This window comes from Trachypithecus francoisi, unplaced genomic scaffold, assembly GCF_009764315.1.
Source record: "Trachypithecus francoisi isolate TF-2019V2 unplaced genomic scaffold, Tfra_2.0 Lachesis_group5, whole genome shotgun sequence".
NCBI classification, from domain to species: Eukaryota; Metazoa; Chordata; class Mammalia; order Primates; family Cercopithecidae; genus Trachypithecus; species Trachypithecus francoisi.
The window spans coordinates 130,030,760-130,102,848 of NW_022681470.1; the positions used below are offsets into that span (position 1 = coordinate 130,030,760).

The following is a 72,089-nucleotide window of genomic DNA, read 5'->3' on the forward strand; positions in this document are numbered from 1 at the left end:
TGGGCTTGGGCCTCCACTACCTGATCTAACTTCTCTGGAGGCATGTGCGTTTTAGAACTGAGTTATCAGATTTTAAGAGCATGTAGGGGGTCTGTTCCGTAACTTAATATTATCTTCAGAAAGTCAACTAAAATCTGTTTAAGTATCATGTCTGAAATAAGTGTAAAGACTAAACGGATGTGGTTACAATCTTGAAACTAGAAGCTATAGCCAGAAAATAGGTCAAGAAAAAAATAGACAAAAATTGCCTGGATAAAGGCCGTAAAGGTCAAGTATTGCTGGACACAAAACAAAGAGGATTCTTCAGAGAAACTGAGGGATTCACATAATAGTTCTAGTAACAATTACAACAGCTAACATTTATTTAGTGCTTACTATGTGCCAGGTACTCTGCCAAGTGCTTATCATAGATCATCTCATTTAATTCCTTGGAACATGTGCCACTGGGGGATGTATTAGTAATTTCTAGCTACCTGTCAGAAAACTGAGGTTAATTACTGTGTTAGTCCATACTAATACTGCTGTAAAGAAATATCTGAGACTGGGTAATTTATAAAGAAAAAATGTTTAATTGGCTCACGGTTCTGCAGGCTGTACAGGAAGCATGATGCTGGCATCTGCTCGGCTTCTGGGGAGGCCTCAGGTAACTTACAATCATGGCTGAAGGCAAAGGGGAAGCAAACCTGTCTTACGTGGTGGGAGCTGGAGCGAGAAAGAAGCGGGGAGATAATGTACACTTGTAAACAACCAGAACTTGTGAGAACTCACTCACTTTCATGAGAACAGCACCAGGAAATGGTGCTAAATCATTCATGAAGGACCACCCCTATGATCCAATCACCTCCCACCAGGCCCCACTTCCAACACTGGGGATTACATCACCACATGAGATTTGGTGGGGACAGATCCAAACCATATCAGTTACCTTGCCTGAGTACAAACAGGTTTTCCTGACTCTAAAATTCAAGCTATTAACCACAATCTCTCCAGCTTTAACATTCAAACTTCCCATTGTGAACGTCTGAGAAATGCTTACAGTTCTAGAGTGGCAAAAAAAAAAAAAAAAGCGAGAAATAAAACATATAGATGTATTTTATTTGAGTCATTTTATAATAAAGAAGATCAAAATGTTCAATTCAGGAGACAGTATGTGGTATAGTGGAAAGAGAAAAGCGTGCCAAAGTCTCTGTGCCCTGCATCCTGCCATAACCATTTGCATGATTCCAATTCCCTCACTCACCTTCTGTCTCAGTTTGCTGGTCTATAAAATGGAATTCATCCCTACCATATATTTTGAAGTCCCGAGAAAGCTTTCTGAAAGGCCTGGCAAATGAAGGGTTCTAATTTAGGTGGTCTAAACAGTTTTAATACATTTTAGGACTTTATTTCACTGTGGCCCACCCGGTTACAGAAAAGAGAAATGCCACAATATAATCAAATTCTCATCTGCACCACAAGAAACTTAAGTCAGTCTCTGTGGCCTACATTATATTTTTTCTCTGGCCTATATTATACTTCTTCTCTTAAGAGGAATAGAAAAGGGAAAATCTTATATTTATGCTGAGGAGGCAGTGTGAAGTAATTTGGAAGAAGGGTGTGTTCTCACCTCACAGCCATTGTGGGAGGCAGCTGGTATATAGTGTGGCAGTCTGTAAAACATCAGGAGAGCTGAGGTTGTGCCACATCCATCTACTTAAATTCCTTCAACATTCTTATTACTGGTGTGTAAATTATAAAGCTTCAGGACGTGTGTGTGTGTTTTCTAGGTAGAAAGCTTGGATAAACTTTATATGTATTATACAAAGACAAGATGAAGAAGCGTTTCTTGGTCTGGCTGGCTGCCCCTAAGAGGCAGGGATAAATTAGGGAGGGCCTCAGATGTAGGGTGGGGGCTGAGGGGTCTGTGAGGCAGGAAGATGTGGTGCCCAGAGGTGTTGAGAAACCTCAGGGCTGGGTTTGAGGTGGCTCTGTGGTTGAAGGGTGGAGCCCAAGAGATGGTTCAAAACAATATCCTTTCTTCCTTCCACAAATGTTGATTGTGTGATACATACCAGGCACTGTCCTGGGCATGGGAGATACAGTGATGAAGAACAATCTTTTATAGAGTGGTTTCAGACATTTTTGAGGCAATCAGACTTAGGCTTAAATCCTCCTGCCTGTCCCACCAATTAGCTATGACCCTGGGAAAACTATTTACGTCTTTGAGCCATGGCTTCTTCATCTATGAAGTGGGGACAACCTGACAGTTATGACTGAGAAAAGTGAGATCATATAAGTGAAGCATTTAGTGCAGTCCCTGGAGCAGTGAGGACTAAGTGAATAATGGATGTCCACACAATGCTGTAAACCCCATGAGCCAGGGATTGTGTCTTGGGTCCACCTTGAATCTTCAGCACTTACTGGTGTGCAGAGCTGATGCTAAAAGAATTATCTGTTGAAGGTTTGACAGTTAATGGAAGAGTCAGATTAGAGGCTAGGGAGCAGGCTAAGGGTCTGGAACAGGATGCAAAGTCAAAATATCAAGAACTAGTAAAAGCAGAAACAGGATATAGAAACGGAACATTCATAGTAAGTAAGTTACTGGGCAGGGGGGCGGGGGAAACCTCTTCAGGGGGGAGGGTGTGTAGGTGAGCATGCGATAAAAGCACAGGGCTGTGATAGGCACCGGGAATCTCCTCATCACATCAGACCCATGAGCTCATTAACACTCCCTCCTGCTTGCCTAAACACACCCTGCCCCACTTCCAGCAACCACTAATGATTATGATAATGACAAAGGCAACTAACAGGCAGAACAGACAGTTCAATTATTAGAAAGTTGTCTACAGTGAAAACTGGGGACAGAAAGATAGGCTCTTGAGATCATATTTCTAAATCAGGGCCCAGTTTGGGAGGGAGAGGACCTGAGATCTGTGGCTGCTCAGATTTCCTCTCACCCTCTCCCTAGCCCACTACCTATCATCTGTCTCCCTGATAGGATGGGTGACCATAGGTCCAGGTTGCCCAAGTTTAAGGTTGTGTCCCAGAGCAGTCATTAATAAAGCAGTGATTCTTACACTTTCGTGTATATACCAATCACCTAGAGATTTTGTTAAAATGCAGACTCCTATTCAGTAGGTCTGGCTGGGTGCTGAGATTCTGCATTTCTTAAAATCGCCCAGGTGAGACTGATGCTGTTTGCCTGAGGACTAGAGTAGCAAAGATCTACCTACCTACTGGTTCTCAAATGTAACTATATAAGCATCATCTGGATTGACTCTGGGGTCCCAGACACACACACATACACACACACGGTGTGCCTCAAGGGGGCTCAGAAAGACCTGCTCTGAAGTAGCCCCCTTCAAGAACTTCCATCTGCCTTTCCCACCAAATCTTTGTTTTTTTGTTTTTTGATTAAGGGAACACAAACAGAAAAATCACTGTGTTACCCTTAATGAAAACATCTCAGTCTACACACAAGAGAAGGCATCATGGGACCTGGCAGTTCTCAGAGGGCATTGGGAGTGTAGCAGCTCTTCCTGCTCCAAAGGGCCACTCTAGAGGTTTTCCTTCAGACGTCCTGGTGTTTAGTTGTGTGGCATACATGAGGCTTTGTGGCAGTTGGTTAATATACTGTGGGACAAGAACTGAACTAGGCACTGTGTGGGACAGGGAAAGATGCACTCTCTGGCTTTAGGGGATTTGAAATGAAAGGATAAGATTTCAGATTCTTTCAAAGCCGGAGCTAAACACACACACACACATCAAACAGAACCCCAGAGTGCTGAAAACAGAAGAATTGCAGTGGATTGGGTTGGAAAAGAAAAGCTTCTAGTTAGAAGTCAATTCCACACCGTGTTTTGCAAGAGCAAATCCAGCGGATTCGTGGAAATGGATGGAGGCTGTTGAGTTGAGGGACTGAGAAGTGGAGGTACCTAGGAAGGTCCTCCCTGAAAATACATCGGGTTGTAAATCCTGGAAAGAAATACCTCCATTTGTCAGGCACTCACAGGGCACTCTCCTCTGACAGCTCCGATGTTGAGCGCCCAGGGCAGCGACCAGACGGCGTCCTGTCCTCCTGCACGGGGCCAGCACTCGATGGGTCCATGACACATCATGCCTCGAGCTATAGAGGCCTCCCCGGGAGCGCCACGGCGGTCATTTCTGCTCAGCAGTAAAGTAACACCCAGTCAGCGAGCTGCCAGCTGCAAACTGTTCCGACCTACTCCTCCCTCCCCGGCTTCATTCCCACCTATACCAAAGTGGCCCCACGTGGGCAGAAGCGAAAGACAGAAACGAGGGGAGGCCAACTACTCGAGATCTGCGACCGAAGCAGATTTTCCATGAGCTCAGAGCAGGGTCGGAGAAAGGCACACTTGGGGCTTCTGAGAGAGAAGGGAAGGGCAGGGAAAGGGCTGCCCACCCCCCACCCCCCGCCCCCACAAGACAGAGTTGGGTGAACAACTGAGTCTTTGCCTCGTTGACAAAGGAGAATGAAGGACTCGGCCAGGCTGGCTTGAACTGACTGGAGAAAAGCGACTTCTGTAATTCAGGGCCCCTCCGCGTGCGAAGGAAACTGGCAAAGCGGAAAGACAGGCATGCAGTCTCCAGGCGGAAAAAAGTGAACCGTGGGACATGATGGGCTCCAGGGCCGTGGATGAGGTTGCCCGAGGCCTCAGGGCGGGCAGACCCCGGAAGGGGAAGGCCGGGACCGTCAGGGACGCCGCATGGGGGCGCTGACTTCCGCTCCGGGCCTCGGGGTTCTCTCGCTCCAGCCACACCAGCTCACCACGCTCCCCGCCCACTTCCATGATCACGAAGGGGCAAGGCTAGGCAATCCGGGATGGCTACTGCCCGGCCCTGCGAGGAGTCGACGAGCGCTGGAAAACTGCGCGGTGCCGAGAGGTACAAAGAACAGGTCCTGGGAGGGTAGTAGGAGGGGGACTCAGCACAGCCTATGTCAGTTTGTCAACAAGGATTTGCTGAGAAGTCGCACTGGGTTCAGCATAGCGGCACTGCCTACCTAATGGGCTTTGGGGCATAGAGAGTGAATAACCTGTCAGTGATAATAGTGTGCTGAAAGAAAGGCCAGCCCCAACAGCCACTGCAGGAACCTCAGAAAGGAGGGGGCGTCCCTGTTAGTGGCTGATACTAGATTTCTCATTGTGTTCGTGGCTAGCGCCAAGCCAGAGATCATAATGTAGAACAAATAAATGCGAAGTTTCTTACATCCAAATAGCCAGGGAAAACCTATACTAATTACATGTACAAACCCGCTGTGATCATGTGCTAAATTGGGTGGCAGTCAGAGTACAGCTGTAGAGGTATCTCTTAGGGCCAGAATGATCAGGAAAAGCTTTGTGGAAGAGGAAGAACTGGAGTTAGGTGCTGAATGACGGGCAAGATATGGACAAGCAGAGGAAAGTGGGAAGGCATTCCAGGAGGGAAGGGGCAGCATAGCCAAAGCCCGGGAGATGAGCACGGTGGGTTTATGGGGTTTTAGAGGGATTCGCCTGTTTGGAGTGTAGCAGGTGCTCTGAAGAGCATGGGAGAAAAGAGAGCACAGGCAGCTGGAGTGTAGAGATGGGGGCTAATTGCAGAACCCCACAGTGCCTGGGAAGGTCTCGGTTGTCAGGGTTTTCTCCTGAGACTCATTCTCAGCTCCTTTTGGGGTTTGGGAAGATCTTTCATCGGAGTTCCAAACGTTTTAGTTAATGTTTAATTCCTTCTCACTGAATCCCCATGGAAGGGCCAAAAAGCAAGTGCTACTCCTCCGAGGTACTAAAACTCTGGTGCTGAGGATGAGGCTGCTCCAGATGGACCTCAGAGAGAGAGAGAGAGAGATGGTATCTTATGAGTTTCATAAGTCTTTTAAGCAAGAAAGCAGGAGGAGATACTGAAGAGACCCCCTAAAGAAGCAGAAAAGCTTTACCTTCTCCTTCTCTGCAAGAGGCATCAGGCTTCCCTTTGAAAACAGAGCAAAGGACAGAGCAGAAAAAGTCAAGAATGTTTGCTCTCACTATTTCTATTTAGCTTTATACAGGAGATCCTAGCCAGTGCAAAAGGGCAAGAACAGACATTAAAGACATGCAGACTGAAGCAGGAAGAAGTAAAACTGTCCTTAATACAGGTGGCATGATTTTGTATGTAGAAAAGCTTAAGAAATCTATAAAAATCTACTAGAATGAATAAGCAAACTAAGTTGCAGGATACACTATAACAAACAGTCCAAAATGAAGTTAAGAAAACAATTCCACTCATAATAGCATAAAAAGAATAAAATAGTTAGGAATAATTTTAACAAAAGAAGTGGAAGATCTATATACTGAAAACCTCAAAACATTTTTGAGAAAAATTTAAAAAGATCTAAACAAATGGAGAGACACACAATGTTCATGGATCGGAAGATTCAATGTTGTTAAGATAGCAGTTGTCCCCAAGTTAAACTATAGTTTCAGCTCAACTCATATCAAAATAGATTGTTTTTTGTAGGACTTGACAAGCTGATACTAAAATTTATATGCAAATGCAAAGGACCTAGAGAAATCAAAACAACTTTGAAAAAGAACAAAGTTGGAGGATTTAAAAAATAAAGCTACAGTGATCAAAATGTGTGGTATTGACTTAAAGATAGGCATATACATCAATAGAACAGAGTAGATTCCAGAAATAAACTCTTACATTTATGGTCTATTGATTTTTGACAAGGTTGTCAAATTCAATAGTCATCAATAAATGATGCTGGAGCAGTGGATATTCCTGTGCAAAAAAAAAAAAAAATTACATTCTTACCTCACAACAACCATATGCAAAAATTAACTAAAAATGAATCACAGCTTAAATGTAAGAGTTAAACTATAAAATTCCTAGAAGAAATCATAGGAGAAACATGGATTAGGGCAAAGGTTTCTTAGACATGATACCAAAAACATGATTCTTAAAAAAAGTAATAAATTCAACTTTATCAAAATTTAAAACTTTTGTTTTTTCAGAAGATACCACTGAGAAAATGGAAAGACAAGTCACAGACTTGAATAAAATATTTGCAAATCATATACCTGATAAGGTATTTATATTCAGAAAATATAAATAATTCAGTAAGACAAACTGATTTTTTTTAATAAGCAAGATTTGAATAGATATTGCACTCAAGCAGACATATGAAAGGTCAATAAGCATATAAAAAGATGTTCAACATCATTACTCATTAGAGAAATTCAAATTAAAACTATAATGAACTATTAATATCCACTGACAATATCAAGTGTCAGCAAGGATGTGGCAAAATTGAAACCATAGAATGGTATAGCTAATTTAGATAATTGTTTGGAAGTTTCTCAAAATGTTAAACATATATTTATTATATGACCCAGCAATTAAACTCCTAAGTATCTACCCAAGAGAAATGAAGGCACAGATTCACACAAAGACTTATATGCAAATGTTCATAGCCATGTTATACATACTAGCCCAAGCTGGAAATAATCCAAATGTCCATTAGCTGTGGACATGTGGTATATTCACACAATGGACTACTACTTGGCAATAAAAAGGAATGAACTGCTGATACATGCAACAATATGGATGAATTTCAAAAACATGTTAAGTAGAAAAAGTCAGAGATAAAAAATGTTTTGTATAATTTCATTTATGTGAAATTTCTAGAAAAGGCAAAATATAGAAGTATTCTAAAGTTGAATTATTATTGTAATTGTGATTATTGTACAAGTGTATAAATTTACTTAAAATCAAACTGTACCCTTATAATAGGTAAATTTTATGGTATGTAAACTATACGTCAAGAAAGCTGTTAAAACAAATGACAGACTGCTAGATAGGTCCTTGGGGAGAGGGTGAGGTGTGTGTGTGTGTGTGTGTGTGTGTGTGTGTGTGTGGTTATAGGAGGACGGAAAACACCTATGCAAGATAGTAATGATTTTAAGTGCAATGAAAAAACATAGGAGCTCTGGAACCAGCATGCTAGGTTTGAATCTTGGTTCTACTACTTACTAACTATATGAACTTGAGACAAATTACCCTCTTTAAGCCTCAGTTTTTCCCTCTGGAATGAGGCTAATGGTAAATCTCAAGGTAGTTGTACCACTAAAAATAATATGTATATTGGCCGGGTGCAGTAGCTCATGTCTGTAATCCCAGCACTTTGGGAGACCTAGGTAGGAGGATTGCTTGAGGCCAGGAATTGAAGACCAGCTTGGGCCACGTAGCAAGACCCTGACTCTAGAAAAAATAAAAAATTAGCCAGGCATGGTGGCACCTATAGTTCCAGCTATTTGGGATGCTGAGGTGGGAGGGTCAGTTGAAGACAGGAGTTTGAGGCTGCAGTGAACTATGATTGGGCCACTGCACTCCAGCCTGGGTGACAGAGCAAGACCTTGTCTCTAAGAAAAAAAGAAAAAATATTAATTAAAAATATAAAAATAACGTATATTGAAGTAATGTATGGGATGTGAGGGAAAGTTCTGAAACCAATTACTTCTACAGAAAATTCAGAGCTTTGTTGTAACTGAAGAATTGTGATTCTCTGGGTATGTTGTAGAAGAATTATAAGCCTCTCACTGAACTGAATAAGCGGCCTTATTAGTGAAAAAGGCTGGGACCATGGCCAAAAACCTTGGTTTCCAGTACTGGTTCTGCCACCATTACACCGTGTGACTATAAAAGGGTTCCATATCTAGGGGTTCCTAGATATGTCCCCCTCACAAAAGGGGTTGTTGGGATGCTTCAGAAGTCAGAGCGTATTACCAACATAAAAAATGCCGGGTATAAGGTAATGATGGCACAGAGGACAGGGTGGTGGCTGGGGCCCAGCATGAGAGGCCAACATCTCTGTACCTGTGAACTGGGATATGAGAAGAGTAGCTTAGCAGGGGGCCATGGAAATTTTCACAAACCAAAATTGGCATTTAGAGCTGAGCTGGAAAGTTGTGAACACAGGATGTTGCTGAAAACGGTGCCCAACAGAGCTGCTACCTGAGGTTTTGGCAGGCTTCACCCCCTGCTAGTTGATTGCAGAAGGATGTTGGGTCATCAGGAAATAGGGGTTTGAAATGATCCCACAGGAAGGTGTGAACAAAAACAGAAGCAACAACAAAAAAACAGCCTCATCAGGTCAGCTGGGGGGAGGGTGGGTGTTGGATGGGAGACAAGTGAGTTCTCACTTTCTTCAACACTTTAGAAACTTCTAAGGAGAAGCCCTGCTGGCATTCAAGGATGGCACTGTGATAGATCCCCATTTATCCCTCCATCCTCCGTGAACACCTCCTAGAGGTGGACAGGGAAAGCAGCAGCTTGACAGGGGGACTTATTTCTGGTTCAGGATGCTGGAAGTCTCCATGTAGCAGTTTGTAGTGGTCACCGCTATTTTTTTGGATGCCTAGCACACACTCCCACCTTTTTCTGGTGAGATCACTTGTATTATTTGGGGGGAATTTCTTCTTCCCCATTACATACAGTCTTGGTAGGGTTGTCAATAAGGCATTCTGCCCTCCTTTAGCCTATTAATTTCTCTCTCCTGGACTCTGAATTGAGCTGAGTGAAGAGAAAGAATGGAAAAAACCTGTTGGAGAAGACCTGATTCCAGGGACCTCATTCAACCTTTACTTACTCCTGCTCCTGAAATCTCAGCTCTGCCCCAGTTTCTTAACTGTTCTTCCATTCTGTGAACCCCTGATATCATCCATTAAACTGTTTTGCTTAAGTTAGCTGTGGCCCATTTCTGTTACAAAGAACAAACATAGAACGTGACTGTGACACTGCATGGGAGAGTTTTCATGAGGGTCTTGCAGGGGAATCGAAGGAGTCTGGCTTCAGGTACCCACTTTCAGTCTTCTGATTTTTCAACTTTCTAGTCATGTGACCACAGGCAAGTCACTATATCCCTCTGAGCCTCAACTTCTGCAAACTGTGATATTGTTATATTATTACTTTTTGCAGCACTGTAGGATTAAATGTGTTTATTCAATTATTCATGTAATACCCAGCCACCACCATTTGCCTGGAACTCCAAGAGGAACCAGAATAGAGACGTAAATAAGACAGACATTGTATAGTCTCTGTCTCCATGGAGCATACATTCTAACAGGAAGAGAGATATTGAATGTATTTACAACACTGATGATGTTAAAACTGAAGTTCAAAGCACCATGGGAGTGGTTAACAAGAGGACCCAGGAAATCTAGTAGAGGGCCATGTATGGAAGACCCTTAGTAACTGTGACTTCCTTTCCCCCTTCCTTCTCCTGACTGTTTTCTTCTTCATGCCACTTTACATTTTGCATGCATGTTTCTTTGCCATTTATGGCCCACTCATATCCACGTTCTTGTAGTATAATTAGGATACTCCAAAGAAGTCCTGAATTGGTTCAGTGATTGACATCTGCCTGTTGTGTTTGAAGCATAAATTGGGACCTACTCGCCCCAATAGATAACCAACTTGGTGGGGGTTCCTTGTGTTGGACATAAGGAAAGAACAAGGTTAAGAGGATGGGGAAAGAATAGAGAGACTTTAATACCTTTAGAATTAATTGTTTCTTAGGTCAACAAGGTTTAGTAAGAGTCAAGATGAAAGAGGTTGCCTAAACTTGATATTGACAAAACAAGGGTAGTCAATTTCCTTGATCTGCTAGGTAGCTCTAGGCACCTTTCTAGCATTACAAAATCTCAGAAATTATTTACAGAATTTTAGCACTGGAAAAGATCTTAGAGAACATTCAGAAAGGGTTTTATTTAGTATGAGGAAACCATGGCTCACTAGAGTTAAGTCTCATCCATGTCCTGAGTATGTAAACTCATGACATCTTTAGACCCCAGCCTGGCACTCAGAATGCCCAGAGTGGTTCCTCTTTCATGTGGACAAATTCTGGTAGATGCGCCCCCTGAGAAATAGCCTGTGCTAGCCTTGTGAAGGAACTTGACAAGGACCAGAGGAATGAGGCACTGCACTAGGTATGAGGGAGGGACAAAGACAATAAGATACAAGTCCTTTGAGGTTCTTCTGACAGTTTGGGGAGTTGAGACACGTACAATGCCAGATAATCACACAAGCAACACTATACGAGAACTCCTGTTGGACATGGTCGCATCAACATCTCTGAAGCACAACTCATCATTTCTGCCCACTTACCTCTTCAGTTTCCTGCTGGAGATGTCTTCTCAGACACATGCATCTGTTAATAGTAGCACTATCCTACAGTTACAAACGTTTGAAATATTGAAGTTGGTTTTATTCCTATCTTTCCCTCAACCCCACATCCAGTATTCACTGGGATCTGTTGATCTGGCCCTTAAAGCTACCCCATCCTGTCCAAAGACACCAGAGTAGTATTCCTAATATACAGTTCTTGTATTATTCCTCTGCTCAGAATCCTTCAGGGAGTGCAGAACATTATTTGCAGAATGAAAACCAAACTCCTTAGTTTAACATCTGTGGTCCCTTATGATCTAGACTCAGCTTCCATTTCCTCCTTCTAGTCCTGCTACAGGGATGTATTAACCATATTATTTATTTTTTGTATTTTAATGCTTTGACATCTGGGGCCTTGCAGACCCTGGAGTCGCTGCCCCTTCCAGGGCTAGCCAATTCCTAGAGACCATAAACAACTTGCCCTTGAGCATACCTTTCAAAGGCAAACCACCCAATCCAGAGCCCACACCTGCAAATACCTTCTCTATTAGGCTGTCATACTTAGGACTATAATCCCCTGCCCTAATCACTCCAGGGCCAGTTATCAGACAACTAGGAGTAGTCCCTATGCCCCTGAACTAGTTGCAATTATTCAAATTAGTCAATCCTTAATCTGCTTAATCTGCCTTGCCCATTCTTTCCCTTGGAAACCACCATAAAGGCTCTTGCTCATGTTTTCTCCTTTCCTTCTGCCTCCTGATGGACTCTGGTGCTTCCCTGAGTGGGCCCCTGTGGTGTGGCATGTCTGCTCCTTGGCATCTGTGAGTATAACTATCTTTTTGATAGCAGTCATCTAGTCTGCTGGCCTTGCTAGACCTAAACAATAATAATAAAACAATTAACTACGTTTTAAAACAAGAAACCCTATGCTCCAGAGGGGCTCCTTCTGCTTCCCAAACAGGCCCCTGCTTTCCTATGCCCATGTCTTTTCCTGTGCCGTCCCTTGTTCCCACAATAAACTTTCTCTGCCACGTCTGCATCTTACAATTCTATCCATCTTTCAATAGATTCTTGCTGGCATTGTCTTGAATCTCTGGTGCTAATATAGACTTAAAGATGAGAGTGTGAGGTTCAGATTGGTTTGTGACTTATACTATATCACACAGCAAGTTGAAGGCGGCATCAGGCTCGAAGCCCAGCAGGCTTTCTTTGTGCCCCTTCCAATCATTCTATTGGCTTAGGTCAACTGAGGGTATGCAACAGAAACAGATCTTAGTCAACTTGAGAACAAAAGGGATTTTCCAGAAGGATGCTGGGGCAGCTCAAAGGATTTAAGGAGGAGCAGAAAGACCAGATCTCAGGTGAAGTGGGAACAAGGGCAGCTCTAGTGATAAGCCTTTGAATCTTCCCTCAGGATCCAAGTCTTGACTAGAACTCAGCTCAAGCCCACTCCCTTAAGCTTTTAAATATCTGGAAGTGACAAGGGACCCATCCTGTTACGTATATCCCCTGAATCAATCAACTATGGTAGGATGTGTTTGGGAGACAAGGTAGAGTCTCAGAACACTGATGTGACCACTGGGGACCACTCCTTTGTATTAAGAGTTTCCCAAAGAAAATGCAACCATTGAGACCTGACAATTTGAATCCCTTACAGCCATCTTTCTAATATATTAAATCCTAAGTTCTTCTAAATAAAATGGAGCAGTGGAAGGGTTAGATAAAAACAGCTCCAAAGCAAAGCAACTTTAATAGTTCAATAAATAGTCACTGAATGCTAACTCTGTGCATTCAAAGGACTTATGCTAGACATTGGGTGGATAAAGGGATGAGGGTGGAATGTGAAAACTGGTAAGACCTGACAGCTGCTCAAAGGTAAGACAGGCATACAAATCATGACACTGAGAGGCAGGATAAAGGGAATGATGCTCCACGACAGATATGAAGTGCTACAAGACTTTACAGCATGGAGAGATTCTCTAAAATTTATATCCAAAGGAAAACCAAAAAGCTAAAGTCCAGATTTTCCTTCTTATTGCAACTTCATCATATGCTGGAAAAACTATACGTGACTTCACATGCAAAGGAACACAGTGTTCTTATTTCCACCTACTGCAGTCCAGCTGCCAATTCAAATGTCTGCCACCTCTTAATTGTGCAATTAGGGAAGCATTAGGTTCAGTGGACTCACGTGCCACTGCTAAGCTCCTGCTTGGATGGATTGTATAAACATGGTATCTGGGAAGGAAAAAAGGAAGTTCTTGGGTGATAACATTGCTATGCAAGGAGAGTTTGCTGCAACATTTTATAACTCAAGAGCTGCTGGCCCAAGGCTATGCTGTTGCAACATATCTGGATCCATCTCACATTGCGGTGATGAGAGTGAAAAGAAGAATTTAAACATCTTAGTCTCACTGGGCTTATTAAAACAACTTTGGTTTATTGAGAGCACCAAGATGCACCTCATGCCCTCTCAAGGTCAGGGAAGATGAGCTTAGGATATGATGTGGCGGTAGGGGAATACACTGGCTTCTTCATTGACTACCCAGTGGTTACCAGGGGCACAGGAGGAGGCAGAGGCAAAAAGGATGTAGCGAAAGGGAAGGCTGGAGAAGCAAGTGGACAAGGAAATTAAGGAGGGAGGATGGTGTATGTTTGAGAGCAGAGCAAAAGGGAAAGGAAAGACCCTGGAGTTGTTTAACACTGTTTTCACTGGTGAAGTTGGGGAGAATGAGTAAAACAGAACCTGTCTCATCTTTAGCAGTAGAGAGTGAGGAGAAAATCAGTTGAGTGAAGGAGAAAATGAGCCAGTTAGTTAATATTTCTGTAGGCCCACTAGGCATCAGGTACTGCTGCATTTTCTTCTTGGGAACTTAGGAACAGAGAAGCCTCCAGCATTTGTACTTGGAAAAACTTACAAAGATGTATCAGACATCTCCTTGTCCTTAATATATACTATAGGCTTGTCTAGAATTTATAATTCTAGATTTTAGTTTTCTTTTAGCCCAGTATTCAGTCTCCACTGCTTGGTCAGAGGGCTTAGACCCCTTTTGTTTAGAGGTTGAATATTCACACACACAGGTGGGATGCCCTCAGCCTTAAGGCTATAATCAATATTGAGACAGTTGGGATGGGCAGCAGTGCACTTAGCTAGGGCCTCATAGTCACTAAAGGCAGGGTCTCAAATATAGACTTCTAACATTTATCTCAAAATGAGGTTGTATTAGGTTGAACTACATGACATTATTGATTTTCTAGGTTAAAAAAAGATTGAATATCAACAATTTCATGTGGCTCAACTTAATACCTAAATTCATTGTAAATTATGTATGTGTTAAAGGTATTAATTTGTTAAATGAAAATATTTTAAAACTATCATTTTCAAAAACCTGTTTTGTCTTTTTTTTTGAGACAGAGTTTTGCTCTTGTTGCTCAGGCTGGAATGCAGTGGCCCGATCTTGGCTCACTGCAACCTCTGCCTTCCGATTTCAAGCGATTCTCCTGTCTCAGCCTCTGGAGTAGCTGGGATTACAGGCGCCTGCCACCAAGCCTGGCTAATTTTTGTATTTTTAGTAGAGACGGGGTTTTACCATGTTGGCCAGGTTGTCTCGAACTCCTGACCTTGTGATCCGCCTGCCTCAGCCTCCCAAAGTGTTGGGATTACAGGTGTGAGCCACCGCGCCCGGCCTGTCATTTTAAAAAAATAACGGAGCTGGGTATGGTGGCATGTACCTGTAATCCCAGGTACTAGGGAGGGTAAGGCAGAGGGATGAAAATATTCAAAAACTATCATTTTCAAAAACCTGCTTTGTCATTTTGAAAAAAATAACAGAGTTGGGCATGGTGGCATGTACCTGTAATCTCAGGTACTAGGGAGGCGGAGGCAGGGGGATCACTGGAGCCCAGGAGTTTGAATCCAGCCTGGGCAACATAGCAAGACCCTGTCTCTAAAAAAAATACTTAAAAAAAAAAACAACAAAAAAACACTGGGACCCGCTCGACTTCTGCCTGTCGCCCAAAGATGGCAGACACAATGAGCGGGTTGCCCGTGGGGTGGCTGCGAGGACGAACGGTCAGCCGGTGAGGCTCCACAGTCCAGGCGGAAGACCGTCATCCAAGCAGGAGGAAGAGGAGGAGGCGGCCCAACTGTTAACCGACTTCCCCCTAGTCGCCGGCGCGGCGCCCGCCTCTCCCAGGTTGGCCCTTCGGCAGCCCGCCTGCTCGCCGCCGCCTTCCCCAGCCGCCGCCAGGAAGCTGACCGACCGCGTGCGGCTGCGGAGCTTCGGCGTTGCCAACGTGTTCTGCGAAAACTCGGACAAGATTAACTGCTTTGATTTCAGCCCCAACAGCGAGGTGATCACCTCGAGCAGCGACGACGACTCCTTTGTGCTCTGTGACTGCCAGGAGGGCAAACCAAAACCCTCTTCAGTAAGAAATACGGCGTGGCCTCATCAGATACACTCCTGTGGCAAACACAGTTGTTTAAAGCTCTAACAAAATAGATGATACTATTTGTTACTTGTCCTTGCATGACAACAAAGAAAGTATCTGACTTTACTTGTATCGGACATAATAAAAGGATAGTGCTCTTGTCTATGTCACCTGTGGATGACACTTTTATTTCTGTGTCTCTTGATAAGAGCATTTGACTCTGAGATCTCCGGTCTCCTAACTGCCAGGGCCTCATGCATATAAAAGGGAAGCCAATTTGTTGTTTTGATCCAGAAGCGTTCATTTTTGCTGCTGGCATCAACTCTGCAATGGCCAAACTTTATGACCTTTGTTCTTTTGATAAGGGGCCATTTGCTCCCTTTAAGATGCAGTATGATCGAACTTGGGAGTGGACAGGACTTAAAATCAACAACGATGGCAAGCTCATCCTCATTTCCACCAACTGCAGCTTCATTCGTCTCACTGGTGCGTTCAAAGGAGTGGTGACACACATGTTTGGGGGTTATGCCAGCAGCAAAGCTGTCCCACTGGAGGCTTCATTTACTGCGGACTCTCAGTTTATGATGATTGGTTCAGAGGATGGCAAGATCCACGTCAGGAATGGAGAGAGTGGTATTTTAAAAGTAGCTGTGTTGGATGGTAAACAGGCCCAATTACCTGTTTGCAATTCAACCCGAAGTTCATGACTTTTGCCAGCATGTGTTCCAACATGGCCTTCTGATTGCCCACCATTGAGGACTGACCCTGATGCTGCTTGGCTATTTCTGTACAGTGAGGGCCGCCAGCAGGAAGAAACTCAGAGGGATCTGAGATAGTTGTGGAACTGGGATTATTTGACTATGCTGGAGAACATCCTTTTACATGGCCTTCCCATGGATGTGCTGTGTATCTGCTCAAAAGAAAATAATTATTTTGCTGAGCGTCTTCAAAAGGACTCTTGGTGCAGCAGACTCAATCGGAACTCGGCTTTTCTATCTGTCACTGCACCAAGCTCTGCTAGAGGAGCGACCAGACTCACGAGTTGGTATAGTGAGGCTCTCAAGCATCTTAGTTTGAATGTACATGCTGCTGAGGAGCCGGCGAAGTCTTCAGTTCTGCACATCCCTTCTCCTACCCCGCTAAATGTATGGGAAGCCACAGTCCTGGTTTTGAAATGCTCGGGCAGCTCAGTGCCCCTTGCCCTCACCCTGCATGTCTTGTTACTGGGTCTCCCTGTGTACTTGTGGCATTATCCACAACCATCATGTTTCTTAGGTGCCAAACATTTACAGAAATGTTTTCTTGTATCTTGGGGTCAGAGAAAGGGACAAATACAGAAGGACCTTGCTTGCAGGAAGCCGTGCAGTTAGTCACTGCAGTTAGTTGTGTGAGGCTGGCGGTCGGGCAGGCCTCAGGCTGTAGGTGTTGGGTGGGAAAGGAGCCTGAAAGGGAGGGAAAGCGGAGGGTAGCGGGTGAGTTCCTGGGGCTGGAAGGTTTAGCAGCAGCCTGGTGCCGTGCCCTGTCAGCAAGACAAACTCACAGTTCTCGGGTTTGTACAGAAGCAAGGTGGGAGTCTATTTTTGTACATGAGCTATATCACACTTTGCTGTGGGCTAGTATTGTGAAGTGAGTCTGAGTTGTTTACACTGATGCTTTCCCTGCCTACCACAAATTGTGTACATAGTCTTTAGATGATACCACCCCTTTCCCCAGCTCCCGACCAAAAGCTGGTTCTAGGCCTGTGTTATGTAATATTTAGCCTTTTTACATATGACCTTTGATTTCTGTTGTTTGTGTTTTAGCACAGTGCATGCACCTTCGTTTAAATACATCTGTGTGCATACAGATATGCATACATGTGTGAGAGTATGCATGTATTGCTCTCATCTGTAGTTTCTGAGAGTTCAGCTGAAGCAGATAGAGTCCTGCAGCCCAAGAGACAGATTGCATCCTTGCTAACAGTGTTTGCCACAAGTGTTAGTGAGTCTTCCCTCTTAATGTTTTCATTTTGGAAGACCGAATGAAGCAAAGCTTATAGTGTTTGCTGTTTCCATGGCAGCTAAGTGAGGGTCTTGGGATGACTCCCCGTGTTGCTCAAGCTGCACTTTGGGTTCCTCTCTGCAGTGTTATCCCCTTTTGGCTTCGTGGTACTCTGTGCCTGTATGTGTGTGTATGTGTGATAGTCACTCTTGCATGGCTTCTGTGTAAGGCTTGTGGCATTTGGGGATAGGGTGCTGGAGCCAGAGCCTTTTCAGTTTGTTTGAGGCCTCGTTGCCAATGATAGATCACTCCCGTTGACCTGGTATGTCTGCTTGCTTCCTGCTTTTCCTTGCTTTCTCTTGGAGGAAGAAGGGGCTCTAGTCAGGCCCGGCCTGAGTGAGATGAGCTGCAGCTGGCTGATGCTCCTCTCAGAGCAGAGGGAGTGGTATGTCATTTTACTAAGTTCCGAAACCAACATTTATGCAGGCAACACTCCTTGCAGATCCAGAAACTGAGGCACAGTAAGGTTATGACTTGCTCAAGACTACATAGCTGCTAGGGAGTAAATCAAGGCATCACAACTTCTGTTCAGCGGCAGGAATAGGCTGTGAATTGCTAGCGCTTTTTTTTTTTTTAAAGCAGTTACTTTTTGACTTGTACCTTAAACTGAAAGTGCAAGAGGTATATACCTTTCCCAAATGTAGACTAGAATCTGCAGGATGCCACCCACTGTATGACTCTGCTTTCCCAGAGAGGATGGACTTTTAGAAACCAAATGATCTTAATTGTTAGTACCCACCCCTGGCTTTTCAGGGTAGAAAATTCATGATAGGAATCATTGTTAAGAGAGAGTGCTTGGAACCGCAGGTTAACAGGAAAGGCTATATAACGCACATATCTGCAACCAGAGCAGCCACCAAGCATGACTTACCCAGCAGCAGGAAAATGATTTGTATTTGAGTTCCTATGTGTCCCAAACGGAGGCACCATGTTCTTTGAAAACATGTCACCTCGTGGCCTCTATTTGTGGGTCCTGCGGTTGCAAACCTGCCTCCTGAGTTCAGAAGGAAAGGGGAAAGATATAGCTGAAAGTGAGTGGAGATGATGTGGTGGGGGGATAAGGCAGAATAAGAGGAGAGATTCTGAGGGCTGGGACTGCAAAGGTTCTCTCAGCGGAGCCAGAGGTGCTCAAGCTCTCTTGGGGGTAGTTGGGGAGTGGGACAGCGGCGTTTGCCATCCTCTTAGGAGTCAGGGCCAAAACCACTGATGTGTATTTGATAGCGACACTGCACTGCTCAGCCAGAGGGGTAGTTAAAAAAAATTATTTCCCGTTGCAATTATAATTACTACTTATTAAGGAAAATTTGGAAATTTTAGAATCAGTTTGCCACCCAAATGCCACCACTGTTAATCTTTTGGTGTTAAATGTTCCCCTAAACATTTCTGTGCATAGATTTTTGGTGTGTTTACATAGTCATTATTCTACTGTCTATACAATTTTATGTCCCTTTTGTGCTTAGCATACATTTTTTCCATGTCACAGTCTTAAACAGAAAAAAAATATTGGGATCCAACAAATGGAAGTACCCCTAGGCCCTTCTTGACTCTGAGAGACTCTGGCTGGAGCCATGTTCTACTTTTTTTCCTGGGATCTTCACAGAGGAGGCCTCATATGTGAACATCATTTGCTACCTAAGACCCAGAGCAAAAATTAGCCGGGTGTGATGGTGCGTGCCGTAATCCCAGCTACTTGGGAGGCTGAGGCAGGAGAGTCGCTTGAACCTGGGAGGCAGAGGTTGCAGTGAGCCCAGATTGTGCCACTGCACTCCAGCCTGGGTGATAAGAGTGAAACTCTGTCACAAACAAACAAACAAGACCCAAAGCACATCTTGTGAAGCGTTCTTGTGTTCAAATCTGAGTATTTTTCTAACTGTTCTATTTCAGCCCATGTCTTATAGCTGACTATCTAAATCCATATAGGTTATTCTGTTGCATATTTTTATATCACTGTATCTGTTTAGTCACCAGATGGCTGCTCAAAAACATCTATTTTATCTCTTCAAACCTTCTATGGCCTCCCAAATTCTTGCTCTGCAAGCCATGTTCAACTTCCTACAAGTTTGACATTAATTCTAAATTCACTCATTGAAAATTCAGGTCAACATAAAACCTACTCAGTGGGCCAGGTGCAGTGGCTCATGCCTGTAATCCCAGCACTTTGGAATGCTGAGGCAGGTGGATCACCTGAGGTCAGGAGTTCAAGACCAGTCTGGCCAACATGGCGAAACCCTGTCTCTACTAAAAATACAAAAATTAGCTGGGCATGGTGCTGGGCACCTGTAATCCCAGCTACTTGGGAGGCTGAGGCAGGAGAATTGCTTGAACCTGGGAGGCAGAGGTTGCAGTGAGCGGAGATCATGCGCCATTGCACTCCAGCCGGGGCAACAGAGCAAGACTCTGTCTTGAAACAAAACAAAAGCAAAAACCTACTTGATGTAACTGCTATCAAAAGCCCAACAGGTTGACTCTGAATATGGATGCTACTGTTGCAAAGGAAGCCTGGTATAGGTCCCTGCTACCATTTCTCCTCCTCTGCTTCACTGACCTCCTCAAAAAACAAACAACAAATGTTCACTTCACTGTAGTTATACTGTGTGCATATACGTATAGTATATGTGTGCTAATTTTTCAGCAAATATTGATTTAGGCCTGATTCTGTGCCAGGCACTAGAGATGCAATGGTGCATGAAACAGACCTGATTATTGTCGTCCCGGTGCCCACAATCTAGTAGGTGTTATAGAATAGAGGACCGACCACATAGTGCTATAAGTGCCACAACAGGAATGACTGAAAGCTACAAAGTGTTGAGGGAACAAAGTCATTTTTTCTCATAGGATGGAATGTCTACTTGTCCCAAGCACTATTCTACATTCCAGAAAAAGAGACACTAAGTAAGAGTAAACTGGGATGCCTGTGTGAGGAGGCAACATTTGAGCAGGGTACTACTAGATGATGAGCAGGGTACTATACAATGAGCAGGATGGGGTGGAGGAAGGATATGGTATCCTCAACTCAGAATGAGAGGTAAAATAAGTCTTCCTAATGGCGGTGATGCTGAACTGAGACCTGAAGGATGAAGAGCAGTTAGCTAGGTAAAGGAAGCTGGGATGTGGTGGAGAAGTGCTCCAGGCAGAGGAAACAGGATATGCAAAAGCCCAGAAGAGAAGGAATAGAAAATACAAGAAATTTGTGACTAGAAAAGATGAGTGGGTTAATAGATTATTACTAGCTCTCCCTTTGTCTGGTAAAATTGTTTTACTTATATAAGAGCCAGTTTATTTTGTATACTTTGTTTTTTCTTTTAGTAGCCTTACTGATACACAAGTCCAAACATGTTTGGGCAGCTTCCTCACAGAACATGCCCAAAGGAACTCCTGCCATCTAATGGACAGAGAGAACATCGTGATTTGCAGAAAATTAGCATTACTACAGTGTTAGGCTCACAATATTTCAAATAACAGCAACTTTCCACTCAGTGGTTTAAAAGCCCTTATGTACTAAAACAGGTTAAGTAAGAAATATGTAAGAATATTCTCAGACAATGCTCCCCTGTATGGGGAGATGAAAGGAAACCGGGGAAAGAAAGGAAGGAGGGAAGGTTAACAATTAGGTACTTGTGTCAGCATTGTACTTAGTGAGCATACGCTCATTCCTCCAATCAATGAGGTAGGCAACATAAACCCCATTTCCAGATGAGGAAACTGCAGCTCACAATACAGGGAAAAGCTGGTCTTGACTGACTCCTTTATGTTATGCTGCTTCCCATCAGGATTTATTTCTGAATCAACAAATGGTAAGGAGGCATTAAAATGTTGCCCAGTTGTGACATCCATACATTTACATTTAAGACTTCAATGAAAGTGCTTAAGATCCCATTTCATTCTCAAAAGACATCGGAAGAATCTCTATTTCACTAAATAATATACACATCAGCTGGTGCCCAAAGCAGAGAGAGCCTCCAATAATTAGAATGGACATTTTTTTTTTCTTTTTTTTTTTGAGGCAGAGTCTCGCTCTGTCGCCCAGGCTGGAGTGCAGTGGTAGATCTGGGCTCACTACAGGCTCCACCTCCCGGGTTCACGCCATTCTCCTGCCTCAGCCTCCCGAGTAGCTGGGACTACAGGCGCCCGCCACCTCGCCTGGCTAATTTTTTGTATTTTTAGTAGAGACGGGGTTTCACTGTGTTAGCCAGGATGGTCTCCATCTCCTGACCTTGTGATCTGCCTGCCTCAGCCTCCCAAAGTGCTGGGATTACAGGCGTGAGCCACCACGCCTGGCCTAAGAATGGACATATTTTCAAAGCTAAAAAACTGGAATGCCTTTCTAACAATTTCATACTACTTCTAGTTGAGAGAGACATTCTTAAAAATGCAATTTGGATGCAGAAATATTGGCATTCTCAGAACACACTGAGTTTTTGGAATTGAAGCTGTTTCAGAAAAATCCAGATGCAGGCCGGGCGTGGTGGCTCAAGCCTGTAATCCCAGTACTTTGGGAGGCTGAGGCAGGCGGATCACAAGGTCCGGAGATCGAGACCATCCTAGTTAACACGGTGAAACCCCCGTCTCTACTAAAAATTCAAAAAACTAGCCGGGCAAGGTGGCGGGCGCCTGTAGTCCCAGCTACTCAGGAGGCTGAGGCAGGAGAATGGCCTAATCCCAGGAGGCGGAGCTTGCTGTCAACGGAGATCACGCCACTGCACTCCAGCCTGGGTGACAGAGCAAGACTCCTTCTCAAAAAAAAAAAAAGAAAAAAGAAAAATCCATATGAATAGGGTTCCACGTGTATGAAGATGAATCGCATTGGCAAAGCATAATCAAATGTGTATATTATGCTTTCCCACAGTATTTTATACATACAAGACCTTAAATTGATCTTTTAAATTGTTATGGTGCTTGGTACACAGTAGGAGCTAAAAACATGACTATAATAGAGAATTGTAAAATTTTTGCTTACCCACCTTATACAAGGTTGTAAAAAGTTGTTAGAGATTAAGTGTCCACCAGTTGTTCTGTCTTCACTGAGGTCAAAGCAATGGGAATGGAGCACCAGCAAATTGGAGTGGAGAGAAATTAGAGCTAAGATGGATGGGATGGGGGTTACAGGACTGAGAAGCCTTAGGACAGATGACCAAGGGAAAAACAGTATAATCCTTTAGATGTTTTAAGAACGACAGGAGCTGTCCTTAGAATGGGATTATTCTGGTGGAATTTGGAAAACCCCAGGTGTCAGATTCCTGGTCAACCCCCAAGTTTTGACTGAGTACCCGAGTTCTAAATACAGCAATGGAAAATGTGGGAGGATATATAGTAGTCTCTACTTTCAAGAAGCTTATAAACTGTGTATAGGGAATCAAAGAAATGATCATTTGGACTGATCAGGGAAGGCTTTGTAGAGGGAAGTGGGATTTCTGTTGGTCTAATAAGGAATATATTTCGGATATACAGATTGGAGGGAAAGGCACTCCAGGTAATGGCAATTACAAAATCCATAGGCCCCTTTGGGGCCACTCTGAATCTAAAGCATGGCATTAGAATCTTGGCTTCGTTTAAATTACATTTTATGGGGAAGTGGGGTGGTCTACTGTGAAGACATTATGTTAAGAGGAATCAGGCATTTCATTTTTCTTACCATTTGGTGTCACTCTCGATCAAATAAATTGTACTAAACTTAGGAAAATAGGCACCCTTGTTAAAAGTGGTTTTGGCTTTTGTCAAGAAAGCAAATTAATTTTTTAAACACAAAAGTGATCGTGTGAGGTTCCTTTTTATGATGAGTACACATGTGGTATGACCATTTCCCTATGGAGTTTCAAAATAAAAAATTAAAATGACAGAAAGGACACTCACAGAACACCAAGCATTCATTTCACAAACTGCGGGGAAAAGTGTATTTTAAAGATGCGTTGCTAATACTTGCCTAAAGATGACTTACACATACACAGTGTGACTGTTTTTTGCTTTTCTAAATCACAGCTTTGAGTGTAGACAGCGGCAACATGCCAGAAGAAATAAATTTCTACCGGGTAAAAAAGCATGAAGATGGGCGTCTAGGGAGATTTGGAGGTGGCTGGGTTCCCCTGGCCCTGCTCCTTTTTCTTAAGGACAGAGCTAAAATAACAACGTGAGGCTACAGATCATCTGTTTCTTATTTACTTTCTTGGTCTTGTCCTAGCTAAAGTCATTTCTAGATCATGTGCTACAGTCTTCAGAGAAGTTATGGAAGGAATTTACACAAAGGGCAAATACATAATTGAATACATGTATAAAAACACATCAATAGAATGTGGATAGAGAACATAGGCAGAAAATGATTAGAAGGAAATCAATGGATCTTTCATTTTCTGATTTGTACCACACCTGACAGTGTTCAATTTCTGCAGGATGTCAGAACCCCATTCCTTGATTCAACCTCTTGGTTACCTGCTGGAGTAACACTGGCATTCTCTAAATCTAGAACTAGAGGTGTATCTATGAAGTATTTATTCCCTATTTTCCTTCATATGTTAAGTTTTCTAGTGCTAAGCCTGTTTTCCTTAAAGAGTTGCTTCAGTAGGGTCTAAGATGGAATCAGCTAATGGCTAACACGTGATGTGTTAAATTCGGAAGAGTAATCTTGCACATGGTTTATGCTTAAATAGAAATGCTAAACCATTTACATCTGTTTTCTAGTCATCGTTCTTGCTTTATAAAAGCTATGCGTATGCTCTCCAAATGTTTTTATTTTGCCCATTTTGAACTCTTCCATATATTAATTTTTTAAAGCACTCAAAACAGAGATTGAGAACAATTGTGTCTTTTTAGTTCATTGTCTTCTACAGAGGAAAAAATCAGGTCAGAATAAACTCTTGAACTGTTGCAATTACTTTTGTTTTCCAAACTTAAGTTTTTAAATTTTCTTTTAATTTGCAATCACTTTCCTAAGATCATGCCTTTTTAGACAGCTAAAACATCATTGTTTACTAAATACTTGCCTTAGCACTGACCTCTGTAGTTACTTTGTTGAACACTGTGCTGTAACTTGACACAATTATTAACCACTTCTGATTACTTATCTGGTACATGTTTGATAATATCTACCTTTCAAGAAAGGGAGACAGTTCAGACACGTAATTTGACAAAATTAGGAAACAGCAACATCAGTTCTTCAAACACAGGAAAAAATCTGAACAGTTGACATTTCTGTCTGGTGTTAGATGGTGTTCTTTAAAGACCAGACAACATGCACAAATGTAGGCGGAAACAATACATCTGCTGATACTGGCAGACAGCATTACCCGCCAAATTTGGCCAGTTTGTTAAGATAAATAACTTTTCAGTGACGTACAGGGCTGAAATTACATAAACAACAGAAATTACTAAGACTTAAGCCTATGAGTTTTGTGGGTTTCAACATTTTATGCAATCAATATCCCGACATCTGTAACACTATTTTGTCCCTAAAATGCTGATGCCAGGAACAGTTAAGATGAACGTTTTACTTGATGACTTGTTTCATATCTTGAAATAAACTATGATTAATTCTTGGAATAACCATTATTGAACCACATTTTTATTTAGGTCATTAAGACAACTACAATCATCTCCTTATAAGGAAAAGTTTCATTAAAAATGCTAGAGCTTAGCCTGTTTCAAAAACCAATACTTGTAGCTTGTTATATTAATAGTTCTAAATGTCTAAGGCTTTTTAAGTGAAAATACCCTTAACAGTTTTACCGAGCCTGAGCAGTAGGAATTTTTAAAAACTGACAGAGAAAAATAGCTGATTAAGAGGAAATGGCATTAACTACCTTCTTAGTCCATCCCTAGAAATGACTATTTTGCCTGATTCAAATCTTTTAGAAACACTTCCCATTATTTAAAAATGGTCTTCAGAAGGCGTAAAAACCTAAAGAATATGCATATAGAAGCTCCCTGCCAATTCTGATTTAGCACATTGGGAGTATTTGTCCAAAATTGAGGCAATATTCTTCAGTGGGACTGAAATTCCCCGAGAACTAATTTGTAACACTAGGTATCTTTAAAAACACTAGCTCCCTTTTACTTCCCCCTCAGGATCAATCAAGTTCTTTGCCATTAATGGAAAGTTAAAACAACAGCCCTGAATTTTAAACTTTCTTAGAGAATGTCTCCCTATCTACCCTTTTGGTAAATTTTTCTTTCTCTTTAATTTCTGAATATGTGTTAACATGACTGTTTCATTAACATGCTACCTATTTGCTGAAGAAATATAATCATTCACCCATCTCAAAAGAAAAATATTCCCAGTGGTCAATTAAAAAAAAAAAAATGCTATTTTTCAAATGAGTACTCTGACATAAAAAATATAAAAGGATAACTTTATTAAATATACAAATTCAAATTCAAGAGCATTCAATTCTTTTTAAGATTATGGCATAAGACAGAGCAGATAAATTGGTAATGGTTTATACAGATATATCCTATAATTACCAAACAGATTAGGTAGATATACTGACCTACCAATGCTCAAAATAACAAAATGAATGTATGTCCCTCAACTATTTCTGTATTTTTTGACTACTAAATGGGAAATCTGTCAGCTGACCCAACCACCAGACTTTTTCCCATAGGAAGCAATTTCTGAATATAAACCTCTATCTTGGGTCCTTTTCTCTTTGCCTACTTCATTTTCTCTCTTCCCAACCCACCTAAGACTTAGTCTAAACAGGATACAGAGATCTGGATGGCTCTATGCAGAGGAAAAATCTCCAATACTGTCAATTCTGTATTCACTTTTCCTTTCAGCAGCTACCTAATTATATCTAAGATGGTGTGAAAAAATATACACCTCAAAAAAGAAAAGCATTTGGACTATCAATCTTCACCTTGGTCCTGCAGCTTCCCTTTATCAACCAGTGTATATATTATTTTAAATTCCCAACTGTAAACACATACAATATTTAATAAAACATCCAGAAACTTTGTGGTCAGCACCATATAATTTCCGAGGGGAATGTTTTTGGTAGGGGCAGAGAAGGAAGAAAATCGAGAAGCCATTAAGAAAAAATGGCAATTCGGCCGGGCGCGGTGGCTCAAGCCTGTAATCCCAGCACTTTGGGAGGCCGAGACGGACGGATCACAAGGTCAGGAGATCGAGACCATCTTGGCTAACACGGTGAAACCCCGTCTCTACTAAAAAAAAAATATAAAAATCTAGCCGGGCGAGGTGGCGGGCGCCTGTAGTCCCAGCTACTGCGGAGGCTGAGGCAGGAGAATGGTGTAAACCCGGGAGGCAGAGCTTGCAGTGAGCTGAGATCCGGCCACTGCACTCCAGCCCGGGCGACAGAGCAAGACTCCGTCTCAAAAAAAAAAAAAAAAAAAAAAAAAAAAATGGCAATTCACACTAAAATGCTTTCATAAAGTGTTTTTAAAAAATGGATAAATTCAATTTTAAGTGATACTTTGCCCCATGACCAACATTTCCTCATTGTTTTAGTGTTCATAAAAGGCGTAATATGTACCTCTAGAAAAGGAAATTATCTTCTTTACTTACATTGTTAGAGTACCAGCACCAGGTTGTTTCCCCAAAGTATACATAGCTCATAACTCTAAAAAAATCTACAAATTACGTCTTTTGATTCATTTAATCTTCATCACATCCATTAATTTTAATTAATTAAAACTAAAACTGCTCCTTTTTCTGCATATGTCAGTGAAAGGTAATTAGGGAAACTAAAAATCTGACCTAATAAGGAACCCACCTAAAATCTACTTAGGTTTAACTCAAATCATGTTGTTAGTCCCAACAACTATCCCAGGCATTTTAAGTATTCTTAATCTATATTTTAGAATGTGCCATCAAACACTAAAATGTTAAAATAAATTATTAATCCTGCTCTGGTCTCTAAACAAGAACTTATGGCTATTACAAAGTATTCTTTTTTATTCTACCCCATAACAGTAAACATTAAATGAAGACCCATCATCACAAGCTCATATCTTTAAAAAATGGATGCAGCAAAGCTTCTTCTGCTGTTATTCTTGAAGCTGGATTTAGATCTAGAAGTTTATCAAGTAGGTCATAAGCTTCATCAGGTACCTCATTCCAGCCTTCTAAATTGGTAGTATACTCATCAAAACAACACCCACAGCTATTACTATCCCCCTTTTTAAATGAATTCCCTGAGTATTGTCCTGGAGGCGTTTGTATGAGGCGAGAAGCCTTATGGTCAGTCTTCTCTGAAACAGTTGGTTGATGAGAAGCAGGTCCTTGTATATCACTTGTTAACTTGGGAGTGTTAGAATCCATACCCCTGAGTCTCTCACAGAGTTTTCTCAAGTCTTGTGCTGGAACTTCTTTGCTACATAATATTGATTTCCCTAAAAGCAAAAGAATAAAAAAACAACAACAGAAAAAGCCATTTTATTATTTGAGTATATCACAGAAGCCTCTCTCATGAGAAACATGAAAGTTCAAACATATGCTTTATGGACACGGACACACAAACACACACACATACAGTGAGATAGAGCACCACATGCTATATTTAAGTTGTATTTGAATTGCATAGTGGGAGATAAAGTGAGACATAGTAAGTAGAAAGCAGTGACTTACTAAGCTATGCCAGGCACTCACTTGACTCTGCCAATTTCTCAAGTTTCATCTTATCCTTCTACAATCTTTAACTAGCTGCAGCTCCCACGCCCCTACTCTACTTCCTTTCCAGTCTTCTATGTCTTCGACTACATGACTCCTGTCTTTGCCTAGGATGCCCTCCACCCCTTGTGTGCCCAGGACACTCTCACTGGCATCACCACTCAGATCAAGAATCACCTCAGGCTTGACACCCTCAGAGAAAATTGATCAATTTCAGCTTCTATTGTATCCTGGGAGGAGTTCTACTATTATTTTTGCTATCCTATATATGTCTGTCCCACCTAGTAGACTGTGAGCTCTTTGAAGGCAGGAACTGTCTTACCTATCTTTGAACCCCCAAACCCAACTTATGCCTGGTACATATTAGGTGGTCAGTTAATGTCTGTTGGACTAGACAAAAAGGCATTATTCATTTCAACAACTCTGTTCAAATGACAACATACATCCTTAGAGATGCTGTTCTTGACCAACCTATTCTAAATGAGCCTCTTCCCTCCCCTTTTCCTTTTATCTTTCTCAGTACCACTCATTTCTCATAGTATTTATGTTCTCTCCCTCAGGAGAATTTAAGCTCTGTCAAAGCAGAGACCTGCAATAGTACTTGGCATACATAAAGCCCCAATAAATGCTTCTGAATGAACAAATAAACAAACTATATCTCAGTTTTTAAAAATATAAATGTCTGAAACAACTTCCTGATGGGTTTATTATCAGATGTGCAAAAAGAAGTTAATCACGCAAATGGCAATCATGTATTATTTTTGCCTTGCATTTACTTATTAAACATAAATGTACTAAACAATAAGTACCATAACATTTAGATACTTTTCTGGGAATGTAGATTGTCAACAAAGTCATTAATCTGGCTGAGGATGATAAAAAGTTACCTTTACCTATTCTGAACTAACTACTGGACTGGTGTTTAACTAAGCCAGGGGAAAAAGAGGGGAGGGAGAGGGAGGAAACAAAAGAAACAATTACCAAAAACCAAATTCTATGAGGATACAATATGCCAATCCTTTTTCACTTTTGAACTGATTCTATCATTCCTATTCTCTCTGGAAAATCAGAGCCAGAGGGGAATACTCACATAGTTTTATTCCTTTATTAGCTTGTTCTGAAGTCATAAAATAATTAATAGTATATGTTATAGCATGTCCCCAAGTTATACAATATGCTTTTTTTATATGACCAAAAAGAAGATTCATTTATAATATTCAGGAAAAATAACTCCAACTAACACAATCAGTCAACGTACTTTGTTACAGACTACTGTGTGTCAGAATTTGTTTCAGCTCAAGACTTTTCTTTTTAATGTATCCGATACAATTTACTGAGTACTAAATGACAACCCACAATGGAGCCAGGTTTAAGGGCTAAGGACAGCGGAGTAGGTTACAGATAAGAGAAGTAAAGGTGATCTCACTGCTAATCTCACCTAAGTCATTTCTTTAGGTTACAAAGGGGAACACAGTTGTGTTTGTTGAAATTTTGAGGCTTTTATACTCAGTCCAAAGTTATAGTAAGATCTGACTAAAATAACTACAGATGTCATACTAATACAACTGAGACAAGTCCTATGGCATTATTTTCATTATTTGTTTTTTGAGACAGTCTTGCTCTGTTGCCAGGCTGGAGTGCAGTGGTGCAATCTTGGCTCACTGCAACTGCCGTCTCCTGGCCTCAACTGCGGTTCTCCTGCCTCAACAGCCTCCCGAGTAGCTGGGACTACAAGTGTGTGCTACCATGCCCAGCTAATTTTTGTGTTTTTAGTAGAGATGGGGTTTCACCACATTAGCCAGGATGGTCTCATCTCCTGACCTCATGATCCGCCCACCTCAGCCTCTCGAAGTGCTGGGATTACAGGTGTGAGCCACCGCGCCTGGTCCTATTTTTTTTCAAATATGAGAACAAGTATTACAATGCTAAATCTCTAAAATCTCTTGCTTGCTATCATGGCACTTGATCTGGAGTGTTTTTGTGTCAGATGTTGTACTTCCATTGTTGGCCCTGACTATAACTTGGATTACCAATGGGGAGGATTCAAGCTCTTCATTAAAATATTTTGGTGTTGGCTGACAAACTTCACGTTCATAAACCTCTCACCAAGTTATTCAATAGTAGATGAAAGTTTTCTCAGTTGAGAATAAACATACTTGTTATGTTTATTATTATGTAAGAATGCCATTTCTAAGATATCAATCTTGTTTTCCACTCATGGTCACTTTTCCCTTGTATTACTTCATCCTATTATCTTCAAATAAAATTTTCTTACAATAAGTACAAGATAGTTACAAATTGTGGACCGACTTTGCTGCAGAAACATATTTTGGCAAGCCTCTATTAAGAAGAGGCTTTCTTCACAACCACCAAGTTTTTCTTGTAGATTGGACTATAGCACTAGTGCATAAGCTAGGGCAGTCATTTTTGCAGTGGTTCTTAAACACCTGTAGTTTCTTAGTCAAAATCACTTGTTTTTTCAAACTAACAAGGCTGGAGCCTTCCTAAGTATCTTATTTTTCTGAATCATATTTTCCAAGAATAGGTAGAGTGGGCAGGCATATGTATTTCTTAAAGATTCTCAGATAATTCTGACGTACAACCCCGGTTAAGACCCACTGATCCTGGGGCTGAGCACAAGGCAGCCCAGCTACTCTTAAGGTAGGCTGGTTGAACCTTTATCTCCTGGGGTGTTCTGTATTGTGTGGTAGTAAGCTGACTCAATCCCACTTATTCCTTGGAAAGCATTAACTATAACTGAGCTTGGAAAATAAACCTTAAACGGGCATTTGAGTTCAGATCGTTGGCCACAGCAAGGCTGAGATAATTCTCATGTGCCCTATGAAGTACACCGCACACCCCAGTCTTGAAGAACTTGCATGCTAAGGAGATGACATCCATGTCCAATATATGCTTACAATAATATCCCATCAGTTAAGGCCTTCTATGCATTCTGCTTCTCTGCTACCATAAACCTACACAACCTGACAACACAAATTTCTATTCTCTTCCCTAATCCTTATTATACTGTATTAATAATTAATTGTTTACTTGTTAGTACAGCCTAAGATCATTTAAGGCAAGGACACTCTAAGTACCAAGACGTAGTACATCTGATGTTTAAAATACAATAAAAAAGTAAAACATATTATTAAAAGTAAATGTATGTAATAAAAGTCAAACCATAACTAAAAGGAGTTAAGATTTTACTCCTTATTCTTACAAAATTATACAGGTAAACTTTAAATACCGCAAAAGTGTATTACTTGTGCTTAATAAGATTAAATGATTATATGTATAGAGGAGAGGTGATACGTTTATTTTCAAGCAACTGAAGAATTTTCTACTTAATATTAGAGAACTTTATCAAGACTGAATGTTTATTTGTAAAGAAAATTTCATACTAATTTATTAAGTGATTTGTAGGAGATAATCAAAGGCATTCTGTTTTGTTCTACAATACAAAACTGCTTACCAAAAGTTTTAGCAGCTTGGATAGTTTCTCTGGATCCCCGAATTGTCATAATTTGGGCCAAAGCAGTTAAATCATCACTTGCTTTATAAAATGGGTATCGTCCACTAAGCAAAGAAAGAAATATGACACCTGCAGACCACATGTCAATTGCTGCAATAGAAGACAAATTTTAAAAATAAATTTCAAATGTATAATTTTATCATCTAAATCAATAGTCCTCAACATTTACTATGCATTAGAATCACCTGGGAGCCTTAAAAAATTCAGATGCCCAGACCCAGAGATTTTGATTGAACAGTTCCAAAGTAGGGCTCAGGCATCAATGTTTTAAAAAAAGTTCCTCAGGTGATTTTAATGTACAACCAGGACTGAGAATCCTCACTGCAAAATATGTTTCTTTCTTAAGAAACATGTTGGTAAATTTAAAAGGATACTTAACATTAGGAAACAATAAGTAAATGAACATTTTATAGGATCAAAAGGAATCCAAAAACAGCTAAGAGGGAAAAAATCTGAATGATCCTTGAGAATTACATACCATACTGGTCAAAATGCTTTCATTTTAGTGAAAAGTAATGAACATTAGAAGCTCTTCTTCAGCTGACACTAGCACCAACTGCTGCTATAGAAACTTCTTAAAAAGTATTTTATTTTTATTTTTTTGTGGCTGTAAAGACTTTAATTTTTTGAGTACACAGTAGGTATATATATTGATGAGGTACATAACATGTTTTGATACAGGCATGCAATGTGTAATAATCACATCCTGGAAAATAGGGTATCCATTCCCTCAAGCATTTATCCTTTGTGTTACAAACAATCCAATTATATTCTTTTCTTGGTTTTTTTTGAGACGGGTCTCGCTATGTGGCCCAGGCTAGAATGCAGTGGCACAGTCTCAGCTCACAGCAACCTCTGCCTGCCAGGTTCAAGCAATTCTCATGCTTCAGCCTCCTGAGTAGCTGGGATCACAGGCGTGTCACCATGCCCAGCTCTTTTTTTTTTTTTTTGTATTTTTAGTAGAGATGGGGTTTTGCCACATTGGTCAGGTTAGTTTCAAGCTCCTGGGCTCAAGTGATCTGCCTGCCTCAGCCTCCCAAAGTACTCTTTTAGTTATTTTTAAATGTACAATTAAATTATTGACTATAGTCTCCCCGCTGTGCTATCAAATACTAGGTCTTAGTCATTCTTTTTTTTTTTTGAGATGAGGTCTGGCTCTGTTGTCCAGGCTGGAGTGTGGTGGTGTGATCTCGGCTCACTGCAACCTCCGCCTCCCAGGCTCAAGTGATCCTCCCACCTCAGCCTCCTGAGTAGCTGGGAATATGGGTGCACACTACCACACCCAGCTACTTTTTTGTATTTTTGGTAGAAATAGGATTTTATCATGTTGCCCAAGCTGGTCTTGAGCTCCTAAGCTCAAGCAATCCACCCGCCTTGGCCTCCCAAAATGCTGGATTATTCATTTATAACTATTTTTTGTACCCATTAGCAGTCCCCACGTCCCCCACACCCTCCCACTACCCTTCTCAGCCTCTGGTAACCATCTTTCCACTCTCTATGGGTTCAATTGTTTTGATTTTTAGATCCCACAAATAAGTGAGAACATGCAATGCTTGTCTTTCGGTGCCTGGCTTATTTCACTTGACATAATGATCTCCAGTTCCATCCATGTTGTTGCAAATGACAAATCTTCTTTTTCTTTTTTTTTTTTTTTTTGAGACGGAGTCTCGCTCTGTCCTCCAGGCTGGAGTGCAGTGGCCGGATCTCAGCTCACTGCAAGCTCTGCCTCCTGGGTTTACGCCATTCTCCTGCCTCAGCCTCCCGAGTAGCTGGGAGTACAGGCGCCCGCCACCTCGCCTGGCTAGTTTTTTTTTTTTTTTTTTTTGTATTTTTTTTTTTAGTAGAGGCAGGGTTTCACCTGGTTAGCCAGGATGGTCTCGATCTCCTGACCTCGTGATCCGCCCGTCTCGGCCTCCCAAAGTGCTGGGATTACAGGCTTGAGCCACCGCGCCCGGCCGACAAGATCTTCTTTTTCGTGGCTGAATAGTACTCCATTGTGTGTAAGTACCACATTTTCTTTATCCATTCATCTGTTGATGGACACTTATGTCACTTCCAAATTTTGGCTATTATGAATAGTGCTTCAACAAACATGGGAGTGCAGATACCTCTCTGGTACATTGATTTTCTTTCTTTTGGGTATATACCTAGCAGTGGGATTGTTGGATCATGTAGTAGCTCTATTTTTAGTTTTTTGAGGAACATCCAAATTGTTTTCCATAGTGGTTGTACTAATTTACATTCCCACTATAGAAACTTTAATCTTCTTAATTTTGGCTGTTAAAGATTACAACTAGCTCAACTTGATGTTAAAAAGCTCTTTTTTTTTTTTTTTTTTAAAGGGACATCTCTCCTAATTGTTGACCTCCTGGTATCACCAGGTTATTTGCTCTGTTCCTTCGGCTACTGTATCACCTTTTTTTTTTTTTTTTGAGAGGGAGTCTCACTCTGTTGCCCAGGCTGGAGTGCAATGGCGCAATCTCGGCTCACTGTAACCTCTGCCTTCTGGGTTCAATTCTCCTGCCTCAGCCTCCGCAGTAGCTGGAACTACAGGTGCGCACCACCATGCCCAGCTAATTTTTTGTACTTTTTAGTAGAGACGGGATTTCACCATATTGACCAGGCTAGTCTCAAACTCCTGACCTAGTGATCTGCCTGCCTTGGCCTCCCAAAGTGCTGGTATTACAGGCGTGAGCCACTGTGCCCGGCCCCACTTGCCTTTCTTAGTTCCTTTGGTACCTCTGCCTGCTCCTTCAATGTTTTCTCCAAGCCTTAAGTGCTGACTAATGTTCCTCAGAGTTTTAACTTCTCCCTCTGTATACCCTCCCTGATTGGTCCATCCACTTCATGGTTTCAACTGTCATTTATATAATGATGACATTCAACTGCACTTCTAGCCCAGCTCCTTCGCCGAGCATCAGACTTAACTTTGATTCTGTTGGACATCTCTATTTGGATGTCCCACAAATACCTCAAACCAATTATACCCAAAACCAACCTTACTTTCTCCTGTAAACCAGTTACTTCTCCTTTACTCTCCACCTTGGTTACTGGTACACATCCACGTCTCCCAAGCTAGGAATCTGGTAAACATCCTGAATGCCCTTTTCCCTCACCATACCACACCCAAATTCTACATCCAATTATCCACCAAGCTCTGCCTTTTCCAACCCTTCACTTTTCTTTTTATTCCTATTACCAATACCCTCATTCACATTTTCATCCTCTCACCTGGAAAAATTCATGCCACCACTCTCCAAAAGCTAAACTGTTTGAATGCCTGCCAGAATGATCCATCTAGAATATACCATTGCCACTTCTTTCACCTGATTATATGTACAGTATGTAGTCCAAACTGTAACAACTGTGGTCTGACCTTGTCTACCTCATTCCAGGTTTCTCACCATTCCTCAACTTGCATCTTAATATTCTAGCAAAATTAGACTTTTTTTTTTTTTTCGAGATGAAGTCTTGCCCTGTCGCCCAGGTTGGAGTGCAATGGCGTGATCTCAGCTCACTGCAACTTCCGCCTTCCGGGTTCAAGTGATTCTCTTGCCTCAGCCTCCCGAGTAGCTGGGATTACAGGTGCACACCACCACACCCAGTTGATTTTTGTATTTTTAGTAGAGATGGGGTTTCACCATGTTGGCCAGGCTGCTTTCAAACTCCTGACCTCAGGTGATCCGCCCATCTCAGCCTCCGAAAGTGCTGGGATTGCAGGCGTGAGCCACTGCGCCCGGCCAAAATGAAACTTTTTTAGTTTTCTGTATGCTGTTTCTTGAGTTCCTTGGCTCATGCCTCTATGCTAACCTCCCATGAATTGCCTTTCGTAATCTCTTTGGGTTAGGATAGTTAGATACTCCTTAAATACCTTGTATAAGTTTTACTACCATACTCAACAGGTTATTTTATAATTATTTGATGGTGTGTCCTGATTAGAGTGTGAACAGATGGTCTCATTTATTTATTTATTTTATCATTAGCAAGCAAGAACAGACATTCAATGAATGAATGCATTTCTTCAAAGCCCATAATCCAAGTGAACAGCAGGATCCATCTATTCATTCAAGATGTTTCCTGAATTCCAGCTCCATGGTAACTTTTTAGATTATGGAAGATGTTTTTCTTTTTCAAAACCTTCTAACTGCTATTATATTGTTTATATAACAAAAATAATTTTAATCAAACACAATTATATCTACATCACAGGAAATTTTTGAGGTATTAAGCAAGCAAATAAAGTGCTTTAAGTCTTTGGTTGGCAAAAACTATTAAACATAATTTTTTTCCCCCACAAAGCTGATGTCAACAAAATTCCATAGATTACATTTTGCGTATTTATTTACAAGATGGTAAGATCATCTTGTAAATAAATACGCAAAATGTAATCTATGGAATAAACTGTTTTAAAAAAAAAAGAGAGGCAACATTAGGATTAAAAACTTTCATAAAGAATAGCATTAGCTCAAAAATAGGAATGCCACACTGCTAGAACTGCTTACATAACTTAAATAAAAGCAGAAGAGCTCAAATATTAGTTATAAATAGACAAAGATCATAAAATAAAATACATCTGGGACAATCCATTTTAATTGGGTTCTGTATTTCCAGTACAACATACCTGTAGTTTGATTGGGGCACTTTGTCAAGACCTCTGGTGCTCTGAATCCTGGTGTACCTGCCCTAGGGGCAACCTGCTGACGCCTTATGATGAAATAAGATTTCTCTAGTTATGTTAAAGTTGAACTATGTAAGTCTAAAAGACAACATTCATCAATTTAGTTCACAGTAAATTTTGCCTCGATACCTATATAGTAAGTGTTACTATGAAGTAAATGGTACTTCTAGTGGGATAAAAAGCCTCGATTTTTCTTCTACTGTTCTTTACCCCCTCTACTAGTTCCCCGGACTTACTCCAGAAAAGTTTTAAAATAACCTCCAAGAAGAAAAAGCAGTAGTGGATAATAAGAGCCACAATAGAAAAATAGAACCCAATAGCAATTCACAGGTATAAAAATTCATTTCTGTTTGGAGTAATTGATCGCAGATACATTTATATATTTGAGTTAATCAGGAAAGGCTTTATGAAAGCCAAGTCTTGAAGGAAAGGGAGAAATTTACGAATCAAAGAGTTGGAGGTGGGAGTAAGAGAGGAGCTCTTACTGTTTGGTTCTGGTTACTCCACATAAATGGGAATAAAAAGAGAAAACAGAAAAGATTACATCAGCAAGCAAAATGTGTGATTCGAAGCTTCTAAAAGCCACCCCGTCCCACTTATTTGCATATAAGAGCAAATGTGTTTTCCAGAGTATATCCATATTAAATAAATAATATATGAAAACTGTTATCATTTGCTCTTCAAGATACTACTGCTGTGCATCAAGGCCCACTGTAATGCACTGATCTGTATTGATCCCTTGCACTCACAAAATTATCCACCCAAATCAATGCAATTTCTAATGGCAGCATGCTGGTGATTTTATAACACCATCAAAACACATTACCTTGAAAGGCAAATACTACAAACTTTATCTGTTGCATAGCAGTCACAGGTCAGGCTAGCTGGGCAAGAACTGGCAGTTTTCCTCATCACACCACTATTCATAACTTTTGCAGAAATAGCCTTCTTTTTTGTTGCTAACTTTCTAGACAGTACATCCACAGTCTTTGACTGCTTCATGAGCTGTAAAAGAAAAGTCTTATTTTTCTATTTTCATGACATTTAACACGATGTCCTAAAATGCTAGTATGGCAAAAAGCAATAGCAGAAGCATAACTTTAAAAACTGTTGAATGGCTATTGGACGGTAAATAAACAGTTGTCTATTAAAATGTTTAAGGTCTTCTTGGGTTTTTCTGCAAAGTCGCCTTATATTAAAATTTACTCATTGGTCCTAGCTTGGCAAATATTTGACTTATACTTTATTAGAACTTTTCCTGATATATTACAAAAGTATAAAACAGTTATGTTCTAGTGTCTAACTCCATTTCAGAACTGTAAACTGCACAAGTACATTGGCTAAAATCACAGTTTTAATTTGTTGCTTATGCTGTCTAGCTGTCACAAGATATCCTAAGTCAATCTGAAATCATCTACGTTGATGATGATTTTGTAAACTTTACAAACATCTTTATACTATCAACTATGTGTCAGCACAGTTGGCTAGCTGTATGGAGCTCACACTCTAGCAATGACAGAAAAGCCCTTAATGTTCTAAATGTTCCTCTAGAGAAAGAGCAGTAATAGTCAGCTAACCAAAAATGAGAAAAAATTCCACCAGAAAAGTTCAGAAAAAAACTGGAGAAAACAAGTTTTGACTAAATGCTCAAAGCAGTAATACCTTCTGCCAAAGCCAAACTCTACTTTAAAAAAAGTTCTGATAATAAATGTTAATCTAGTTATTACCTAAATTCTCTTCAGTGTATGACTGACTGACCATTATGCTATTAAGCTACATTACTTACTTTCACTGCAGGGCTCTCATGTGAAATGGAGCTGTGTATATTGAAATTTCTTTCTCCAAAAACAGAGCGCTGGACAGAAAGGCCTACAGATCCCTCCTACAATACCAACAAAAACAAGGAAAATAAGGATTATATCTGTAACACTTTCTGCCAGCTGTACTCTGCCATAGTTTTGAAAGAGTTAAGTGAGATGAAACAAAAACAGCTGCATCCAAGTCATTCTCAGGCACCAAACCACTTCTGTGAAAGGAGAAAATAGTCTAGACAGAATTCAACACCCATACAATGTTATCATAGTCCACAAATATATGTAACTAAAAAAATTCAAAAACCACCTGCATGGATGTTACATTTTGCTGTGCAGCTAAAATGGAGATAGACACTTCAGAATTCCTCCCCTATAACTAATGCTTTCTTTTAAAAAGGATAATCTGAACTTTTTAACATGCAGGGAAAATGTAATATTTTCCATTTTTGTCATAAAATATGATTTCATAATTGGTAATGACAAACGTCATTTGACAAACTGACAAACTAAATTTTAGTTTTAAAATAGTAACCAAAATGATTCAGTACAAATCTTAGTGAAAAATCAATCAACTGAATACATATAACAAACGTAAAAAAAAAGTTTTTTAAATTACAAGTACTATCCTAGTATTGTATCTCCCTCTGTTGGCTGAAGGAGTACATTTCTAAAACAGTGTCAGTACTTAAGAAATAAAAGAGAGAGAACCTTTCCATCTTTTCCTTGTTTAATCTGAATTTGTGCATTTGTGTAGGGTCTTTTAACAGAAGCTTTTGTGGTGGACTGCTGATCCAGCTCCTTAGGTACTGGGCCACTCAATGGAATCTTGTTTCCTGTGATTATGTGGGATTTGTTTTGTGAACACCTTTCCTGCTGAGCTTCAGACTGGACAAATTTGAGAAGCTCTATTTTCGTATCATGGGTTCCTTGGGCCAAACCAAAGTCTACCAAGGCATACCTAAGAGACAAAATTAAGCATTTTTACTTATCTGTAACAATTAAAGCTTAGTAACATTGTAATACTCTCAAACCATCCTCATAAAAACTGTAATTCTTTTTGGGATCAATTAGGAATTTACAACATTCTGCTGTTTTTTTTGGGGGGGGGGAATTTATAGCATTCTGGAAAAGAAAAAAAAAATAAGTTTTCCAGACAAAGTAAGAATTTAACAGCTAACTTGGATTGCAAATTAAGAGGTGTCCCACAATCAATCAAATGTTCTCTTTTTCCAGTGGTCTGGGTTCATAAGGCAGAAGAGGAATATATAACAAAAACACAATCCTTTGTTCTTTGATGGTGGCAGAGATGGCATCATAGCAGATAATTTCCAGTTAAGCAAGTTTAAAAAATTAAAATCATGGTTTTAAAATCTGATCCAATTAAAGAAAATTTAAGTCAGGTGTATAAAAGCTTAAAAAAAAGAAGTTATAATCTTACTATGTTCAATACGATCCATTACAGAGGTATGTATGTTATTTTCAGCTTATAATTATAATCAGCATTAAAAAGTATACATAAAAATAAAACTTTCGTGTTAAAACAGAAAATTGGCTATCATGTGGTCCAAAGAAAAATGAAGTCCAGAGTAACAGACATGTCTAAGGTCAAAAATTATTAGACTCTAAGTCTGTTAGTTCAGGCTATTTCCACTGAATCATGGTATACCTTAATAATGTACACTGTTCCATGAATACAATTTTACCTTCTTCTTCACCACAGTTCCCTTCCCAATCACAAAGAAACTGAAACAGAAATAATCTGCGCATGGCTGTTGCAGTATGTTCTATCTAAGAGATATAGGTCAGAGGATACAAAGTAGCAGTTATGTAGGATAAATAAATCTAGACCTAACACACACTCTGAAGATTACAGGTAATAAAACTGTATTGTATATGGGATTCATGCTAAATGAGTAAATTTTAGCTGCTCTTGCCATAAAAACAAAAATAAAATGGGTAACCGAAATATTTGCTTCACAATAGTAACCTTTTTACTATCTATGTATGTTATAACATCACGTTCAATACCTTAAATATAGACAACAAAATTGTTTTTTAAAAGAGAAATAGGGTAAATATTTTCTAGTAACTCTTCATACTTACTTTTTCAAGCGCCTATTATATAAAAAATTGCTGGGCTTAACATCACGGTGAACAATACCAAACTGATGGATGCGTTTCAAAGCTTTGAACAGATTAAACATATATTCCCGTACTTCTTGAAAGGAAAGAGAATTCAAAATGTCCTAAAATAATGAATGAAATGAGTTACAAATATTGCTTGCAATGAAATATTCAGCTAATAAAAATTCAAGAAATATTAAAACCTACCAAAAACGACTCATGCTCCAGATATGGCATAGCAATAACTACATGATCATTCTTCCTAAAGCAGTATTTAACTCCCATGACATTATCTTGCCCCCTAGTGGAAAAATGCACAATGAACTTTTAGAGGAAAGGTCAGAGGGACTGAAACTTTATGCCTAATTTTAAAAACCGCAATTTTAGCAATGCATACATATTGCTAGAAAACTGACTTAAAACCATCATAATATAAACATAAGTGACTTGTGTTCTTGTGTTCAAGTTATCTTTTAAAACAAAAATTGCACCAGTTTTGAGATTACTATAATAATTCCAACAAGGTAATTATAGTTGTAACTGGGGAAGTGGCAGTGAGAAAAAAGGGAAAAGATTAATAAGACTTAGCAGATAAGATGGTAACAGTAATAAATAAATTAGGGTCACTAAACTAATAGATCATACAGCCAGGATTTGAACCCAGGCGTTTTGCTCCAGATATATGCTCTTAATCATTATGCTACACTGCTTCATAAAAGAGGAAAATAGGACAAAGGTGATTTCTATGATTTTGAGCCTGAGTAAGAAAACAATAGAGATATCAAAACATAAGTAAAGAAGCCAGTAAAAGAAGCAGCTAAAACCAGACCTCATCATTTTGATAGCGATATCTAGATAAGGGACAAAACCTTAAGACAACTGAGAAGTCAATGAGAGTACTTGCAGAGAAATGATACCTAGAGACATGAAAATTAATAGTGAGAAAAGAAAACTAAGCTTGGAAGAAGTCAAGTTAGAGAGCCAAATAAGAAAGGAATTTTGAAGGAAGAGTTATTAGCATGGAAGTCAAACAGAATAACAACTGAGGGAAGGCTTTTAGTTTGGCAAAGAATAATTAACTGGTAATTTTTAAGACAGCAATTTAAGTGGAAAGGAAGAAACAAAACAGAAGGAAAGAAAATATAATACAATGGAAGCTGAGCCTAAAATTTGCCTGACTGAATTGTAAGATCAGATGAAGACATTTTTAGCATGTACCTTTTTAAGCACAGAAAAAGAAAAAGTGGTAGAGGGAGACAGTTAAAGTATAGAAAAAGGAATGACCACATTTATGGGACAAGAATGTATGCAAGCATTCTTTACAGAGGCCATCTCATTTTCTTGTCTTCTATAATACACAGAAGGCTGAAACAAACAGGCTTACTTATTCATTCATTCAATATTTAGTGGGCACTGTTATTTGCTGTTAGGGATTATAGACATTAGTACTGCAACAGTGAATAAAATTTACAGAATTTCTGTCCTCATGGAGTTTACTACCTAGTGGACAATACAGATAGTAACAAGGTAACTTATAATGACAGATTATGGTAAGGGCTTTGAAAGAAATCAAAAGATGCTATGACAATTAAAAGAAAATAGGAGAATCTAATTTAATTCAGAGAAGACATCTTTCAAGCAGTGTCACTCTTTTTTTTTCCTTAGAGACAGGGTCTTGTTTTGCTGACCACGCTGGATGGAGTGCAGTGGAGCGATCGCAGGTCATTACAGCCTCAAACTCCTGGGCTCAAATGATCCTCCTACCTCAGTCTCCCAAGTAGCTGGGACTACAGATGTGTGCCACCCTGCCTGGCCAATTTTTAAGTTTTTTGTAAAGATGGGGTCTTGCTATGTTGCCCAGGCAAGTCTCAAACTCCTGGCCTCAAGCAATCCTCCCAAAGTGCTGGGATTACAAGCATGAACTACTGTGTCCAGTTTCACTCTTGCTCAGATCAGAGAATAAAGGGTCAGCAGGCAATGACTGGGAGAGGCCTTCCTGAATGGGCAAACAGTCTGGGCAGTGGCCCTGAGGTAAGAAAGCTCTTGAGACAAATTCGATAAACTAAAGAAATGGAGCACAGTGAGGGAGCTGGGAAGATAGGCATAAGAAGGTTGAATTTTTTTTTCAAAGTACATAGGGAAACCATTGAAAGATTTTAAGTGGGGGAACTAATGACCCAATTTAAGTTACATACATATATATTTTATATTTTATTTATTTATTTATTTATTTTTTTTTTTTTTTTTTTTTTTGAGACGGAGTCTCGCTCTGTCGCCCGGGCTGGAGTGCAGTGGCCGGATCTCAGCTCACTGCAAGCTCCGCCTCCCGGGTTCACGCCATTCTCCTGCCTCAGCCTCCCGAGTAGCTGGGACTACAGGTACCCGCCACCTTGCCCGGCTAGTTTTTTGTATTTTTTTTAGTAGAGACGGGGTTTCACCGGGTTAGCCAGGATGGTCTCGATCTCCTGACCTCGTGATCCGCCCACCTCGGCCTCCCAAAGTACTGGGATTACAGGCTTGAGCCACCGCGCCCGGCCTATATTTTATATTTTAAAGCTCATTCTGGCTGCTGTGTGAAGACAGAATGAAGGGGAGAAAGACGCAGCAGGCTACAGTTATAGTCTAGGCTTCAGCTGAGGTAGTGGCAGAGAAGACAGACATGGATGAACTTCTAGATATATTTTAGAGGCAAAATGGTTAGGACTTGGTGATTAATGTGGTTTAGGAGAGAAACAGAAGATGAGGATGATTTCTAGGTTTCTGGCCCGAACAAGTGCGTAGATGGGCCATTTGCAGAGATGGGTAGATAAGAACATTTGTTGTCGTGGGGTTATTTTTGGCATGTTAAGGTTTAGTTTCGGCATATTAGGTTTGAGATATTTATCAGGCACCAAGTGGAAATGTTAAATAGGCAGGTGGATATATACAAACCTGTAGTTACCATAAAAGGTCTGAGATTAACTATATACTTGTGGGAATCATTACTTTAGATCATGTGGAAATGGAGGACACTAAGGAGAATACAGAGAAACCCAAGAGCAAGCATGAGGAACTCCAACATTTAGGGGTCAGATAGAAGTGGAAGAGCTGGCAAAGACACTGAAAATGAAAGGCCAAATGAGGGAAGAAGAAAACAAGGAGGGTGTGGCAGTACAGAAGTCAAGATAAGGGTTCAAGTCAATTGTGCTAAATGATGCCTAGAGTAATGGCTGACTCTATAGTTTCCAGTTTAGAGGAGAACAGCCGCAGTGAGTATCTAGTGAAAGGGAGGTATGGAATGAAAACAATGTATGCAGATCATTGTTGAGAAGTCTGGCTGTTAAGGGGGAACAAAGAAATGATGGAGCAGGTGGAAGGAGGGCAGTTTAGGAGGATAAGATACTAAATCATGTCCATATGTTGACAGAAATGACCCAGCAGAGAGAAACCATACCAGATGATTCCATTATTCTAAATAAAATATTAGATGAGGTCGTCAATAGCTGGGGAAATGTGAAATGTGAGTTCCCTACATTTACAAAATAATGTAAACCATGAAAACCAAGGTTTATGATTTGGCAGGAAGGTTACAAAAAGCAGTGATAAAAGACAGGAAATCAAGCCCAGCCTCAAGGGAAATCCAATCTAAAAGAATTACTATAAATTTAACTAACTATTGCAAGGTTAGAAGGAAAGTGCTAGCAAATTGCAAACACTTGACTGAAAAATGTATTTAATTCACATACAATCTCCTCATCCCTGCTAAGCATCTACTTTGAAATCTTATAAATTATATACAAGTTCAATTAAAATATGTTTAAATTGCCTACCCAGCCACTGTTAGGCACTGAAGTTCAGCTGCAATTCTTACAGGATGACTTGTTGGAATCAAGTGTTTTAGAGCAATTTTCTCTTCAGGTCCTACTTGTAACTGTGCTGTGGCCAAATAAACAGAGCTGAAAGTGCCTGTAAAACAATGTATTAAATTTTTCAATATCGGGGTTTTTAAAAATGTTAATGAAACAATCATAAAAGATTGTAAAAACTGTTTCAATGGCATAATAGATTAAAACAGGATTTCATTTTACTGTAAATATTTATTATTTATTCTTTCTTTGAGGTTGAAAAAGAAAAGCTGTTACCATAATTAGTAATAAAACTACGGTCTTAATAGTCTAAAAAGTGGTATATTTTTCAATAAGAAATAGTAATGAAAACCAAGATTACAAAAGGAAAACAGGAGGGAAAAAAGACCTTGTAAAAATAGTAAAACATATCCCCAAATTACCTTCTCCAATTTTGTCCTTAATCTTAAACACATTCCCAAGCTGTGGTACAGCTTCATAAAGCTTCTCAATATCTTTTTTAACACCTTTCAAGGAAACAAAAATTTAGACTTTTAATCAATGACAGTATATTTTATAGTCTCTTAAAAGTTAAAAAGCTAAATGAAATTATAAAACATAATCAATTATAAATAAAAGTTTTAATAAAACTTGTAAGATTAAAACCCTATCAAGTTGCTATAACTCACACACACCTCTTGAACAGACAAAAATGAAATACACCAAATTTCTACTATACTGGAATTGATACATTGTTACTGTACAAATTACAACATGAAAAACCACCAAATTTTTAAAATGACTAAACAATTTGTGCTGTGATCACTAGATGGCATGAGAAGGACACATTGCGATGTTCTTGAAAACTATTTCCCGTAAAGATACAAAATCTTAAAGGCTTGGTAAAATTTTATGTATTGAATATTCACCCTATATTTTCAGAGAGAAGGCCTACTAAAGCTCTCAAGCATGTAAAAAAGTATTTTTAAAATTTTATCCCAATTGCCAGTAGTACTCTCTATCCTTGACTACAGATAAATTGCTACTTTTAAATAAATATCAGTTCTTTATAAAAATGTACATAGTTAAAACAAGGGAACACAATAATACAAAACCCAGTAAACTACTGGATACAGAAGAGAACTAGGTAAGACTCTTCAGATTTTATTACAGTATCTAGGCTCTACTAGCCCTATGTAGCATAAGTTTAAGACATTTTCAAAGCACTTGCACGTGCATTATCTTTTCAGATCTTCCTAACAGTACTGTGAACTTGGCAGAACAGGAATTATTATCCTGATTTTTCAGATAAAGAAACTCAATTCAGGGAGGTTAAATCATTTGCCCTGTTTCACAGAGGTGTTGCTGATGTCTACAGAACTTATTCCTTTATTTTAATTATACATATATTTTCTAATTTTCTTTCTTTTTTTGAGATGGAGTCTGTTGCCCAGGCTGGACGGAGTGCAGTGTTGTAATCTCCACTCACTGCAATCTCTGCCTCCTGGGTTCAAGAGATTCTCATGCCTCAGCCTCGTGAGCAGCTGTAATTACAGGCGCGCACCACCATGCCCAGCTAAATTTTGTATTTTTAGTAGAGACGGGGTTTCACCACGTTGGCCATGCTGGTCTCGAACTCCTGATCTCAAGTGATCTGCCCACCTTGGCCTCCCAAAGTGCTGCGATTACAGGTATGAGCCACCACACCTGGCTAGAACTAATTCATTTAAATAAATACTGTTTTAAAAAATGCTCAGCAATGGGCATGTAAAAAAAACTAATAAATGTGGTGCAGCCACTAGGAGCTTGATTTAGTAGAGGACACGTTATTATTCTTAATACAAGGTGATACCTGTAATAAAAGAATGCATATACTACTAGGTTGCGGAGGATTTCTGAAGGTGATAGGAAGCCTTCAGTTGATGGTTAAGTTTTGTTCTGAAGCATTCACCAAGTAGTGAAAGTTGAAGAAAACACTTTAGGAAAAATTAACTATGTCTGTAAAGACAGTAACAAGAAAAAAAAACAACAACAAAAAACAAAAAAGGCTTGGATGATTAGGGCAGGGGGAGGGCTGAGAGACAATGAAATACAATGTGGCCTGGGGTGGTGGCTCAGGCCTGTAATCCTAGCACTTTAGGAGACCAAGGCAAGAAGATTGCTTGAGGCCAGGTGTTTGAGACCCCATCTCTTAAAAAAGTTAAAAACCAAACCAACAAACAAACAATCAGCTGGCCTTTGTAACACTGGCCTGTAGTCTCAGCTACAGAGACTGAGGCAGAAGGATACCTTTAGCCCAGGAGCTTGAGGTTACTAAACTATGATCATGCCACTGTACTCCAGCCTGGGCGACAGAAGAGGGAGACCTTGTCTTAATAATAATAATAATAATAATAATAATAATAGAAATAGAATGTGGCTGAGGAAGAGAAGAGAGAATGCACATGAAAGCTACAGAAAGTTTTTAAGAAGAAAAATGACAAGTGGAGAACAGATGTGAAGGGGAGGAGAAACATTAAGGGTGCTTCCACACCACTACTCACTTACTATGTACCCACTCCTCTTTACAAAACTCAAAATGTTTATTAAGGTTTCCTGTCACTTCAGAACAACTTCAACAATTTTAAACAACAGTAAAACTTCCTGGCAACCAAAGTGAATGCAATATCCTCAAATTCTGAAGTGGGAAATGAGAGCAGAAAGCAGAAAAGTGCATTCATGTCAAAAGCTGGAAAACAGTACTAGAGACAGACAAATGAAATAGACTTTGAGGATTGGAGGAGGACCCTGAAAAGTCTATAATATGCTAAAAATTATTTAAATGCCTCTATTTTATACATGAAGGTCTAGGTTTCTATTTTGACATTTTAAGTAACTTTTGTTTTCTGCTACATAATATATCCAATTTGGTTTTAATATACCAATACTCTCCTTAACTACACTCCTTACCAGCCTGTAGTCTATCTGTAATGCAGCAGTCAGTTAGCTTGCAACACAGCAAACAGTTTAAACAGAGTATTCTGATAAAGCTAAGTCACCTTGTCACGATTTTGCTCAAAACTTCTAATGGTTTCCACATCTCACTCCATTAGAAAGTCTCTTTACATGTCTCTTTGACTTCACTCCAGTTACCTTCCCCATTCTAGCCACAATGACCGCCTTGCTATTCTTGAACGCTAGGCACACTCCCATCTCAGGGTCTTTGTACTTGCTGTTTCCTCTGTTTGGAATGCTCTTCCCCAAATATCTGCACAGCTCACTCCTTCACCACCTTGAAGTCTTAGCTCAAATGTTACAGAAGGCTATGACCAACTATACTTACTAAAATTACAATCTCCTTCCCCAATACTTCCTATCTCCCCTTCCCTTTTACATTTTCTTTGTAACACTAATCACTTTTGAACATTAGTATTTATTTCTTTTGTTTACTGTCTACTGTCTAACTACCAGGGTGTTAATTTCTGTTTTATGCTTTGATTTATCCCTAGCACCTAAAAAAGTGTCTGTATATAATAGACACTTAATAAATATTCATCATGTAAATGAAACGTTTTCAATATCTTATCATGGAGTAAAATTGACACTCTATGAATACAGTCATGGTTATTCTGGGGCTTCATGTACTCTCTGTTTTATATGTCCTGTAACTAGGGGATAGTATATAATGTAAGCCCAAACTGGGACACTCTTGAGTGAAAAGGTAGCACGAATAATAATTACATTGTGACAATAGCCATAAGCTAGATCTGTCCCAGTCAAACAAAGACGTTACCCATAGCCCACTTTAGAAGCATGGGCTAAGGGTGTCATTGTAACAAACAGAATGAAGCAAGCCTTCCTTCCAGTAGAGTTCACCAGTATGGAGGAGACATTCAATATAGAGTTTATACATCATTCTTTCACTGAACAGATCTTTCTCACTTATTAAAACTTGGCATATCGTAAGATACTTAAAAAAAAAAAAAAACAAGCTTACTGGCCAGGCATGGTGGCTCACACCTGTAATTGCAGTGCTTTGGGAGGCCAAGATGGGAGGATTGCTTGAGGCCAGGAGTTTGAGACCAGCCTGGGCAACATAGCAAGATCCTATCTCTAAAAAAAATTTAAAATTAGCTGGGAGTAGTGGCACATGCCAGTAATCCAAGCTACTCAGGAGGCTGAGGGGGTAGGATGGCTTGAGTGCAGGAGTTAAGGCCGCAGTGAGCTGTAATTGCGCCACTGTACTCCAGCCTGGGTGACAGAGAGACCATGTCTCCAAAAAAAAAAAAAAGGCTCGCCAAATTAGTGAAAGAATAAACATTTGACCAATATTATGCCAGATAGTTTGTGCATTATAGCATTTTTCTTAATAGGAAAAAGTAGAAACAATCTATAGGGTCAACAGTAAAAGGTGATTAAATATAATATAATATACAATGGACCTTAAATCCAGTTGTAGAATATTTACTACATCAGCAATATTCAAGATATATATTAAACAAAAAATGGAGATCAGAAATAAGATCTCATACTCTGGTTCAGGCAATAGTTCAATAATGCGAAAAGACTTTATCTTGGCTTTCTTTACTTCAAAACTTTCAATAATCATGTTTATCAGAAAAATGTTATAAAAAATCTTACAAATACCTCAAAATAAAGAGACATGCTATTCATTCATTACACTAAGTATTTTACTTTATATCCTTACATTAAATCATTCATTCAAATATTTTCAAGCACCTACTCTGTGCTGGACACTGTTAAGCTCTGGGAATGCAAAGATATATAAAACATCCAATCAAAAATATAACTTCAATAAGGAGTAAAGCTGATAAGGTGCAGGCATATACCTGTCTCATGATCTAATTTGATTTACTTTCCCAATTAGATTACGAGACTGTTATGTGCCTGGACCTCATCAGCTTTACTCCCCATTGAAGTTATGTTTATATAACTTTAGCTGTTATTAAGGATCATATTTTAAAAAGAGCCGCAAGAGTAAAGTTTTAGCATGTTTTATAATTTATTGTATTATTTATAATGTCCAATATTCTGTTACATAAACGCTACAAAACTTTTGAAATCTGGAATAAAATTCACCCCATTCTTTACTTCCCAGCAGATTTTCAGAATATTAGAATAGTGGCATTCTCCTAAACAAGATGCCAGAACCAAGTCAGAGTCATCCATTCAGATACTCTGCTGAAGTCACAACATACTTCAGAAGCCAGAGGAGATACTGCCGCCAAGGGGCTTACAGTGGAGACAAAATGCAGAGTCCTAAGCAATAGAAAAAGAATACTACAATGACTGTGTTACTGTGTTATGTGTCCAATGACTAGTAAGGGAAAGATGAACTAAAAAAACAGCTAACTGCTGGAAAAATGGAAAGGAAGAGGAACAGTATCCATGAAACTGGATGAAAGTGGCATTTGAAGATTATTCTAGCACCAACGTACCAGATGAACGGAAAGATGTAAAAGTGCAAGCAGGCAGCATAGGTGAGAAACTGTTGTAAATCAGGAACAAAGTGTAAGGAAATGAATTAGTGTGGTGGAAATGGGAATGGAAAGAAGACACAATGCCATACCTATTAAAAAGAAATAAAGCTAGGTGACGGTATAGGGAACGAATAAAAAGCATCAGCTGAAGATTAAAGTTTCAAGTTTAGGTAACCGGGATAACTGACTTCCATCAAAGCAGAAAGTATGTGATGTCATATTTTTCTAGGGTGGGGTTATAAAGAATATGTGGACAAAAGGTCAAAATAAGTATCTTTTGGACAAGCACAGAATTCACCTCAGACAAAGATGGAAAAGATGATCTGGCTACTCTTTCAGAAAAAAAAAATACAGTCAACTAGAATTCCTCCATTTAACAAATATTTATTATTAACAAATACCTACTATGTCCCAGGTCCTGTGCCAGAGCAGAAATGAAAGCATACATGCGAGTGTACAAGAGCAGGCACTGCTTGACCCTGTCCTCTTCACCCCAAGGTCTGGTTTACGGCCAAACAACATTTCATGCTGTACACTGAGATATGGTGCTTTATTATTGCTACAAGCATTTCATATTTTTTTCTCTGTGAGTTCTGTTTTTGAATACTTAAGTGATGATCTCCAGTGTCAATTTCTAAATTTAAGCTTAAGGCAATGTGGTGAGTAGAGATAAGAACACAGGTAGAGAAGAGAAATTTAATTTGGGCATCATCAGATTTCTGCATTCTTAGTTACCAATACTGATGACCATAGCAACTTCAACCGTAAAACGGGTTGTATTACAGTCTTCCAAATTGCAATTCAGTCCTACATTTAGATCATACGAAGCTCTGTTTTAAAACACTGTCCTATAGAAACACACAACTCACTTTAAGATTCAATCTACTTATGTTTTGACAGCAATTGAAAACACAAAATTGTTGCCTGAAAAATCTTTGCGACTGTACATCTTTGGAATTAAACACATACCTGCAAGTTTAAAATTCTGCTCGTTTTTTTTTAAAGAGCCTTCAGCCTGAGACCGGTCACGCTGGGGAGAAAAAGCCATTGGCTCATCCATTTGAATCCCCAAAGACGCCTCCATCACAAGACAATTGGGATGCAAAATGCCAGCTAAGGGGTTACATCCACAGGGGAATCAAAGCAGCTGTAAAAATTAGAACACTGGAGAAGTTTAGATCACTCGCTAAACCATGCACTAAAAACATGCCACTGCCCCCAAAGGGGCAAACATTTTCAAACGCACCATGTGTCCAAACCTCCACAGTAGGGCATACTGTGGCCTTTTCTAAGGAATTCCATGTGCTTTATTTTCACCTATCAGAAACGCCGGCAGGGGGCTGCAGGGAGAATTTCCCGGCTTGGGCACCCGCCCAGCAGCGGGCGCAGTGGGAAACGGCGAGGCAGCGAGTCCGGCGCAGCCTGCGGGACCGCGTGGGGGAGGGACCGAGCGCCGGAGGCGGTTGAAGTCAGGAAAAGGACTGAGCGAGAAAACCGTTTCGCCACTGACAGGGAGCGCCAGGAAGCTCGTCCAAGGCACCACGCAAGTTGATGGAGAACTGATACGACCCTGGCTACGAGTACTGCGCGGAGGAGGAAATGGGTTAATGAATGGGAATCCTCCGACCAGCGCTGGCCGCGAGGTCAGCCGGAAAAGACCGGCTTCCCTCGGGCCAGAGACCGAACCAGATGCTTAGGGCGCAGGCGCGCGACTTTCCCGCCGCAGGTCGTAGGGATCCGAAGGGGGACGGGGAAAGGAACTGCACGGCGAGAAAACCGAAGTCACCATCCAGAATTCGTTCCTAATCCCTCACAATCCCGCGCCATGGAACAAACCGTCTGAAACTCACGGTTTAAGGGAGTACGACTTCTGTGGCTCCCCAGATGCCTGGGTCGCCGTCTCCAAGAGCGCCCCACCTACCGAGTAGATCGGATGCGCCTGCGCGACACTTCCCGCCGCAGCTCTCGTTGCACATGCGCACACTAAAGCCCTCGACCCAGCGGATTCCGCTACTGGGCGCTTGCGCAAGAGGGAGGGGTTTCTTCCCGCCGCCTTGGCTAGCTGGAAGAGCGGTTATGGGAATGAAACCCCGGGATGATCTTAAAAAACAGGGTGAACCATAAGGCTAAGGGCCCAACATGATTTCCAGGAAAGAAGCTAGCTCAGAGAAGGAAAAACGTCAAGTGCTGACACATCCCTATATACCGTGGCCGCACAACACTTGGGTACTCCATGGATAGAAGGCACTTTCTTGACTCTCTGCTTTTATTTCCTTTTCATTGAGTGCCCTACTTTCCGTTAAAAACAAGCAGAAAATGCTGATTATTTGTGACTGTGTTAGTAGAAATCAGCACAGTGGCAGGAAGGCAGTGTGTACCGTTTACTGAGTCCTTGGCTATGAGGTAGGTGGGTTTCTAGGGGCTGAAATCACAGTGAGCAAGACAAACACCATCCCTGTAGGAAGCTAAATTCCAATGAAGCGATGACAATAACGGATGAATACATGAACAGTATTCTTTCCGGTATTGATTACTACTTGAAATAAAATGAAAAGATGTGATAGTGCCTAGGAAGGTGGCATCTAGATGGTCAGGGAAGCCCTCTCAAAGAGACCTGGATGAGAAAGAGCTGGCAGGGAGACTATTGTCCTGGCAAAGAAAGGACAGGGCAAATGCAGAGAGAAAGAGGAACTTGGTGTGTTGCAGGGGCAGGGCAGGAAAGGCCAGTGTGGGGAAAGCATAGTGAGTGAGCGGCAAGATAGTCCCAGATAGATGAGGGTGGAGAGTTAGGCAGAAGCCAGACCGTGGTCCTTGAAAGCCAGGGTAAGAGGTTTGGCTTTTATTCTGAGTACAATAGGAAGCTATTTGAAAGTTTTAAAGCAAGGGAGTGATATGATCTATGTGTTATGAAGAGAATGGATTATAGAGGGGCAAGTGTGGAAGCAGAGGAAATAGGATGCACTTCATGTTTAGGAGAAAGATAATGGTAGTTTGGACCAGAACAATGGCAGAAGAAATAAAAGAAAGAAGACAATGGGATTTGGTGATTGGCTGTGGAAAATTAAGAAAAGGGCATTATCAAGAGTGAATCTTCGGTTTTGGGGCTAGCATATGTGTGGGTGGTAGTGTCACATAGAAGGGAAGTCTGTGAGGTAATGGGTTTTGACTGAGTGAGGTGGAAGAGAGTAAATCAAGAATTCTAGTGTGGATACTGAGAAAGAGAAAAGCAGACCGTGACATCCAGGAGATGGCCTGGTACTACCAGCTTGGCTTGCTGTTGCTTTGAGCTGGCTTGGCAATCAAAGCTAAGCATTTTTATTCTTCTGTTGAACATAAACAATTTCACAGAACATCAAGACAAGACAGAGTTGCGACCAATACTCAGTGCCTCTATTAAAGTGAAGGGAAAGACACATGGTGTCTTTTCTTGCTGCCACTTGTGTAGCTGGGAATGGGTTGTGGTAAAGTCAATAAAATTATTCAACATCCGTCCACAGCAGTGATTCTAGTCCTTCTGAATGGTTCAAAGTCTATGTTGATATTTATGTTTTCTAGTACATTATTCTCTCTCTAGCCACATGAAAAGGCTAGAGTACCAGAAATGTCTAAAAATGTAGAGTTCCAAATTATGACATCTCTTCAGAAAGCTGGCAGGTCCTCTGGGTATTACAAAACTAGGGTTATGTCCTCACTACCTAGAAATATCCCCATGTGGTCGTCTCTCAAAAAGGATACTGTGATCTCAGATAATATGTTATAGGGAGCTAAAAAGGATCCCTTGCCTTCTAAGCACCCTGAAGATCATGAACTGTATGTTTTAAGAATATGTAGCTGGCCAGGTACGTTGGCTGACATCTGTAATCTCAGCATTTTGGGAGCCCAAAGCAAGTGGATCACTTCAGGTCAGGAGTTGGAGACCAGCCTGGCCAACACGGCAAAACCCCATCTCTACTAAAAATACAAAAATTAGCTGGGCGTGGTGGTGAGAGCCTGTAATCCCTGCTACTGGGGAGGCTGAGGCCTGAGAATCACTTGAACCCGGGAGGCAAGGTTGCACTCCAGCCTGGGCGACAGAGTGAGACTCTGTCTCAAAAAAAATATATATATATATATATATGTGTGTGTGTGTATATATATATATATATATATATATGTGTGTGTGTGTGTATATATATATATATATATATATAGCCCCTGTTTCTTCCAACCATCACATAGCTAAGAAAGTGACTGAATGTGGCTACCAAAAAATAAAAGGAAAGGGAAAACGGAGGCCCAGGAATGAGAATGAACAGTGTCTTCTAGCATGTGATGTATAAAGCATATCACCCCAAATAAATAGCAGTTTTACCAATAAAAATAAAATTAAAAAACACAATTATATTCAATTTTAGATCCTGTAAGCAGAAAAATTATATTCAATTTTTAGATCCTGTGTTTAGATGAGTACTAAACACTCATCTTCTATATAGCAAGAAATCACATCTCTGTGATCTATACTGGGTTCCTGTATTTCAGTATTTCTGGTACGAAGCACATCTGGAACTTGTCAAAGTAAGTTAACTTTATGAGATAATTCCTTGTAGCAAGACCCCTGGCCAACGAGTTCTTTCCACCATATTTCCACCGTAGTTCACTCATGAGTAGTTACCATGAGTATTAAAAGTGAAGGATAAGTTCTCTTAAACTTTACATTTTGCTTGAACAAATTGAGCACTTTATCATAAAATTGGTCTAACAACAAGCATTCCACAATTTCCTTTTTTTCTTGTAAACCTTGAGTAGACAGTTTTAGAAATGAATGTGATCACGTGATATGCCCGCTTCCCTCCTTCATGCCATTTTGTGGTTATGATTTTATATTTTGATCTTTTCCAATATGAGGTTAGGAAGTCCTATGAAAGAAATTAAAATAGGACTGCTAATAGGGACTGATATAGTGTGGATGTTGTCCCCTTTAAGTGTCATGTAGAATTGTAATCTACATGGGAGGTGATTGGATCATGGGGGTGGATTTCTCATGGATGATTTAGCCTCATCCACTAGGTGCTGTCCTCGTGATAGCGAGTTCTCAAGAGATCTGGCTCTTTACAAGTGTGTGGCATCTTCCCTCTGGCTCTCACTTGCTCCTGCTTTTGCCATGTGACATGCCTGCTCCTGTTTCACCTTCCACCTTGAGTAAAAGCTCCCTGAGGCCTCCCCAGAAGCTGAGCAGATGCTGGCACCACACTTGTACAGCCTGCAGAACTGTGAACCAATTAAACTTCTTTTCTTTGTAAATTACCAAGTCTCAGGTGTTCCTTTATAGTGATACAAGAATCTCCCATAACATAGGGACTAAACATTCTTCTTAAAGAACCTGAAAAGTTTTGAGATTCTGTCAAAACTCAGCATCCCAGACTTTTGGTACTATTCAGTTTTGGTACCTCCAGTACTGATGCAGTTATAACTCTTCAAACATTCAGAATGTTAACTTACACTAAAATATGAATTGCTAAAGCTAGGACATATAAGATATTGTCTGTCTGGGTTCCCCTGAAGCCCAGCAACATTTATTAAACAATGTAATTCCAGGGAGCAGGCATACAAAACAGGAAGGGGGAGAAGCCAAGATGAGTACATATTAAATATTAAGGGGTTAGCCACTTCTGTGGATGACTGGCACACAATCCTGCAGCGTCTTCTGAGGAGGCTTTTGAAATGTGTTGTAGGCCGGGCGCGGTGGCTCAAGCCTGTAATCCCAGCACTTTGGGAGGCCGAGACGGGCGGATCACGAGGTCAGGAGATCGAGACCATCCTGGCTAATACGGTGAAACCCCGTCTCTACTAAAAATACAAAAACTAGCCTGGCGAGGTGGCGGGCGCCTGTAGTCCCAGCTACTCGGGAGGCTGAGGCAGGAGAATGGCGGAAACCCGGGAGGCGGAGCTTGCAGTGAGCTGAGATCCGGCCACTGCACTCCAGTCCGGGCGACAGAGCGAGACTCCGCCTCAAAAAAAAAAAAAAAGAAATGTGTTGTAGAATTTTTCATCTCAGTTTAAAAGGGGAAGCAAATATTTATCCATTAGTTTCTGTCCCTCATGGGTCAACTCCCTCCCCCTTGCCAGAATGCTGAGTGGGTTCCTATGGGTGTTCCATATGAGGGTGCCAGAGGTTTCCCAGGGCAGACAGCTAGAGGGATGCTTCGCAGGTTGAAGCAAGAATACTATCAAATCACTTCTACACAAACTTAGTTGAGGTCTACAGGAAGCAAGCTGCAGCAGCAATGGCTTAAGTGAGAGATCTGGCTGGTAGGACTGAAGTGGTGTACTGTCCAGAGCTATGAAGGGTTTGAATTTTACCCTACTTGCAAGCTAACAAGTTTGCCTGTCACAGTTTCATGGGAACTGGCAGAAGGCATGAGACTGCTGAATCAAAGGACTTTATTCCATATGATACAGCAGGCAGCCTGAATTTCATGTTCACGTTAACACCTCTTTCCTCCAACTTCCACTAGGACAACACAGAGGGGAGTCCAAGCGGATGTGGCACATACAGCATGAGGAATACCTGAGATATTCCAAGCTTAACAATCCTCAATCTTTTGTATGACGGCCCCCAGCAAACCTGCCTAGCCTTTTCCCTGGTAGAAACTTGGCCTTTATTTTACTGGTGCTATGGTTTGAACGTGTCCTCTACAAAATTCAGGTATTACCAATGTGATATTATTAGGAGGTGAGGCCATGAAGAGGTGATTAGGTCATGAGGGCTCCTCTCTCGTGAATGGGATTAGGTACCCTGATAAAAGGGTCTGATTAGAGAGCTTGTCCCTTTTGCCCTCCCATGTTATGTCACGTGAAAACACTGCATCCTTCCTCTCTGGAAGATGAAACCCTCACCAGACACTTAAGGTTGGTGCCTTCCTTGATCACAAACTTTCAGCCTCTAGAACTGAGAGAAATTTCCTTTCCTTATAAGTTACCCAGTTTGTGGTATTCTGTTAGAGTAGCACAAATAGACTGGGACAACTGGCCAGAAAACAAATCTGTCCTCTGAGGCAGAGAGATACATTATCTTATTTTTCCAAAGCTGTCTGCTGTACAAACATCTTCAAAAAGATAGTCTGGAACAAAAGCTACTCGGAAGACATGCATAAATGTGAGCGATCAATAGAGAATCATCTCCCAGGATGCACAAGAAGTGTTCAATACTAGTGATGTTTAACTGGTTTAAGTAATAGAGATGTTTAGTCTTTTGACACTGGTCACTTTGCTTAATTAGATAAGCTTTGCAGAGCCTTTGTTTCCAGGTGTGGAGAATTCACACCATAATCTGAGCTGTCGTAAACTGTGAAAAAATGTAGAAGTTCTGTGGGTCTGGCTTGACTCTCATCCATTCTCCATACTGTTGTCATGATTAACTACATGTACTTATGTCATACTGCCAACTTGTCTCAAGCATATTGCATAAAATTGAGTTTATAGAGATTTATGTTTGACATGAAGGTAGGGAATTTTTAGTGTTTAAGTGGCAGTAAAGAAAAGAAGATATGTAAGTTTTAGCAACTTTGTCTCACTGATAAAAGTATTTGAATTACCTATCCTATACTATCTATAGGCTGTAACTAATTTTACTTTTGGAGTAACTTGAAGAAAGGAATAATATCTTGTTCATTTTTCATTGTCATCTAACATAATACCCGGCATATCATAGATACTCAAAAAGATATTTGTTGAATAGATTATTAAAGGAAAACACAAAAGACTAAAGTCATCTACAAGAAAAGATAAGGACCAAAAAGAAATGTAAATACCAATATGAAATATAGCACTCCATGATATACTTGTTAGGGATATTGCTATTTTTTTTTCTACTTGCTGTGGTTTGAATGTTCCCTTCAAAACTCATCTTGAAATCTAATTGCCATTGTAACAGTATTAAGAGGTAGGGCCTTTAAGAAATGATTAGCTCATGGGGACTCCACGTTCATAAATGGATTAATGCTATTATCATGGAAGTAGGTTAGTTATCACAGTAACGGCTTCTTTATAAAAGGGAACTCTCCCTCACATGTGCTGTCTTGCCCTTCTGCCTATCTGCCATGTGATGTTGTATGGAAAGGCCATCACCAGATGTGAGCACCATGCTCTTGAACTTCCCAGCCTCTAGAACCATGAGCTACATAAACCTTTCTTTATAAATTATCCAGTCTGTGGTATTCTGTTATAGCAATAGAAAATAAACTACACCACTACTTAAACCCTCCTCCTGTCCATATCAAGCAGACAGTAAATATTTATGAGCACTTATATGGTGAAAGTATTTTACCTTTATAGATAAAAGAAGATTCCTGGGCCGGGCGCGGTGGCTCAAGCCTGTAATCCCAGCACTTTGGGAGGCCGAGACGGGCGGATCACGAGGTCAGGAGATCGAGACCATCCTGGCTAACACGGTGAAACCCGGTCTCTACTAAAAATACAAAAACTAGCCGGGCGAGGCGGCGGGCGCCTGTAGTCCCAGCTACTCGGGAGGCTGAGGCAGGAGAATGGCGTAAATCCGGGAGGCGGAGCTTGCAGTGAGCTGAGATCCGGCCACTGCACTCCAGTCCGGGCGACAGAGCGAGACTCCGCCTCAAAAAAATAAATAAATAAATAAATGAAAAGAAATTAGAAAGCCCACGTTCACATCTCAAGTCAACCACACAGGAGGGGTAACTTTATGCCAATGTTTGTCTATTTCTGCCCTTTCCAACCTGTTTCAAGTGTTAAAGACAAACTGTCTGCAGGCTCAGCCCACCTGGTCCACTGACAGCCCAGCTTGGCAGCATATTAAGAATATCCCACCTTGTTTCTGATCATTTAGGTGAACTGTTGTGATTTAAAATAAATTGCCGGCCGGGCGCGGTGGCTCAAGCCTGTAATCCCAGCACTTTGGGAGGCCGAGACGGGCGGATCATGAGGTCAGGAGATCGAGACCATCCTGGCTAACACGGTGAAACCCCGTCTCTACTAAAAAATACAAAAAAATTAGCCGGGCGAGGTGGCGGGCGCCTGTAGTCCCAGCTACTCGGGAGGCTGAGGCAGGAGAATGGCGTGAACTCGGGAGGTGGAGCTTGCAGTGAGCTGAGATCCGGCCACTGCACTCCAGCCTGGAGGGCAGAGCGAGACTCCGTCTCAAAAATAAATAAATAAATAAAATAAAATAAAATAAATTGCTTCAAATATTTTCCTTTTAAAATTAAAAAAAGTAATTATATTACCTAGGGGTAGAAAGAATAATTTATATCCATGTAGCATATCTTTTTCTGCAAAAATCTTTGAATAGTAACATGTTGGTGAGATAAGTATGTTGAGCTGACCAGCCCATAGGAATAAAATTAATCTTTAAGAGTGGCTGGGTGTGGTGGCTCATCCCTATAATTCCAACATTTTGGAAGACTGAAATAGGTGGATTGTTGGGTCCAGGAGTCTGAGACCAGCCTGGGCAACATGGTAAAACCCTGTCTTTACAAAAACATACAAAAATTAGCCCAGTGTGGTGGCGTTTTCCTGTAGTCCTAGCTACTCAGGGGCCTGAGGCAGGAGGATGGCTTTGAGCCAGGGAGATTGAGGCTGCAGTGAGCCATGATGTCACTACTGCATACCAGCATGGTCTATGTATCTGTTTTTAATGCCAGTACCATGCTGTTTTGGTTACTATAGCTCTGTAGTATAATTTGAATTCAGATAATGTGATTCCTCCAGTTATGTTATTTTTGCTTAGTATAGCTTTGGCTATTCTGGGTCTTTTGTGGTTCCACATAAATTTTGCAGTGGTTTTTTTCTATTTCTCTGATGTAACAGGATTACTTCTGGAAAGAGAACTGGGTAGCAGAAAATAGAGTAGAAAGGAAAATTTACCTTTGATTGTATGCATGTTTGAATCTTGTTCCACATAATCATATTTTTCTATTCAAAAGAATAAGTGAAAATTAAAACAAACATTTGAATCATGTTTCTGATTTCCAATTGTGTGGAACTCTGTGTGTCTGTATATTGAAGGCTAGGAAGAAAACATTACTAACAATAGTGGTTATTTCTAGAAGATGAGATTATTGATAATTTTAAAAATTCTTAATCTTCATTTTCCAAAACTTACATTAAAACCAGGTAAACAGCTAATTTTTTTTTTTTTTTTGTTTTTTTTTTTTTTTTTTTTTCAGACGGAGTCTGGCTCTGTCTCCCAGGCTGGAGTGCAGTGGCCGGATCTCAGCTCACTGCAAGCTCCACCTCCCGGGTTTACGCCATTCTCCTGCCTCAGCCTCCTAAGTAGCTGGGACTACAGGCGCCCGCCACCTCGCCCGGCTAGTTTTTGTATTTTTAGTAGAGATGGGGTTTCACCGTGTTAGCCAGGATGGTCTCGATCTCCTGACCTTGTGATCTGCCCGTCTCGGCCTCCCAAAGTGCTGGGATTACAGGCTTGAGCCACCGCGCCCGGCCTAATTTTTTTTAAAAAGAAAAAAATTATTTATAAACGAAAAGCTGTGAAGAGAAGCCAGTGGTTACCTGCTTAGGGTAACAGTTTGTGAGGAGGGTAGGTCAGGCCTGAAAGGACCACCCATGCTCTCCAAGAAAGCACTATGCAAGTTACAAGGGCAATGAGGGTACTGCTGGGGACCCATCTTTGTGGATCGTGTTTACTCAGTAGTAACAACAGCTCTCAGGATCAAATGGATCACATTTAGTCACGGAGACCCCTGATGCAAAGGAGTGGAAGCTCCCAGAAGGAATTTTCCTTTTGTTATTATTGCTATTATTATTTTGAGACAGAATCTCAGTGTCATCCAGGCTGGAGTGCAGTGATGTTATCTCAGCTCACTGCAACCTCTGCCTCCTGAGTTCAAGTGATTCTCCTGCCTCAGCCTCCCCAGTAGCTGGGACTACAGGCTTGCGTTACCACGTCTTGCTAATTTTTGTATTTTTAGTAGAGATGGGGTTTCACCATATTGACGAGACTGGTCTTGAACTCCGACTTCAGGTGATCCACCCGCCTTGGCCTCCCAAAGTGCTGGGATTACAGGTGTGAGCCACTGCGCCCAGTGGGAGTTCCCCTTTTAATCCGCAATACTTGTTGCCAGTAGTCTCTCAATAGATGTTGAGTAAGTAAGTGAGAGTGCCAGGGAGGAAATAGAAAGCACTGGTCTTGTGGCATCAGAGGACATGGACTTAATTCCCTATCCTATAATTTAAAAATTCCTCAGTGTTGTACCTTAAAGTTACTTAAAACGGTGGGTCTCAGTTTCTTCGGTCTTTAAAATGAAAGGTTTGAACTTGATCAATGATTAGCAACCAAAGGTGTACAAATCAAGCGACTTTTCTATTAACATCTGGCTATTAGGGTCTTCCCTCCCAACCCATCCACTTTTCTATAGTTCCACCTCTTCCATAAGGTTGTATCTAAGTTCATGGGACCAAGATTTGCTGACTTATCAAGATGTGCCTGTCTGTGTGCACACGTGCAGATGGTAACATCTGGTCTTGGCTTATCATCTACACATGCTGGCATCCACTGAGAAGCGCAGCCTCCCATTCTGCCCTTGGCCAGCAGCCTAGGCAAGACCCTATGAGTCATTCTTCGTTCCCATCCACAGGGCCTCTTTAGGTCCAATAGCTCTTTGTTTCCACAACTATGTCACTTTAGGGTACAAAAAGACAATATGCAGCTTCCCCTGACACCTTGGAGACCAAGGAAGCTCAGTAAACCTGTTTCAGGACCACTAGTCTAAACACTATGCAGCTGATTCTTCTGCCCCTAAAGGGTCCGGTCACCAACCTGGTTTCTCCTTGAGAAAGGAGACCGTAGGCACACCTTGCTCCTAAATCTCTAAACCTATTTGCTTTAGATTTCTCCTGTTCCCTCCCTTCCCTTCTTATTTCTTGGCCTTGGAAGAGGGGTTCCTGGGCCCTCTTCTCAGACTACACTTCCATCTAGTACTCATTGGTTCCAACTTTTCTTCCTCCTGGTCCCAGAGTAACCTTCTTACTCATTCCTATGAATCTCTCGCTTTATGTGACAGAGCAATACAGTGTAGTGGGTAATCACTCAGGCTGCCACACTTATGTTTTATGACAATAGCAAAGCTGCATAATATAGTGTGCCTCAGTTTTATTATATGTAAAATGGGGTTAATAACAGCATCCACCTGTATTAGTTTTTATTTATTTATTTATTTATTTTTGAGATGGAGTCTGGCTCTGTCACCCAGGCTGGATGCTGTAGCATGAGCTCGGCTCACTGCAACCTCCTCCTCCCGGGTTCAAGTGATTCTCCTGCCTCAGCCTCCCAAATAGCTGAGACTACAGGTGTGTGCTGCTATGCCCGGCTAATTTTTGTGTGTTTAGTAGAGGCGGGGTTTCACTGGTCAGGCTGGTTTTGAACTCCTGACCTCAGGTGATCCTTGGCCTTCCAAAGTGCTGGGATTACAGGTATGAGCCACCATGCCTGGCCAGTTTTCTATTGCTGCTCTAACAAATTCCACAAAACTGGTGGCTTAAAACAACACAAATTTATCTTACAGTTATGGAAGTCACAGAGTCCTCAGTGTTGGTAAGACTGTTTCTTCTGCAGCCTCTAGAGGAGGATCTGTTTATTCACCTTTTCCAGCTTCTAGAGGGCACCTGCATTCCTTGGCTTATGATTCCTTCCTTCACCTCCAAAGCCAGTAGCAGAGCATCTTGAAATCGAGCATTTGTGCACACTCTGAGGCCATCAGTCATCATATCTCTTTTTCTCACTCTGGCTCTTCTCTTGTGATTACATTGGACCTATCTTGGATAACACAGGCTAGTTTCCCCAACTCAAGCTCCTTAATTTAACCGCAGCTGCAAAGCTTCTTTTGCAATATAAGGTAATACATTCACAGGTTTTGGAATTAGGATATGGAACATCTCTGTGGGCCATTATTCTGTCTATCACACCATCTAATATGATTATTGTGAGGATTAAATAAGATAATGCATGTAAAATGCTTAGTTTGATACAATATTATCGTTAAGCCTAGGCCTTGTCTTTTGAAATTCATAAGCTGAGAATTATGATCTTCAACCTGTTGTGTTAGCTTTTCTTTGAGGCACTGCATGCTTCACATTCCATCCACTACCTGAAAAAAGAGGACAGTTGTAGAGTATGAGGAAATGTGGCATAAAAAATGTTCGTTAAGTTGCAAATATCCATTCCTGCCACATCTGTAAGCATTTCCATGTTTTCTGAATTGGCCCACGTGTAAAGAAGTTTACTCACCAGTGAACTAGATGGTCTCCAAAGTCCATTCCTACTCTATGATTTAGGTCCTCTTTTCTGGGCGAGTATGAACTTGTCTGGGACACCCGTCCTGGCTTTTCTTTTCACTCTGCTTTCCTCTCTGTCTCTTCCTTCTCACTGAAATCCCCGAGGAGTCTCATAAGTGCCAGGAGGGGGAGTGTGTAGCCAAGGTGGGGCATAGGTGGGACTAGCACCCTAGAAAGGACTGCCTATTTGTGTTGGGCAATGGAAGCCCCACCCCACAGAGGGAAGCAAATGTTTTATGATATTTTATTAGCATCGGAGAGCATGAGCATTTCCGGGTGACAGTTGAGAAAAGCTGGAACATGACATTGAGTTTGAGAGTCTTGCTTGGTTCATTTGAGTAGAACCATCTGGTCTTTCACAGGCCTCAATGGCTGTGCTAGCCTGACTGTGCTCAGGCAAGGCTGCAATCCATCAACTCTAAAAATGACAAGAAACGGGCAACATTCAGTTCCTTAAGGCCAGGAAGGAAATGCTTTTAAAATGCTGGGAAGAATGTAAGAATGTATTCCCCAAAGTGGGGTCAGGAAGTCCCAGAGGAGAGTTATATCTCATTTTGTGAAATGACCTCCAGAAATTAGAAGCGTGGACTTTGTGGGAATGGAGGGATTACACCAAGGATTAGAATGAACATTGAAGAAAGGAAGTAATTGTCTTCTTCTAGGAAAAGAAGACAAGTCATTGATTTAAAATTATGAGCAGCTGTGGTGCATCTGGACCGGCACTGACATACAGTTAGGAGACACTAATAAGCCCTGGCACTTATCACTGATCAATAATTGTAAAGATCACCTGTTACTGAGGAACTGCTATGTTTGGGATTCAGTACTTGTACTTATTTACATTATCTTTAATTTTCAAAAAACCCTGCAAGATAATTTATTATCTTGTTTTATTCTCACATACTCTCAGCTTTAGTTTTTTTTTTAATCTTTAAAACTGGAATGATAATATATATCTTACAATATTGCTAGGAGAACTGCATTTAAAAGTCTATATAGGCTGGGCATAGTGGCTCACGCCTGTAATCCCAGTACTTTAGGAGGCCGAGGTGAGCAGATCACTTGAGCCCAGGAGTGTGAGACGAGCCTGGGCAATATGATGAAACCTCATCTCTACAAAAAAATATATAAATTTGCTGGGCATAGTGGTGCATGCCTGTAGTTCCAGCTACTCGGGAGGCTGAGGTGGGAGGATCACCTGAGCCTTGTGGAGGTCTAGGCTGCAATAGGCCATGCACGCCACTGCACTGCAACCTGGGTGACAGAGTAAGACCCTATCTCAAAAAAAAAAAAAGGCCAGGTGCTGTGGCTCACGTCTGTAATCCTAGCAGTTTAGGAGGCTGAGGCAGGTGGATCACCTGAGGTCAGGAGTTCCAGACCAGCCTGGCCAACATGGTGAAACACCATCTGTACTAAAAATACAAAAATTAGGCAGGTGTGGTGGTGAGTACTTATAATCCCAGCTACTTAGGAGGCTGAGGCAGGAGAATCACTTGAACCCAGGAGGTGAAGTTTGCAGTGAGCCGAGATAACACCACTGCACTCCAGCCTGGGTGACAAGAGTGAAACACTGTCTCAAAAGAAAAAAAAAAACGGTCTACATGAAACTGTCTGGCATTTAGCAGATGCCAATTTATATTTATGAATATGAAATTATTGTGGAAACGGGCAAAAAAGATATGAAAAAAAAATTTTTTTTTTTGGGACAGCGTTTGGCTCCTTTACCTAGGCTGGAGTGCAACAGCGTGATCTTGGCTCACTGCAACCTCTGCCTCCCGGGTTCGAGAAATACTCTGCCTCAGCCTCCTGAGTAGCTGAGATTACAAGCACCTGCCACCACGCCTGGTTAATATTTGTATTTTTAGTGGAGACGGGGTTTCACTATCTTGGCCAGAGGCTAGTCTTGAACTCCTGACCTCGTGATCCACCTGCTTCAGCCTCTCAAAGTGCTGGGATTACAGGTGTGAGCCACCGCACTCGGCCCATAAAAGATATTTTGATCGATTATTTTATTTGGCAATTCTACAGGATGCCTGCTACATTTCAGGCCCCAAACAAACAGTATTCAAATATAATCCTGACTTTAGGATGCTCACAGTGTAGTGAGGAAGACAGACCCAAAAACCCTGATCAAACAAGAAAGCTATTAATTAGAATTTAATAGAACATATTTTAGGATAGGGTGCTAAAAAAACTGCTTCTAAAACCAGGATGAACATTAAGTGGACTCGTAAAAGTAATGAGTGGGAATCAGGGTGGATGAGAGAGAGAGAAAGAGAGAGAGAGAGTGTGTGTGTGTGTTATGTAGTGTCCTATCCATTCATTTGGGGCAGAAGAATAACTGCCATTAGTTTTATACTGCCAGGGAAAGAAATATGCCTATGGAATAGGACCAAGCAAGTAGGCAGGAGCCGAATCACACCTGCTCTTCTGCACCTTTCCAAGAAGTTAACATTTTAGGCTAAAAGTGATGGGGAGCCATTGAAGGATTTTATGAAAGGTATACTGTGTTCAGACTTATGGTTTAGAAGGATTATTTAGGTAATAGTGTGGAAGGGAGAGACCCAGGGACCCAGGATGCAGGAAGAGTCAGGAAACTAAAAAGAGGCAGTAGAATACAGTGGTTTAAAGTATGAATTCTGGAGATGCATAGCCCAGTCCAGGTTTTCTGGCTTCAACATTTTCTGGCAATATGGTCATGGACAATTTAATTTTTTTTTGTGACTCAGTTTTCTCATCTGTGAAAGGAAGATAAAAATACTACCTACCTCTGAGAATGGCATGAACCCAGGAGGCAGAGCTTGCAGTGAGCCAAGATTGAGCCACTGCACTCCAGCCTGGCGACAGAGCGAGACTCCGTCTCAAAAACAAACAAACACCTACCTACCTCTTAGGATTGATGTGACAATTAAAAGAGTTAATAGAATACAACAAACAGTACAATACCTCCCCCATAATGAGGCCCAGATAAATCTTAACCTGTTGTTATTATCATTAATATACTAGTGCAAAAGAGGAATGAGAAGGGATGGGGCTAAGTCAGTGGCCCAGTGGAGATGAAAGGAAGGGGAGGGTGTCAAGGAAATGGAACTGGAAGGACTTGGTAAGTGCGTTAGGGTGGCTTTTAAAGGAATGGAGGCAAAAGGAAGCTTTTTGAATTCCCTGAGTGAGTGGAGGAGTCTGAATTCAAAGTTATTCTGGTGGATACTCTCCCCACTGTTCTTTTTCAGTAGGTTGCACTACGATTCTGTCATCCTGCATGTCCTTATCTCTGTGTCCTGGGTTCAAATCTCATGCACAAACACAGATGTAGGTCCTTGTTTTTCTGTAGGTCAACTTAAGTTCTGTTTTGAGCCTTCCTCTTGGATGGCAGGAACACAGTTTCAGTTCAATTGGGGTCTTCCTTCCATTTTCCCATGAGCATATTTATGTTCTAAGAGTGCCAGGGTTCGAGGTTGGGCCTGGACATTAGGTCTTTGGTGTCATCTGGCCAAACTGACATCCCCTGGGGCTAGTATTACCTCACTGGGTCCTCAGCCATGTTCCACTCGGGCTGTCCTCAGGTCACCTCTCAGGCTCATTCATAAAGCTCCTTTAGGTTCAGGCCTCTCTTCTTGGGAATGCAGTGATTGTTCTGCTTTTCACTCAGGTGCTCCCATGACACATGGGGCAATGGAAGCCTTGGAAAGGTGTTAGGTCTTCATTTCTGTCTCCTCTTGGACACACAGAAGTAATTCCATGGTTTCTGCACCAGCCTCACATGTGGGTGAAGCTGTCTAAGATGTCGGTTCTTCTCCAGGGTCTTGCCACCTGCAGGACATTATCTGTGTTCTTGGATCTCCTAAACCTAGCCAGGGTTTCTGCAGACTCCCTTGGGTCACAAGTCAACCTGAAGGATGGGGTGAGGAAGCCAAGATGCCCTTTTCTCAAGGACCCCAAGCATCGAAGCTCTTCTGGCATCACCTTGACTCTTCTTTCACCCTTTAGGCCTGAAGCCTGATTCTTATCCTATCTTTTCTTCTTTTTTTAAAAAAAATTGCCTTGAGTCTTTCCAGTTTCCCTCAGAGCCTAGGTTTTGAAACTCAAAAGCTAGGAAGAGACTCTTTTTAAATCTGCTTTCTTCTGTAACAACCCTTCCCTAAGGCAATTAAAGAGGGAAGTGCTAAAAGATGAGAAAGTGTCAAAGAAAGGTAATCCTTTAATACTTCATAAACACTACCCCACCTGACATCAGTTTACTACTCCACAACAGAGAGAAGGAAGATTATGCATGGAATACAGGAGATCCATTAGGGCATCTCTTAGAATTACCATGCCCTGTGATAAAGGTCAAAGGGAAACTACAACAGCCCAATCCAGGCAGGATTACAAATGACTCAGACCCTTCAGGAATGAAGGTTTGGGTCACTCCACCAAGAAAAAAGCCACGACCTGCTGAGGTGTTTGCTGAAGGCAAGGGGAATACAGAATGGGTAGTAGAATAAGGTAGTCATCAATACCAGCTACGACCACGTGACCAACTGCAGAAATGAGGACTGTAACTGTCAGAAGTATTTCCTCCTTCTTTTGTTAAAAACATGTTTGTGCATGTATATACTTGTACTAAGAAAATATCTTCATTTTATTTCCTTTATCATGTGACATAAGATTTATTGACTTCATGTCAGCATTTCAGCATTGTTAACTTTATGTAATAGTATTTTGGTTGGGGACTGGTGCATTTCCGGTTGAAGGAAGGATAGTTGTATTATGTTAGGTGTAATTACGACCTTATTATTGCCTTTATTTGAAGATTATGTATGATCTCAGGAGTTGTATATAGGTTCAAGTTGACAAGGGGTGGACTTGCGATGGTTAATACTGAGTGTCAACTTGCTTGGATTGAAAGATGCAAAGTATTGATCCTGGGTGATTCTGTGAGGGTGTTGCCAAAGGAGATTAACATTTGAGTCAGTGGGCTGGGAAAGGCAGACTCACCCTTAATCTGGGTGGGCACCATCTAATCAGTTGCCAATGTGGCTACAGTATAAAGCAGGCAGAAAAACATGAAGAGATGAGACTGGCCTAGCCTTCTAGCCTACATCTTTCTCCCATGCTGGACTCTTCCAGCCCTTGAACAACAGACTCTGAGTTCCTTATTTCTGGGACTCTGACTGGCTTTCCTTGCTCCTCAGCTTGCAGACGGCCTGTAGTGGAACCTTGTGATCATGTGAGTTAATACTTAGTAAACTTCCCTTTATATATATATATCCTTTTAGTTCTGTCCCTCTGGAGAACCCTGACTAACACAAGAGGGAACAAATGCTGTGTCCTCACATTGTGGAAGAAATGGAAAGGAAAAAGGGCAAATGCTCTGTGAGGCCTCTCTTACAAAAGCCTTCATCTCATTCACGAGGTAAGAACCCTGTTGACCTAATAATCTCCCAAAGGCCCCACTTCTTAACATTATTGCATTGGAGATTGATTTTCAACATAAATTTTGGAGGAACACAAAGATTTAAACCATAGCATAGAGGGATCCATTGACTGTCCTTATTGGAAACCTTTCGTTTTGTGTAGGAAATGCTGTTTTTCAGCTGCATTATTAGAAAATGCAATTATTTTCATTTTTGTTCATTTAAATTAGGTTTTTGTGTATACACGACATTATAGTTCCTCTTTCAAATGTATCACTCTACTTTTACAATAAACTTAAAGGTCAATTTTGATAGAAAAATATGGGGGGAGGGGGGAGGGATTGCATTGGGAGTTAAACCTGATATAAATGATGAATTGAGGGGTGCTGACGAGTTGATGGGTGCAGCACACCAGCATGGCACAAGTATACATATGTAACAAACCTGCACGTTATGCACATGTACCCTAGAACTTAAAGTATAATTAAAAAAAAAAAAGAAAAATAAATGAACTCTTTTTGTCAAATTTATGCAGACCTATCATTCCAACAATTTTCAGTGATCCCGTGAGCTTTATGAAATAATTTCTTTTTATAATTTACAACATTTCAAAAACAAAATTTAATTGTTTGTTGCTTTGAGGAACTTGGGAACCTGGCAAAGTTGATAAATATTTCAAAGTTATAAATAATATTTACAGTGAAACAGGATAATGTAAATTGTAATCAAAATGCTATCAAGACGAGCATATAAAATTACACAAGAGCTGTTTTTCAAAAAGATGTGTATTCCTGTAACTTGCTATCTTTCAGTTTCTATCATTAGAAAACATTAGAATCATGTAGGATCTCAATTATTCCTCCAGGACATATGTGAATTAGATAATATACTTCAGTTCCTAGTGAAGAGATAAGAAAATTGAAGACCCTATTGGGCCCTCATGAAATGTCTCTTGCCAGTATTTCAAACACTTCAGGGAACATTCTCAGGAGACAGTAGACTCTGCCTAGGGGAAAAAGTGGGAAATTAGAACAGATGTCATATTTTCCATTGCAAATAATACAGAAGATATGTTTTATTGGCTGAGTGAAGCAAAATCATTCTACTGGACCTCTCTGACACTTGGCAACACTGGAATCAAGTCAGTTCTTTCTCTTCAAAGACAAGGAAGATAATAAAGTAGCAAACATGTGGGTAAGCAGACAGCAGGTGTGAGGAAAAAGCCTTGTCTTTTGGTTGATCTGTTCATTGACAGAATGAGATAAACATAGGCAATGAAAAGGTAAAACTGTGCTTGTTAAAGGCAATGGAAAACAGATTAGATGGCATGGTCTTTGTGATAATATACCATTGACTTTTCTCATAATAATAATAGCAGGACAAAGCATCTTAACTGAGTCCTAACAAAGTGCCAGGTGCTCTGCTAGGTGCTTTTCCATGCATTACTTGAATCCTCACAATTGTCCATTGTATTATAACCTGAGTTGTGCTGCTGCTTCCTCTTAACTACTAACATAGGATATCAGCTCTTCAAAGCTTCCTTCTTCTTGCACAATATTTCTGGGAGTCCTCAGAAGGGACTTCACGTGCATTCACAGACAGTTTCAGCCACTGACCATCTTTGCTGGGTACCACTGTGTCCGTCATGCACAAATTGCTACAGATTGTGGGCACAAGTATTGCTTTCCCTTGGGCTTTGGTGGATGTCATCACTGTCCTCCACTGCTACTCCTAATAGGTAGCATCTGCTGGACATCACTATCAATTCCATTGGCTAGCACTGTTGATGGCCGGAAGTGCTGAGGATTTCAGAGTTACATGGTGTTCTGTGGAGATGTGGTAAAGAATACCTCTGCCACACACTGATAGTGGGCTGCCATTGGAGCACAGCATTTTAAAATGAATATGAGTCTCTCAGTTTTTGACTTCCTGTCTCTATCCTTTCTCTGCCACAGTAGGTTCCATTTGACAAATAAGAAAGTGAGTCTCAAAGGAGTTAAGTAACTTGAGTTAGGCAACTTGCTAAAATCACATGGCTAGTAAGTGGAGGAATTAGGGGCTAGAGTTTGATTTGTTTAACGTCTGAGCTTTTTCAGTACACCCAATATACTGTGCTGCCTCTCCATTCTTGGGTACTCTTGGGTGCTTCATGGTACTGAGAATTCCTTCTTTGGAACTTGAAACTCTGTCTTCCCTTTGCCTCCCAGCCCATGCATACTCCAAATTATCTTCCAAATTAGTCCTTCTTTGTTTTCTTCCCCAGATCCTCTTATTCTCACCTATTAACCTATTGTTTGGCCCTCATCCTCTTTCCATCTTTCTTTACATTCTCCTTTAGACTCTCTAGTTTTACCTACTATTGCCTTTAAAGAAACTTTCCCGACAACATTCACTTAACAAACATTTATTCAGCTCTTATTGCAGATGCTATGCTAAGCAATATAAATAAAAATCTTCAAAGACAAGGAAGATAATAAAGCAGCAAACATGTGAGTAAACAGATAGCAGGTGTGAGGAAAAAGGAAGGAATTTATCGTCTAGTATGGAAAATACACTAATAATTATAGCACCGTATGATAGGTACTGTACTGCGAAAAGGCAGGCAGGGGGGTGATGGGGCAACAAAACTCAGATTATAAAGGTAAAAAGCTGCGGGGAAGGGGCAAATAAATTAGCCTGGGAACTAAGGGAAGTTAGAGGAGCAGCCCTTGAACTGAGCCTTGAAGAGAAAGTTGGTATTAGATAGGTAAAGGATGGAATAAAGGCAGATTGGGCTAAACAAAGGAAGCAACACTTACACAATCACACAATCTTGAAGCTCTATTACCTGTTGCAGGAGTTGTAAGTAGTTTCATAAATTAAGGGTGTGTGGGAATAAGTAAAAGGGAGTAGTATGAGGGTATCTACAGGCTAAAAATACTTCCAGAGGCTACACAGATAAAGCCAATGAGTGAAGCAGGCTGGGTAGATTACAACATGGAGAGTGTAGACTGTGACAAACCAGACAGCACATATGCTGTTCCCATGAGTGACAGCTCCTCCCTCCAGCCTGAGTTGCCACTGTGAATACAAACCCAGATATGATCAGATTTTTTTTGTTGTTGTTTTTCAAGCGAAGCCTAGAATATAGATTTTTATGTGAATTTTCCGAATGATTAAAATACCACGTGACCAAACAAAATACATCTGCCTGTTGCATATGGGACAAATCATGATGACTCACGTATGTTAAGATGAAGAGATTGAGCTTCCTCCTAAACACATTCAGCAGGACATCACTGGATGTTTTAAGGTGGGATTTACATAATCAGACTTGAGTTTTGCAAAGACTACAGTTCACTGATAGAAATGGGAAGGATAGATCAGAGAAAAGCAAGACCAGAGGGTGAATGAACCTCTAGACATCTATAGTAGGAAACCAATGTAACCATAAGAACAGAGGCAGCAGTGGTGGAGAAAAGAGGGCAGACACAAGGATGGCTTGGGATCTGCAGGGCTTGGTGACTGATTAAGCAGGAAGAATGAAAAGAGAGAGAAAAGGCAGAATAATTTCCTTGCCATATGGGCCTATAGTTTTCTAGAAGCTGAAAAACCTTTTTCCCCTTCTGCAAAAAGTTCTGCAGTTCAGAAAGAGAACAGCAAAATGTTCCAGAAAGTTGAGTCAAGGCTTGTGTAATGAAATGAAATCCAATGAGAGTATTTACGAATGTGCTTTATGGACACCAC

At 40.8% G+C, this 72,089-nt stretch overlaps 1 protein-coding gene and 1 pseudogene across 5 annotated transcripts; one reads left to right on the plus strand and one right to left on the minus strand.

Moving 5' to 3' along the window:
- Positions 1 to 11,022: 11,022 nt before the first annotated feature.
- LOC117074173 lies at positions 11,023 to 16,980 on the plus strand (annotated as a pseudogene).
- Positions 16,981 to 27,472: 10,492 nt separating this feature from the next.
- On the minus strand, positions 27,473 to 51,657 carry CDC7 (cell division cycle 7). Of its 5 annotated transcripts, none has more exons than XM_033196626.1 (12): positions 51,516 to 51,657; positions 50,635 to 50,812; positions 44,629 to 44,712; positions 44,171 to 44,306; positions 40,569 to 40,662; positions 40,341 to 40,483; positions 38,946 to 39,195; positions 38,210 to 38,305; positions 37,250 to 37,428; positions 36,367 to 36,449; positions 31,686 to 31,835; positions 27,473 to 27,933 (listed from the first exon to the last, which is right to left on the minus strand). In XM_033196626.1, the coding sequence occupies exons 2-12, from the start codon at positions 50,747 to 50,749 to the stop codon at positions 27,539 to 27,541; spliced, it is 1,725 nt and encodes a 574-aa protein (XP_033052517.1). In that variant the 5' UTR covers positions 50,750 to 50,812; positions 51,516 to 51,657; the 3' UTR covers positions 27,473 to 27,538. The 5 variants fall into 5 exon arrangements, with proteins under 5 accessions (XP_033052517.1, XP_033052520.1, XP_033052519.1 ...); XM_033196629.1 differs by having other exon boundaries at positions 51,587 to 51,645; XM_033196628.1 differs by having other exon boundaries at positions 50,912 to 51,641.
- Between the last annotated feature and the right edge of the window lie 20,432 nt (positions 51,658 to 72,089).

What these genes read in the sequence shown, in the direction of transcription:
- CDC7 (XM_033196626.1), bottom strand. Translation starts at nt 50,749, where the DNA reads ATGGAGGCGTCTTTGGGGATTCAAATGGATGAGCCAATGGCTTTTTCT. An exon ending in TATAATAGGCGCTTGAAAAA is followed by an intron (nt 39,196 to 40,340) that starts GTAAGTATGAAG and finishes TTTGTCTCTTAG; the next exon opens with GTATGCCTTGGTAGACTTTG. An exon ending in TGTAGTATTTGCCTTTCAAG is followed by an intron (nt 36,450 to 37,249) that starts GTAATGTGTTTT and finishes TTTCATCATAAG; the next exon opens with GCGTCAGCAGGTTGCCCCTA.